The sequence below is a fragment of the Phyllostomus hastatus genome, unplaced genomic scaffold, assembly GCF_019186645.2.
Source record: "Phyllostomus hastatus isolate PE091 unplaced genomic scaffold, TTU_PhHast_1.1 phas_contig_80, whole genome shotgun sequence".
In the NCBI taxonomy this organism is placed as follows: domain Eukaryota; kingdom Metazoa; phylum Chordata; class Mammalia; order Chiroptera; family Phyllostomidae; genus Phyllostomus; species Phyllostomus hastatus.
In genome coordinates, this window is record NW_025333960.1 from 45,663,890 (window position 1) to 45,735,828 (window position 71,939).

The window sequence follows — 71,939 nt, forward strand, 5'->3', positions numbered from 1 at the left end:
GACTCACCCTGCCTTCCCTCAGAAGTCCGGGGGTTAAAAGTCTGTTTTTGACCTAAAAATTCACGGGGATTTTGCGATCAACTCCATAATAAAGTCTCAGTCTGTTTTAATATAAAAATATTCTCTGCTGAATCTTTGGCTAACACGCTACCCCAGGAAGCTGCCCCAACTACCCTCTGCTCCATGGCCACACACCCCTAGAGGTGTATGTCCTCCAGTTTGAGAAATACAGGCCTGGGTTGTTTCTCTAATATTCTAGGATCCTATGACCATTTTTCTCTTCTTAGTAGGTGGGAAAACATGAAAAACAACCAAAGAAAGGAAGAGAAGCTTGAGGAGGAACGACCTCCTCAAGCCAAGCCACCCTGTGGCTTCTGTTTTAAAAATAAATCATAGCAGGACAAAGCTGGAATGGAAAATTCAGAACAGTAATCAATACGCGGAGAGAAGAAACCAAAGGCCATGTTTTATTGCACGACCCATGCGCTGTGTGCAGAAGCAGCAGCTCCTGTGAACACAGGTTTCCAGGGCCAGGAGGAGGCCCAGACAAGCCCTTTTTTCAATGAAAGGCGCCAGGAAGAGCCTGCTGGAAGTCAATTCAGTGCTTCTGGAAGAGGCTTTCTGCTTGGGGAAGCTCCCGCCTGCGTCCTTGCTTACAGCCCAGGCAACAGACACGGCGAAGCGTGCATCGTTTCCTTCCAGCCCTGGAACTGGCTGAGGGAGACACGTTCGAGGCACGCCCCTCCCTGCCCCCACCACTGTGTCTGGGTGTCAATCCGGGCAAAAATAAGTTGGTATAAATTAGGTGAAAGAAAATTAAACTAGGAACAGTGTGCAGTGAGGTGGAAAGGGAAAGATACACAGTAAGTCCTTTGGGGAGAAAAAGGACAGAAGGTGAGTGAGGAGGACCTTGGAGTCTGCCTTTGGGTTTGCGGTCCACCCTGTGGGTAGAGGGTCTGGACAGACATACTCTCGTCCGGTCCTTTCAACTCTGCCTGAGAACCTCCTTTCGTAGATGGGCACGCGAAACCTGAGCAAGTTCACAGATGTGCTCAACGTGACAACGATGGTAAATAACAGACCCCGCATTCAAACCCAGAGCGGTGGGATTCCCGGACTTCACCTGGACTCCTTCTGTGTCTGAAAGGGAGGAGCTAGGAGGCCGGGATGCCTTCCCAGCCCCACCATGGCCTGGCGGTGTGACCTCAGCGTGTCACTTAAACACTCAGCGCCATCTCTCCGTCTCCTCATCCGCACAGCAGAGATAATAATAGTTTCTGCCTCTCCAGATAGTCAATGCAATGAAATGAGAAAATACATGCAAAGTATACTTAGTACAGGGTGTGGTACATACTAAGTGCTAGAGAAATGCTAGCTGCTCTTTCTTTGCAAACGCCTGGGAAATGGGGAAGAGAGGGGTGTTTGAGGGAAATAAGAAACAGAAGAGGTCTGAACGTCACTCCAAGTAAGGGACTGTGCTGACTGCATTCACTTCCCAGCCTTCCCCTGCTCTGCAGGGAATCACAGGGAACTACATTTCCCAGACTCCTTTGCTAGCTGGTTTCTGTGTAGTTTTGGCCAATAGGAAGCTGTATCCTCAGGGTTCTCTGGAAAGACAGAGCCAGTAGAGATGATAGATAAACAGATAGAAAATAAGGTAAGATAGATAATGGTAAATAGATTACTGATAGATTTATTTCAAGAAACTGGTTCACAGGATCATGGGGGTTGGAATGGCAGGTCTAAAATTTATAAGGCAGGCTGGTAAGGCTGGAAACTCAAGCAGGAGTTGATGCTGCAATCTTAAGGTAGAATTTCTTCTTCAAGAACCTCAGTGTTTGCTCTTAAGGCCTTCAACTGATTGGATGAGGCCCACCCAAACTATCGAGGGTAATCTCCGTTACTTAAAGCCAACTGATTAGAGATGTTAGCCAAGCCTAAAAATCGTCATAGCAACATCAAGATTAATGTTTGAATAAAAAGCTGCATACTATAAGCCTAGGCAAATTGACATAAAACTAAACATCACGGAGGCAGGGCCAGCCCTGGGAGGTGGAGGAGGGAGCAGGGAGGGTGTGTCTCCCGTCTCCCCATTTGCTCTACCTCAGGAGTATCCCCAGCAGTGCTGCTGTGCCTGCTGGGCAGCCTTCCCATCTTGGACCCGGGTTTCACTAAGTGCCCGTAGCCAACGGCCTGGCTTCTGGGTCCCGGTAACAAGTTCCCCTCCCACGGCCTCTCCAGCCCTAGCGTGCTAGTGGCTCCCTGCTCTTACCCATTGCCGGGTGGCCTCTTTGTCTCTTTCTCAATACTTCTGTCTCCCGTGCCAGCAATGCCCCGTGTGTAGGATCGACAGTGGGCTTTGCCTTGGCCCTGACAGCATCGGAGGGGTCCTTTTGGTCGGACAGCGTGCAGCTTCTCTCAAATTGCACCCTGTGCCCGAGGCCCCTGTAGATTGGTTCTGGGATGAATTTAGAGGAGTGCGGAAGCCAGAGGCAAATGGGGGCCTGTCCCATGGCCACACTTACAGCTGCTCGATCAGGGCAATGCCCAGTGTGGGGAGGGGATGGACTCACGATGCCAACCCCCTGCGAGCAGAGAAGGATGACAGCCCTGATCCTCGGGGATTCCGTTTACTCAAGAGTGTTGGCATCTGCTTCTCCGACATCAAAGGGGGAGCGTCACCCAAACCCGAGTGTCTAGTGGGCAGCACAGCGCATGCGTGCCCCAGCTGTCCTCTGATCAAGACGAGGCTCCCGCTGGCACAGTGTGAATGTATGACGTTCTGAGTCGGGGGGCAGCTGCTGCTGATCGTAGCAAGTCTCTCGGCAGCCCAAAGCCTCTGGCTGAAGACACTGGGGCTGCACAGGGAAGAGAGTTCAGGAGCGGGGGAGCCAACTTTCCCCACACACTCTGTCCCCATCCCCTGCTTAAGTTTTCTCCCAGCCACCTAGCAATATCTGAAGCACTCCACACTCTGATTATTTATTTGCTTATCATCACCTCTCTGCCCACTCAAGACTATATGCTCCAGGAAGGCAGGCAGTCTTGTCTCTGCCCGCTGCTCCATTTCCAGTGCGTGGAGATGGCCGTGCCCGACTCAGAGGAGGCGCCTGAAGGATGTCAAATGGAGAGACACTTGTCATGGCCTTTTCTCCCGAAGGATGTGCTTACGGGACCTGCGTCCTCTGTCAGCTCTTGGCAGAGACACTCGTAGTCCAGCAGGGCAGGCCAGTCTTCCAGAACGCCCCCACAGCAGCCCAGAGGGGTAGAGCTGAGCCGCGGCCCCAATTCCAGATTGCAGAGGGGCCGGGAGGGGGAGGAGAGAAGGGCAGGAAAGGGAAGTGGCTTCTGCGACGGAGAACCCTTGAGTCTGCAACTGAAAGCAGAGGGGGACCGTGTGACTCATGCCTGCGGATGACAGACGGCACCCCTGGCCCTCTTTCCCGCTGGCTAATTAGAGCCAACGGCTGTCTGACAGCAGGTACCTCTTCCTGCTCCTCCCCGTCCCCAGGCTTTATCACTGTTCGAGCTCTGCCCACCCCCTTCCTCTCCTCTTGTCATCTCAGGTACCGTCCCTGCTCCAGAGTTAATGAAGAGAAGACGTGGAGGGGGAGACTGAAGTTGGCCCATCCTTCCAGGCCCACTGGTTCCTGTGCCGTGCAGGGCACTGCCCGGTGTGAACCCCCAAGCTCGGGGACTCGGCGTGCCAGTCCCGGCAGGTACCAGGACCCCAGCCCTCCCCCACCTCTAGCTGAACGGACTCTTCTCTTCCCTCCTCCGGACCAGCACGCCTCTGACCTCCTCTGTTCACAGAGAGGCTCCAGCCCAAAGCAGCAGACTTCTCACTGCAGCGTTTTGACTCCCAAGTTCTAGAACAAATCCACTTCCGCACTAACTCCAGGCATCACAGACGGACCCCTCTTGGGAACAGCAGAAGCCACAGAACCAGGGCTCTGTTGTTTTCTTATGTGGTTCTTCCTCTCCCCGTCCAGACGCTAAAGCCCTTTACACGCTCCCCACCTCCTCCCACCCCATCCCCAGGCCCAGATGTGGGACGTGGCGTGTGGTCAACACATAATGCTCTGTTGTTCCGTGGGGCTCACCTGGGGGAAAGCCATTTCTTCCCAGTCTCCAGACGGCAAGATAACAGAATAAACGGCACAATAATACCAATAGTTTAGCAAGGCTACCGGCCATCTGCACTCCTTTTAATCATCATAAAAGTAACACATGCTTGTTTTTGAAAATTGGGAACGTACAGAAAATAATTTTTAAGAGTCACATGTATTCTGGTATGTTTCCTGCCAGTGTAAATATGCACATATTTTCAAGGAAATTGGATCATAACATAGTTTTATTTTCAAATTGGAAAATGAGTACATTTCTTTATTAAGATGCTTACAAGAGTAACATAGTTTTTTATCCTTCTTTTCCCTGTATTATTTTATGGGAATTTTTTTTCATGTTAAATAGTTTTCATATTGTTAAATACCTTTCAAAAATGTAATTTTTCACAGCTGCAAAATAGGCCACCATATGGATGTGCCCCGCTGGACTGCCCCGTTGTTGGGATTCCAGACATTTCCTGCTCCCCGTCGCCCGCCTCCGGGCCTGCGCTCCGCCATCCAGCCCCACGATGTGTCCGCACAGAACGTCTCGGACCCTGCCGTGCCTTGACGGGCCCCCCACCAGCTCTCCAGCTCTCCGTTCCTCCTCTCATTCTCAGTCTGCCGCAAGGAGCAGCCAATCCTTAAGGCTGTCCCTGCCTCCACTCACCCCCTGCCACGGGCCCCACCATGGTCAGACTCCCCCTCCCACTCACGACACTTTAAGCAGTGAGCCTTACTGAAGGTTCCAAGTGCCCTAAAATCCAGGGTGGGTGCCCGTTTCCCAGTCTTATCTTCCTGGCCTGCTTTGCCTCAAGGGGACCTATGATGACACCCTTCTTCCTGAACTCCTCCCCTCCCCGGGCCTCCAGGACAGGGGCCTTGCTTCCACCCTCTTCCTCCCCTTTGCTGCCATCCCCACGCCACTCCAGGTGGAAGGGTACCACAGGCCTTGTCTTCATCCCTCTTCCCCTTCTCAACCAGCCTGGGCCCCACCATCGATGTGCGGTGACGAGAGCTGAGTAAATGGTGCCGGGGAAACGGGAATCGCCTGCGAATCTACAGGTGGCTCAGACTTGGCCCCTTGTCACCTGTCCTCTCTGGAGCCTGAGCCGGGGTCCTCAGAGCCTCCTCTTTCATTTTGAGAGGGCTCACTCTGGGCCTCAGGCTAGCTTGCCTTTACTGATAAAGGCAAGTTCTCTCTTTCGAGGGCTTTTTAGGGGGCTGAGTAGAACCAGCTGGCGCTGGAGCAAATAGCCAGAGCCCTGATTTCCAAGGGAAAACAGAGTCTGGGTCTACCTTCCAGCTGTGTGGCCTTGGGGCTCGGGCACCTTACTTAGTCTCTGTGTGCTTTCGTTACATCACCTGGAAAGACAGAGATGGAGTGAGGAGCACCTGAATCGTGCGTATCACAGACTTAGGACACACCTCATGGGTGGTAGCATTTACCAAATGCTAGTTGTCAGTACCGATGTTCAGATCCTTCTCTCAGGACACGAGGAGGCACAAAAGGGCCATTACCTCCTCCTGTGTCACCCCTGTCTCCAGAACGAAGGGGTCTAGGGGTCAGAAAGGGATGTCATGGTCCACATGCATCAAAGAAGATGGGCTTCAGGAGGGTTCTCTCCAAACCTTAAATAGGACCCTCCTCTCTCCCACACAGATTTGGACGTGCAGCCACGTGGCTGTACGCCTGGGCCACGTCCAGTGCTGGACTGTGAGGCCCTCGTAGACTGGAACGTGCTGTGCTCCTCTTTCTGTCTCCATGGCAACCTGCACACAACAGGCACTCAACTAATTTGGCAAATGCAATACGCCAAGGAAGGCATTGGAAGAAAAGTGAGGCCAAAGGAGTCAAGGGTAAAGTCATCAATATTTTAAATTCTTGACCAATCTAGGAAATCGGCTGCCTGATAATTATGAAGCTACAGCTGCATGGACTGAGGAGAATGTGTATTCTCAAATGATAGGCATGTTGCTCTCCATTACCCCCCAGTACAGATTCTGAAGGAAGTGGGGGGGAAAAAGAAAAGGAGTACATTTCGGTAGACATGATTTTGAGATGTTGAGAAATGAGCACTACTGAATTTTATTAATTTAAGAACAATATTCAGGTGGTGCCCCAGAAATCATCAGGCAGTGAGCTGTACAGTGGCCAGACAGAAATTATCAGAGCATTTCTACAACAGGTGAGATGGAGTTTGTGGAAAACTGCACCTTGATTCAGGATTAGTGGAGGGGGAAGGATGACGACACACCTGGTTATGGGCAGATGGTGGAGCCAGTGTGAGTCACTGCAGGGCCTCCTGGCTCTGCCCTTGCAGGGCTCTCTCCCGCTTTGGTGCTGACCCATTATGCCAGTCCACCACGCCCTTGTATTACACAAACTCCCTATGTGGGGCTTCAGGCGAACAGTTAACTGTGCCCCAGGTCTCTCTCTGCCCTCCTCCCCCTTCCTCAGCAACCTAGTTCAAAAATATATGGCCAGTATCGAGGGCTGAATAGTGTCCTCTCCAAATTCACGTTCACCTAGAAACTCAGAATGTGACCTTATTTGGAATTAAGGTCTTTGCAAATGTAATTAGTTGGAGTCTCAAGATAAATTAGTTAAGGGTCTCAAAGGCCCTACATTAAATGACTGGTGTCCTCCTCTTAGAAGACAAGAAGACACACAGAAGAAGGCCATGTGCAGACAGAGGTAAGCAGAGACTGGAGTGAGGCTGCCAGAAGCCAAGGAATGGCTGCGACTGTCAGAAGTGGAAGAAGCAAGGAAGGATTCTTTCCTAGGAACTTCCCAAGGGAGCACGGTCCTGCCAATAACCTTGATTTTGGACTTCTAACCTCTAGAACTGTGAGAGCATGAACTCCCGTTGTTCTAAGTCACCAAGCTGGGTGGTACTTTTTTCGACAGCCCACCTAGGGAACTAATACAGCCAGTGAGATGCTAGTAACAGAAAATGTGCAAATATGTCACTCTCAGGAGCACTTCTACTTTAAATCTAGTAAACTAGAGAACTGATGCCTTAAATACAAAGGAACAAGATCTCAGCTGGTGGAGTTTCCAGCAGTATAGGAAGCAGTGGGGGGTTCAGGTAGGGGTCCTTCCCAAGTTCATCTTAAGTCACCCCAGAATTAGGTAGCCTATGCTTTCATCTATGTGGGCAGAGCAAATGGGTGTGAATCCCTTGGAAGGTGGTAAGAAGTTAATGGACACTAACACTCCAGTTTAGTGTACTCCAGTCACCGACTCATGTTTGCTTCAGCTGAAAATTTGGGTTCAAAGTGTTAAAACTAAGGATGTATACAGTAGTTATGCTAAAAACAGTTAGAAAAATATGGAATAATATTGGGCAAGAAATTTGCTCTTTGGTATGCAAATAATGACCGATCTGTTTTCCAGGCGCTGCATTAAGAGATAAGACATATGATGTCTATCCAGAAAAGGCCCAGCCACAGTTACTATAACGAGAATGGTTTGCACAACATTGATGTGACCTGGCAGCCAAGGAGAGTGGGCTGGAATGCATGCGCATGAACAATGACGACTTCACTGTACTAGTCAGTGGGGGTGGCAGACACTGTTGAGTGAGCATGTGGACTGAGTGGCCATCGTATTCAAAATGACTGAGTAGAGCAACAAATCTGCATCAAATTTTGTGTTAAGCTTGAACATTCCTCCATGGAAATTATCCAGATGATTCAAAAGGCCTCAGCTATGGTGATAGGCAGCTTCATCACGACAATACGCCTGCTCATGCATCACATCTTGTGCAGAGTTCTTTGACAAAACATCAAGTCACTCAGCCCCCCTACAGCCCAGATTTGGCACCTTGTGACTTCTGCCTTTTCCCAAAACTAAAATCACCTTAGAAAGGGAAGAAACTTTGGGCCACCAAAAAGATTCAGGAAAATTAGATGGGACAGCTGATGGCAACTGAGAGAACTGTGTAAGGTCCTAAGGTGCCTACTTTGAAGGGGACTGAGCCATCATTGTCCTAGGTACAATGTTTCTTGTATCTTCTTCAATAAATGTCTCTATTTTTCATATTACATGGCTAGGTACCTTTTGAACAGACCTTGTACAAATGTGATCTAAAGCAGGGAGTTAACAACTCTATATGTGAAGTAATCTGAAAAAAATTTCCCCTAACTCTGATCAAACCATTAGACCTAACTGTGAATTACATTAACTGTAGAGAAGAGAGGACCATGTTAAGGAACACCATGGGGGTGCAATCAGCAATGCTTCTTAAACTGTAGCTACATGGAACTCTCCTGGAGAGCTTCTGGAGGCTGGACAATTCTGTTTCAGTAGGTTTGGAGTGGAGCCTGACATTTTGCATTTCTAACCAGCTCTCATTTGATTGAGACCACAGTTTCAGAACCACTGCTATAAAAGGTAGTTTCTTCTACAATAACAACCACCAAAAGTACAAGGATAAAAAGAGATGGAGGAAGAACATTTACATTAAAAAGATATAAGTGATACAGCAACCAACACAAACTCATGCACGTGTGTGTGTGTGTGTGTGTGTGTGTGTGTGTGTGAGACAATCAGGGAAATTTGAACACTGAATGGGTATTTGATGATCTTAAGGAAATGTTGTCAACATTCTAAGGTTTTCTTTAAAAACAAGAATAAATACTGCAATATTTATGAATGAAATAATAAGATGCCTGGGACTTACTTACAAACAACTCAGGGAGAGGGTAGGCAGAAAGTGCAGATGACACATGATTAGCCATGAGTTGATCATTGCTGAAACTAAGTGATGGGGACACAGCGATTCCTTAAGTTACACTCTCTACATCTGTATATGTCTAGGACTTGGCATAATGAAAGGTTAGGAATAAATCAATCCAGCAGGGGGTCATCTGTGGATTTGTCAAATGTACAATGCATATGCAGGGCCCACTGTGTGCGGCATTTTCACATGCATTTCATTTCTACACAATTAGCCCCATTATCTGGAGGTTCAGATGGCCCCACGTCACGCTACTAGTAAGAGGAGGGCTGGAACTCACACTCAGGCTTTCTGACTCTGAGTGCAGTGCTCACTCCACTGTGTCGGTGGCCATCACCTCTAAAAAGGGGAACGAATCCCCTTGGGAGCACATTTGAAACACAGGTTCCAGGCCCCACCCCACCCAAGTGTTTTTGATGCAGAGGATTTGGGGTGAGGCTCAAAAACACATGTTTTTAATACGTCTACCAGGTGACCTGCAGGCTATACCTCCAGTAACACAGTCTTAGAGTGCTGAGCCAACTGGAATGAAGAAAGAGAGTATCTGGCTCCCAAGAAAGACACCCAAGTTCAGAAGCCCAAGAGAGGATTCAACCAATCCTTGGTTTCTTCTGTATTCAGGTGATGAATCAGATTTTGACTGGGTGTCTAGGCCCTTCCACGTGGGCTAAATGACTCATGCTGTCCTTAGGTGGAAGGGACAGGGTTTGAACCACCTGGAACAATCTCCTCCAGGGCGTACAGCAGAAAGGCACATTTAACTCATGAACAAGCACTGAGTACCGTATTTCTCTTAAAGGAGCAGCTTCCCAAGGCTGTAATTATCAGCTCTTTTCCTCCTTTGCCACACAAAGGAATGAGTTCTTGTCTAATTCTAATCGTGCCCACTCTTGCCTGCCAAAGCCTTCAGTGAACAGCATGGAGTTCTCTTCTTCTCGTGAAATGCTAGTGGAGCAGCTGGCCAGGTGAATGCTGCGGGAGGACGTCATGAAGTTCCTTCTGAGATCTGGGGAGACAAAGTTGACTACCCTTCAAATACCCCATCTTCCCAACAGAGAAGGCTCCTGGGACCTGGTCTCATTTTTGCCAAAGAGTGGGATTTAGAAGGCAGATTATGCCTTCTAACTCAATGGTTCTGCACCTCAATTACATATTTATAATATCTGGGGAAATGTAAAAAAAACTCCCAGTGCCTACCCTCCCACTCCAGACCACTCCAGAATGGCTACGATGGGACCCAGGTGTTTGGATTTCTTAGAAATTCCCAGGTGATTCCTATGTGCCCAGACATAGAAAATATAAAATCATTCATAATACACAGCTCTGGCTGTGTAGAATTTGGCAGTGAAGTTGGGGAAACAAGATATGCCAACATAAAAGTGAAAACAGTAATGAAAGCATTAAGTAGCTACTCAAGATATTTTATTGCAGTTGCTTGTCACATGGGCACCTCCTGGGGGGTTTCAGAAGAGGCAGCAGTCATGGGGGTGATCCCAGGAGGCATTACCTACGAGGTGGACCTTAAGGATGTGAAAAATTTGGGTGGCGGAGGGAGAGAAGAGGGGAGGGAATGGAGACAGAACTTGTCCAGGGAGCGGGAGAGTCCCGCACTCAGGTTTCCATGCTGAGTTTCATGGTGCCAAGTCCTCCACCTCTAGAACACTCTGGTACCTCATTTGTACTTCTGGACTGAGAATCCAAAGATTTATTGGAAAGAGAACTGTACTGTGAGTTAGGAAATTGAACAAGGATGGGCAAACCTCACAGTCACTGGCCCTCGGTCTCTGTTGAATGAGAGGCAGGAAGTTAGAGACTGTAATGCCCTCTTTCCAGCTGAAATTCTGTAAATCAGGTCCCACAACCAGGAGACATAGACTCTACTTTGAAAATAAATCTTATGAAGACATAATGTATATCCAGCAAGTGCACCTATTGTGCGTGTACATATTTTTTAGCATTTTATTGAATTTGTTGGATGACACTGGTTAATAAAATTGTATAGGTTTCAGGTGTACAGTTCTACAATACGTCAACTGTATATTGTACTGTGTGTTCACCACCCCAAGGCAAGTTTCCTTCCGTCACTATTTATCCTCCCTTTATCTTCTTCCACCTCCTGCCAGCACCCCCTTCCCTCTGGCAATCACCATACTGTTGTCTGCATCCATTCAGTCTTTCTCTTTTTTCTTTGCTTAATCCCTTCACCCTTGTTACCCAGTCCCCAACCCTCTCCCCTCTGACAGCTGTGTCAGTCTGTCCTCTGTATCCAGGACTCTGTCTCCATTTTGTTTGTAAGTTTATCTTGTTCATTAGATTCCACACACAAATGAAATCATATGGTGCTTGTCTTCCTCTCACTGGCTTATTTCACTTAGCATAGTACTCTCCAGGCCTACCCATGATGTTACAACATTTCGTTCTTTTTTATGGTTCAGTAGTATTCCATTGTATAAATGCACCATAGCTTTTCTTATCCACTCATCTACTGATGGGCACTTGGGCTGCTTCCAAATCTTGGCTATCGTAAATAATGTTGCAATAAACATAGGGGTGCATATATTATTCCCATTAGCATTTTGAGTTTGTTTGGATATATTCCCAGAGTGTAACTGCTGGATCATATGGCAGTTCCATTTTTAATTTGTTGAGGTACCTCTGTACTGCTTTCCTTATTGGCTGTATACCTGTGCAATCGCCATCATAATAAAGACAGAGACACTTCCATCACCTCCAGGAGCTCCTCTTTGCTTTATCATGGTCAACTGCTTCTCTCTTCCACTCCAGCTCCAGGTAACCACTGATCCACTCTTGGTCACTATAGATTAGATCAGTTTTTTCCAGAGTTTAATAAATGTAATCACATAGTCTTTTGCATCTGGATTCTTTCATTCAGCATAATCTTTGAAAATCATCCATCAGTACATATTAGTAGTTCATTCCTTTTTAATGCTCAGGAGCATTCCATTGAATGGATGTAACACAATTTCTTTATACCTTCATCTGTTAATTTGAGTCACTCCCAGTTTTTAGCTGTTATAAATAAAATTGCTATAAGTTTTCATGTATATGTTTATGTGTGAACATAAACTTTCATTTTTCTTGGACAAATATCTAAGAGTAAAACTGTGTGCATGGTTGCATGGCAAGTATTGTATATATTTAACTTATAAGAAGTTGCTACATCTTTCCAAAGTGGCTGTACCACTTTGCATTCCCACCATTAATATAATAGGTGTTCCATTTGCTCTACACTGTTGTCGACACTTGGTATTGTCAGTCTTTTTAATTTAGCCACTCAGGGTCTGCTTTGATCTTAGATTTTAGGTTATGCCAACATAGGAAGGGTGCTGAGGGTATCTCAGCAGGACCCCTGTATTAAGCTTCTTGGCCATAGGATAGGTTCAGCCTTGTAAAATATAGGAGTCTCAGTTTTCTTTCAGGTCCAGACACACTGGTCAGTTTCACCAGAGGTTAAGTTCAGGATGAGCCTGGTAAATTGACTTAATCTTCACCATCCACAGTGGATACAGCTTGAAGTTACTTTGCAGGATCTCACAGGCCCAGCACCCACTGCCTCCCTGGGCTCTCCAAGAGGGCTCCTGACACATTTTTAATGAACAGAGACTGCCTTTGGGGAGCGAGATTCTTTTCTTCCCACTTGTGCCAGCCCCTTCTTTTTATGGCATGCTTTAATGAGAGAGGATGAAGAGAGAAAATGAGTGCCAGATGTATCTGAAATGGGTCTGAACAATAATTACTTTCTGCAGTGAAATTACACAAATTCTCCATTCAATATGCTTTAGAAAGGGCTGGCAGGAGAGAAATGTGTGTTCCTGAAAGCACAACTAAATGAGCACATTTCAAAGTTCTTGCATAAAAAAGATGTCAAAAACTCCTCAAGAAAAGCCAAAGTTGAACATGCCCTTTCTACTTTTGAAAAGGAAAAATAGGAATTGAACCTCAGTGAAAGAAAGTGAGCAATCAGCTCTTCAAGCCATGGATTCCTCCCACACTGGGCTCTAACACGACAAGGGGAGGTGATGCGGTCCACCCTACCTCCTCAGCGTCCAGGGAGTTGGCCTGGGGGGATGCTGGTCGGACACTTCTCTGGAACCCAGAGGCGGGAGCACTCTGGTTATAGAGCCCACTTCTCCACCACCCGCCCACAGCTTGTCTACCATTGGTAGCAGAGAGCTGGAGTGAACACGAGCTGTAGCCCTGTTTTTGTGACTGCCAGGTTCATGTTCATGTGACTACCAGGCTCATGTTCATGCTCTTGTGACTGCCAGGTTCATGTTCATGTGACTACCAGGCTCATGTTCATGCTCTTGTGACTGCCAGGGGGCAGTGCTTCGACTCTCCCAGGAAGACCTCCTGCGCCCATCGAGGCGTCCAGAGGCCCCCCTGAGAAGGCACGGCCTCTGCCTTGAGAGTCCAGTGTTTTCTCTTAAAAGTCCAGTATATGAGTCGCCACCTACAAAGGAGTGGGGCCACATCAGCCTCACGCCAGGCCAGCAGAGGCCAGCTTGACAGGCCAGCCACACGGCCCGTCTCAAATGGCGAACAACAGCCACTGTTCTCTCACTTACTTATTTACCAACTATCACCCCCCTCCAACGAAATGAGGTAATCTACAGAAAATGCAAATGTCAGAATATAAAATTAAACATCAGGTATAGAGAAAACATTTGATAATGGGAGGTCAACTGTCAGTGTGCCCACTGTTCACAATTACAGGGCAGAACTTCCATCCCCACCCCTAAGGTTCACTTCACATTTTTCCTTTTGAACAAACTGAAGGGTTATGAATGTCAATATCTTGCTTGTTATATTGCACTACGGTTTTGCAAGATGCAAAAACGACTCGGGAAATGAGGTAAAAGGTACATAGGATCCCTCTATATTATTTCTTACTACTGCATTTGGATCTGAAAGTATCTTAAAATCCAAAGTTTGACTTGTTTAAAAAGTAGAAGGGCATAAGATACTAAAGAGATACAACAATGCATGGGTTTGGTCTGAGTTCCAGGGAGGCCACAGTGAACATGGAGATGATGGCGAGACTATGGGGGCTGAGAGGTCCGGAGATCGGAGGTCTGCAGTCCTGCAAGCCAAGAGAATCACGGTGCACGTTCAACCCCGAGCCCTGAGGCAGGAGCCCCAGCTTGAAGACAGGAAGAGCGCGAATTTTCTCTTGGTCAGCTTCTTCTTCTATTCAGGCCTCCGACACACTGGACGAGACCCACCCACACTAGGGAGGGCAACCTGCTTTGCTCAGTCTACTGATTCAGATGCAATCTCTTCCAGAAACACCCTCACAGACACACCCAGAATAACATTCAGCCTAATTTCTGGGCACCCCATGGCCCAGTCAAGTTGACATATAAAAGTAACTACCATAAGCCCGAAAAAAGTTACTTCATCTCTCTGAGCCTCAATTTCCTCAGCTGTAAAATGGGCATTATGACAGTGCCTTCCTCACCCCACTGGGGAGATATTCAGGAGGTACAGAATGCACAAATTACTTAGAAGGATGCTCGAAAGGCAGGAAGTGCTGGAGTCCTATGGGGAAGAAGGAAGAGAAGAATAAGGAGAAATTAGACAGGGGCCTCCGGCTAACTTGACCCCAGGGCCCCTTCTCTCCGTCTCGCCCTCTCTTTTTCTGCAGTCTTGCTACCGACACTTGAAAAGGTTCTGATTCCGCAGAGCGGCACCTCCTACAGATCCAGAGACAGCCTCACTGTCCCACCCGGGGGTTCTGATCGGGAGGACAGAGAGAGGGCTGGGTGGGTCTCAGGGGCCTGACTGTCTGCAGCCATGACACTGGATATGTGGGGACAGAATGGCTAATGCCCACACCTTAACTGCTGTTGCCAAAACACAAGGAGCCCAGAGGCATCCTCCCCGGCTGCTGCCCCAGTGCTGCTGCTCTGTCAAAATGACCATGGCAGAAAATGTCTCCGTGGAAACAGTGAGGCCGTTAACGTCACAAGCTGGGGGTCATGCCTTACCGTGCAAGCTCAAGGAGGCAAGAGGAGGTGGCGGCGGAAATGGTTTATGGGAAAGAAGTCTCCCCTTTACACACAAATATCTAAAAACTATTAATTTTGGGGCAGCAGCAAGGAAGAAATACATGAAAGGAAAATTGATTTCTATTTAAATGGTATGTTTTCATCACCTTTCTTCAGAGCCTAAGCATTCATCTTTGAGTACCTGTGCTAATTGATTTCAAATGCAATTCAACGCAACCGCTGTAGAATAATAAATCTCGGGGCAAGGAGGCTAAGGGGGAACTTGAGCGGAACAGGAGGGGTATCTAACCTGTGGCCTTTAAAAGGTGTGTCTGTGTCATCCTGGGGTGAGTTCAGCAGCAGTCCCCTGATGACGAGGTGGGGCCGTACCAGCAGCGGGAGCTGCTCCATTGTGTGTGGAAAGGGCAATCCCTTGAACTTGAAATCCTCCTACTGATTCTAGGAGTGTCACATTCTAGCCCACGGCCAGGGTCCCTGGAAGCCCTCTTTTAAAGGCGGACATGCTCTTGTGGCTGCTCTTCCATTCTTCCTCGAAGTGCCTGTTGCCTCCTTTCCCAGAACCCGCCTCCCCCAAGGGCATGCTCTTCCTGGCAAGCCTCTTTTGTATATCCCTCTTCTTGCTAGACTTATGCTCATGCCCCCCGAAGGGCTGCACTTTGGGAGGTAAGTGGCTAAGCTAGTCCCTGGAAGGTGTGACAGAGCCTCACTAGAGACCCAGCAGTGTACCACAGTTGGAGACATGAACCTCAAAATGATGTGGGTCCAGCCTCCATGGCTGGCCACAGGGGGCGAAGTAGACCCTTTGGGCTTCACCCGAGGGATCCCCTATGGGTGCCTGCCCTCCAGTGCCAGAGATTTGCCCTTGCTCACGCCTGGGAGAGGTGAGGGCTGAGGGCTGAGATGCAAGATTGGACAGGAAGAAAAGGAGTCAGTGAGGGCTCTTGCTTACACAGCTGCCACGTGGCAGCTTTAATGCTCCATTCCCGAGCAAGAATATAGCAGATGAGGAGAACCACTAATCTGTCAAAACACCTGTGCAAAGAAGCTGAACAATCACAAAAAAAGTGATGGGCCCACTCCTGAAAATACTTCATGGGAGATCAGCCCAGTCTCTGAGCACTGGCTCAGCAGGTGTCCCCACTCGAAGGTGCGAGCAAGTGGTGTGGCGAACCTGCAGGAGCCGGGGTGGAGCTGGGACTGGAGGACACCTGCGTCCTGGTGGGCTTGGACAGAGGGCGGGTGGCTGGTGGGTTTGCGCAGGGTGTGACTCAACCTGCACCGGTGGCCAATCTCTGGAACTCCCCACTTGACATTCCCGGAACTCTCCTGTGGCAGAACTGAATTCTCCCCAAAGGGTTTTCTCCCAATGATTGAGGTGGGGGGGGGGTCATTTCCGAGAACGGACAGCCCTGCCCATGATGTACCTATGTAAGCTGAAAGCAACTCTATATACGATCAGAATACAGAGCCATTTCAGTCAGTCTCGGCACAAAGGTAATTAACTCAAATGTCCGATACACAGGCAAACTATCCCAGGACAGGCTAAATTATAAATGGACCTAATGGTCTTATTCTTTATGATACGCAGTTCAGGACTTGCGTAAGTACACTTAAATTTAAAATAGCTGCTTCTGTTTCATACGGCCTGAAATGAGCTGTGTCCTCGCAGCCCCCGTATCTCTCCTTCACTTTCACGCTCATTCACTCACTCGGGCATTGGTTCTCTGCCCTCATGCAGCTTACTGTTCAGCGGGAGAAGACGGACATGGAACAGCTAGCTGAGCGTTTCTTCCCGTGTTGCGGGGGTCTGATAAGAGGGACTCAAAGCGACTGGCTAAGCGGAGTCGAGCTTTCATTTCCCCAGTTGGCCCATCTCCCGCCTGCCCACCCCCATCGGGCTATTGATTTCTGACAGGCCGTGCTGTAAACTCACGTGTTGCGGTATCGGTCAGCATAATGCTGACAAAGGAAAAGGGAGGCCCTCTCGCTCACCCTGCGTGTTTCTTTTCTCCCACCCACTGCCCCCTGCAGCCAGTTCCTGAATTGCATTTACCGCTGGGAGGGGGCAGCAGCAGCAAAGACACCCCATGGAGGAAGGGAGTTGAATAAAATTTCTGCTGGGCCCATTGATCTCCCCTCAGAGCAATTTAATAGTCAGGGAGGTGGGGAAGCAGCAGGGAGAAGCGCTTTCTCACTGCTGCTGAACTCACTTCTGAGGGGCAAGGACATCATCCCTAAGCCAATGGACTCGCTGAAGCCGCACTCCCTGCTAACAGCCCCTGGGTGACAAACCTCTGACTCTGCAACCGCAACGCAGAGAAAAGGGAGGCGGAAAGTAATGTGGAATAGGAAGGAACAGGCATTAACAAGCTGGACTTAAAACACCCATTAGGTGATTAAGGGGATTAGGCTGCTACTGTTTCTGCAGCTCTCCTTCTGAAAGCTGTGAGGGTGGCTGAGACTCCAAGACCCAGGTCTCCCCCCAGCCTGGGCAGAGCCCCACAATGACTCAGCTTTTGCCTCACAAGAGCCAGCGGGCACGGAGGGAGTGTTCACTGGCCTTTACTCTGAACTGGGCAAAGGCGCAGCTTCTCACCACGAAGGGAACTGACGTCTTCCCTGCTGGGAGTGAGTGCTGTCATCTCATTCTTTTGCTCCCAGTTCTGTACTAGGAGGGTTCTATGCTGTGGGGCCAGAACTCTGGACCAGTCTGTGGTGTCCCCAGTTCAAAATTCTATCATGCTGTCCCCCTGGCTGGAAAGTCCTCCACCTCGGTGTGGCATCGTATAATACAATAAACCCGAGAAAGCAAGTTTTGGGGAGTTCTCCAAGATTATCCGGGGGCAGGGAGAAACCTAGACCAAAAGTCCCTGAGTTCAACAGAGGCAGCTCTTGGTCACCACCCAGGGCCACTGAGAGGATCAGCCCACCAGTGTCCTGGTTTGAGCGGCATCTGTGAGAGGCCAGGACTGGACCTCACAGAGTGAAGGCAAAGACTTTGACCTTGCTTCTAAGGGTCCCAGCTCCCCTGGTCTGGGTCATGGGCCCTCCCCTTTCTCCCACCCCTTGCTGAGGCCCCCAGCATCCCTCCGAAGTTTCCCACCACCCCCTCCTGGAGCCTGATATTAGATCTCTCACTCACACTCTACCAGGTGAACTTCCAGGGAGACATCAGCATTTTAACCGCAATCCTCACCTTGGAATGAAGAAAGGAAGCTCTAACTATGTTGAAGCTTTCAAACATGGGGGGTGGGACAGTTTTTGAGATCTGGGCCTTCTGGTGCTGCTGGAATCACAGCACATAGCACATAGCTGACCACCTGAGTGCAGCTTGCTGGGAGGATTCTGATGTGTTTAGGATTTACATGTTGCTCTGGTCGAAATCTGCTGAGCTCCCGATCCCTGGCCCCAGGTGTGGCAAGATGGGAGCGACCGTGCTGGCCGCCAACGTAAATAGAACTTCAGAAATATGCCAGCTCATCGTAGGATCTCTCAACCCAGAACTTGCTGTGGGTTCAGGAGGCCCTACACTGAAACTCTTCAGTAGGGAAGAGTTCGTTTGCACACAGCTCTCCTGCCCCTCCAAGTCGCCCTTTCCTGGGTCTTCTGCTGGTCTTTGCGGGCTCCAGATCTTGTGCTCTCTGGACCTCCAGGCTTGCTTTGGATTGTCACACAGAGGGCCAAGCGTCCCCAACACACAAGAGGAAGTCCTCTTGGGCGACAGGAAACTCAAGGAACTGGTGTCTTCAACTCTTTCATTTGGGGGACGAGATAGTTCCTAGTTTTCAAGGACAAGCAGTAATCCAATGGGGTTTGTATCCCCCTTATCTTCAATGGGGTCTAATTCAGTGGGATCAACAGGCATTTACTGGGCATCTGTTAGATGCCAGGTCCTGGGATGACCGTAATAAACAAGCTGAAGTAGTCCCACCCTCCTGGAACGATCAGCCTAGAGGATGAAAGGGGAGGCAGTTGGGGAAACCGAAGGACAAGGACATTAGCAAGAGAAACAGAGGGGGCAGTAGGGCTCCTGAGCTCTTGATGGAAGTCAGGAACGGAGATCAGAAGAAAGCAATGTTGGAGCTAAAACTCAGAGGGTGAGCTGGAGTCATCAGGCAAAGGGGATGGGGGAAAGGGGAAGGAGAGGAGAGGACCGCAGGAAGAAGGAAGAACCTGTGCACAGGAGCGAGGCAAGACAGAGCGGGGTCGAGCGTGAGGAACTGGAGGAAGTGCAGCTGGAACTCGGATGATGGATGGTGGGGGGAGTGGGGAGAGATGAGTCTGGAGAAATCACAAGGGTACAAGTCACAAAGTGCTTTGCAAGCCCAACTAAGGGTTTGGGCTTCCTCTCTCTTAAGGGCACTGAGAGCTCAGTGGAAAGGCTTAAGATAAGAAAGTGATGGATCAGATCTGTGTTTGAGAAAGATCTTTCTGGCTGCAATAAGGAGCAGAAAGTGGAGCCAGCAGCAGGGAGATTGGGTCAAGGCAGCTGCAGGGCCCAGACTACAGGTGCCCGGGGAATATCAGCGGGGACAGAGCGGAGGAATGGCGAGTGACGAAGGACATGTCCTCCAGGAATGGTCCAATTTATAAATCTCACTAACAGTGCAGCTGTCACCATACCCAACCCATTTCCCGGAACAGGGACTCGAGAGGAGGATTTCGGTCTAGAGTGAGAACGTCTCCCAACTGCAAGCCCAGATGCCAGTGTACCCGTGAGCCCTGTGCCACATCAGGCCCCCAAGTCCTTGTCATCAGCTGATTGGTCATACTCTCCCTTGTGGCCCCAGCCTCTGGCACATAATTAGTGCTAAAAAAAAAATGCATGCATGAATGCATTAATAAATGAAAAGAAGACCAAGTCTCTAACTTCAAAGTTCTTGGAGTCGTATTGCAAGACAAGATTATCTGACATCAAACAATTAAAGAGCAGCACAGGATAGAACATAATTAAGTTCTAAATCATCTGGTTCAGGCTGTAAGTGCTGGAGTTTCAGAGAAGGGAAAGATCAATGTGGGCTGCAGGAGTTAAGGACGGCTTAAATATAATTCCCCGACATTACAGTAGCCAGGAAACAACGGTGCTGGTCTTAAAACTGAAGAGAGATGAAAGCCAACACAGAGCCTTATTTACCCGGCGCTGTACCGCAGACCACCGTGATGCTGAGGGGCTGAATTAACAGCATTGGCCTTGGGGGTTAACGGTGTTCAAGTGGATTTATTCCTGCACAATTAATAATGGGCTCTAGCATAACTAATTCTCACTGTAGTCTTCTGTTGAAGGGTTTTTTTTTTATTAAGATGAAATTCACGTAACATAAAGTTAACCATTTCAATGTATACAATCCGGTGGCATTTGGGGCGTTCGCATTGTTGTGTGACTACCTCCTCCGTCTAGATCCATTGTCGGCGCCCCCAGAGAAGACCCTGTCTGTTGGGACGAGCGAAGCAGTGACGGTGGACTGAAAGGGCCCTGAAACACAGCACCTGCGGTTCCCATCGGAAGCCTTTGATCGAGTCGCTCACATCTGACCCAGAGCAGGTCACCCATGACTTCTGGGCCTCTGTCCCATTATCGCTGGTAAAATGTGGGGGATTTGATTAAGATGATAACCCGAATCTCTTCTAGCTCTACAATACTGTAATTTGAAGTACTGCTGTCTTTCACATTTAAAGATGATCAGCATAAAAATACTGGTTAAAACTATAATATGCAAAAAACTGTCACAGTGAATGTGCATGTGTGTGTGTGTGTGTGTGTGTGTGCGCGCGCGCGTGTTTAAGGGGCAGAGATGGGGGGATGGGGAGAAGCTAAAACTAAGACAGATCCAGAATGAGGCACCCAAAAAGAGAGGGGTTTAGGCGAGGTTATCTACCTAGCTATGCTGTTTCTGTCCAATTACTTATTTGGGGGTTTAACCCCTCGGTAGAGTGTGGTTGAATTCAGGAACCGAAGGGCTTGCTCTGGAGTTGCATTTGTATCCTGAACAATGTTGTCTACTGCCGATGCTAAGCATGGCTCTTTCTTCCTGCCCCAAATCTTTAATTACCACTTTCCTTTACCAGTATCTCCTTGCACACCTCACGGAAAAAACCCGTTCCCTGGTCTCCAAATAATTTCAAACTTGGAATTTCAAACAGAGAGGACTTACAGTCCAAGAGAATGCACAGAATCTCCAAACTCCTGGAACAAGAAAGGTGTGATCCCCTGCCAGATGCCCTGCACACATGGGGAGTCTTCTGAAATTCAAGTGCTATTTGGAAGTAGCCTGTTGACAAAATGTAATCTTTTGCAAAGTATCTGTTTAAGTATCTTGTCCACTTTGTCATTGGGTCTTCTGTCCTTTTCTATTGTTTTGTGAGAATATTTCTATACGTTCTAGACTAGATATCAGCCCTCTGTCATTTGTAAGCACTGCTGACATTTCAGCCACGGCTTGCCCAGCCACTCTTAAAGCTGACTTTTGATGAGCAGAAGTTTTAAATTTTAATACAGTCCAATTTACTAATCTTTTGTTATATGGCTTGTCCTCTTTATATTCCACTTAAGAAATCTTTGCCTACCTTAAAATCATGAATATATTTGTCTGTGTTATATTCTGGAAACTTTTGGTTTCACATTTAGGTCCCTGATCCATTTGGATTTTTTTTTTTTTTTTTTTTTGCTTATTGTCAAGGTTCACATTTTTCCACATGTGGATATTCTGCACCAGATGTGTAAAAAAATAAAAAAATATATCTACCCTTTCCACTGGTCCACAGTGCCATCTCTGTAAAAATCACAGTGTCTACACATGTGTGAGTTTGTTTCTGAACCTCCTATTCTATGGCTTCGGCCTGTCTGTCTACCCTTTTGCTACTTCCACACTGTCTTAATGACCATAGGTTTCGAAGTCTGGATATCTAGTAATAAAAGGTTCTCTCCTGCATTTTTCTCCTTTAAGTATCCAATCCCTACAAGGACTGGCATACACTTGGCTCACTGGTGCTTCTAGGGGTTAGCTCTTTGGGTTCCCCCTCCAACATGGGCGGGGCTGAACAATCCCCTTCCTTGCTGTGCCCCCACATTTTGTCTCCAGCCTTATCAGCTCTACTCAGCCTGTCGGACCCTGTCTCTTGAAATAGGCAGGCCCTTCTATGGTCCAACGTGCCCCCGGGGCCAGGCTCCTGTCTCAGCTTCCTCTGCAGCTGGATCTCCATCCACATCGTGACTCTGAGATGCCTCGTCAGCCCTCCAGTACCGTCGAACTGATACCTTTTAGGCTGCGTCTAGCTTCTCCAGTTCTCAGTGAGAGATTTAGTCTGAATGATCAGGCCTACTTTACTGAAGATGAAACTTCTTATCCTCCTTAAAATTAAGTATGTTTGAAAACGTTCTTAAGAAAATAATTTACTAATACAAAAGAGTGATCTCAAATCCACGTGACTCTGGGCCACTACATAACTCCGGAATCATCAGGTACTAAGGGCTGCTCGCTGGTGTGGTGCTAACCAAGGGTTTGACGCTGGCAGCGGTCTGCAGGCCCGAAATGCCCGAGCTCACCAGTGCCACCGAAACAGAGGTAGGGCTGGAGCCACACCGGAAGATGGTGACATCTGGACCAGCTTTTCTGACATTTGACCAACCTGGACACATTACACGGCTTAGCACAAGTACTCAGAACTCAGGAGAGGGGGAAAGGTGCTCAACTATCTGAATTTTTTTCACTTTTCAAAGTACTTTTTTATGCTGTGTCTGAAGCACTTTATACAGATGACATGCATTCGCAAGAGGTCTCTGGTGTTCTCATAGGTGCGGTTTTGTACGCAGAAAGGACTATTTCAGGTTTAGTTGTGGAAATAAGGTTTTCGATTTATTGTTAATGAATTCTAACATTTAATGAGGTCTCATTGTATGGCAGAGACCATCTAAGAGCTTAAACCTATGATCTTATTGAATGCTCCATTAATATTCTGCCTTTAATGTCAGCACTCCCATTTTACAGGTGAGGACACCGAGGCATGGCCAGGTTAACTCACCTGCCCAGGGTCACACAAGCAAGTGGCAGTGCTAGGTTTTAAACCCTGGCAGGCTGGCTTCCGCAACCAAGCTCTTAACTGTTGTGTTCTACTGTTTCTCTTTAAAGAGCCAAATTTTAAAACCTGCTTCTAACTTAGGCTTCTACATTTAGCATACAAATCTCATTATTCTATGTATAAGTCTAACAGATTTTAACAACCTCTTTAAGGGAAACTTTGATTCACGGGTGATTCCATTTATAAACTTGGTTAATTAAATTCCTCTAAACATTTAAAACTACAGTTATAAATTTACTATGTTCTATTTCCTTTTAAAGTACCTCATTTGACTGACTTAACCAACAAAAACCTCCCAGCTACTTACATTCTTATGAAGCTAATAAATTACTCTTATGAGCATGGTGAACCTTACGTTCTCCTAGATGTTTTAACCGTGTGTGTTAATTTCCTAAGATTTCCATCTAATATCACAAGTCTAATGAATCACTTAGTTCATATTTTAAACTAAGATCACAAGTCTGCACTGTTACTACAGAAGACAAATTCTCTTAGACATTACACTTGAGGCACCAAATATGCACAGAATTCCGTAATACAGAAGCACCAATTTGATTATTTTTTAAACATTTATACTTTTAATTTTGAAAACCCCTAGGTTAAAAGATGCTTGCACTGGGAAAGAACTTTGTCATCCTTACCAAATTTGGGGGTTACCTTCCCAGGCCTTTTTTCCCCTCTCAATTAGCTGAGGTTTCCTAAATGACTGGGATTGTGAATCATAATTTGACCAGATTCTTGTCTGCAACCCCAGCATCCAGGCTGAGGCCACGTGCATGGTCGTCACTCATGGTTTTCACAACCCAAGGAATGGAGGAGCCATGAAGTTCTTGTTCTCCCCGGGTTAGGAATTCAGCTAATTTTTTAAGTCATACAGTATCTCTAACCTCTCCTCAGGTAACCAACCACATACTTGAGTGAGTTCAATAATCTATTTGCCACTCCATTCCATTCTGATTTATGTTTTATTCTGCCCCTCTGTGAGGGCTATGCAACTCGTATGGATATTAATGTAATGACTGATTGAATTCTGCACGTCTCCGATGGCCGTGTCGGACTCAAATTACAACTTCTATCAGCAGTACTCACACACACGTGTACCCACACTCACCCACACGCCCCAAGATACTTTTAAGCGTGCCTGGAGTCCTAGACAGACACAAATGATGGGTCAATTTGAATACCTAAGAGAAGCTTACATCTAAACCTTTGCTTAGGTGAGCTGGAAGAGGGCTATATAAGACACCTGCATTATTTCAATGTGAAATCGCTTTCTAGACAAGCATGGGTTTGACTGAAGATTTGAAATGAAATTGCAGATTAGCTGGGGAATTGCAACTCAGTTGAGGCACAATCCCCTCCCACCCACTGCATCAGGAAAACACTTCTTTTGTACATGAAGGCTTTTAAAGACAATGTGAGGGCGTCAGAAGTTCGTTTTCTCTCCTCCAGACCCAACATGGAAGCCCCTTGGACTTGCATTCGCCTCAAGCCCTGGGAATTGCTTGAACAGGTCCGTTCATCCTGCGACCCGCTGGTTCTCTCCGGCTGCACTGAAAGGACTGAAGGCAGCCCTGGCTGGCGTAGCTCAGTGGATTGAGCGTGGGCTGTGAACCAAAGTGCCGCAGGTTCGATTCCCAGTCAGGGCACATGCCTGGGTTGCAGGCCATGACCCCCAGCAACTGCACATTGATGTTTCTCTCTCTCTCTCTCTCTCTCTCTCTCTCTCTATCTCCCTCCCTTCCCTCTCTAAAAATAAATAAATAAAATATTTTAAAAAAAAAGAAAGAAAGGACTGAAGGCGACCGAGCCCCGAGACGGCTGTGTCCGGACCCGGGACTGCTTGGAGCGGCGAAGTGGCTCCCGCGTTGCTGGTGTTGCATCCACTCTGCTGTGCCCTCCTTCCTCTCCTCCTTCTGCCTGGAGCTCACCTCACCGCTGGCTCTCTCAGACACCCTCCCTCCCTCCCTCCCTCCCCCCTTTCTGCTCCCTCGCCCACCCTCCCTCACTCCGGAGACCTAACCTTGGTAGGCCAACAAGCACCCCCCACCCCCGCCTCCAAATCTTATTACTGTTGCTACAATCGGGGCCCAGGAGAGGCGGATGCACGTATTGATAATCACAGCTGGGACTGCATAAGCAAAATAAAGCCAGCAAAACAGGACCTAGTGGACAGCCAGAGACCATGGACGAGCCATCGATTGCTGCTGTGGCTTCTTTCCATACAGCAGAATGAGTACGGAAGAGCTGAACTCTGGGTAATTTCTAGCAAACAGTGTGCTGTAGAGCGTTATTTGTAGGTCCTGAAAATCGAAGTGGAACCCCCGGCTCCCCCTAGAACACGCTTCGTTAGTGTGGAACAAAGAGCTGGCTGCGGGCTGAGGACAGCGTTTCCCACCCTGCAGCACAGTGCGGGGAGGGGTGGCGGCGGGGACCGCGGGAGCTCAGGGAGGGTGTGCTGGCCAGCCCCCTGCAGCAGAGAGGGCTCCAGGCCAGGGGACAGCCACCCTCCTTCCTGGCGCAGGGCCTGTCGTTTTGGAGGTCAGAGATGCCAGTCCCGACACCCACAGCTGTGTGAGCTTCCGCAGCTGTCCATCCCAGAGTCCTCCGTGTCCCTCCTGCCTTCCTCACAGGCTCTCGGGAGGACCGAGTGGGCACAGCGAGGTAAAAGCATCTATTTCATATGTATCTGTATGATCTTAAAGACACGGACAGGGTCACAAGTGGCAGAAGTCTACGCTGGGGACCAGCGGGGTCAGGCCCAGCGGGGGCCAGTGTGTGCACAGCCGCGGTTGTGGGCGAGTCTGATGAAGGGGCGCCTACAAAGCGGAGACAGGGTTCAGGGAAACCAGCACAGCAGAGGAAGCAGGTTCCAGAACTGGGGGAGCCCTGCGGCGCTAACTGTAGAGGAAGGCTGCCCCACCGAGGCTGTGATCTTTCTTAGGAGAACTCGGGCACTCCAAAGGGCGGCCCACATGAGAAGAAGTGGGGGAGGGGTAGCAAACACCAGCCTCAGGTCCCTGGGAGAGAACTGCACCGGCCCAGCCCAGAGGGGAACCGGAACTACCGGGCAGAGCAGGAGAAGGGGGGTCCAGAGTGGTTCTGGAAACGTCCAGTATGGTGCCCTGCTTTGTGTCCCCAGACACCCCGTGACTTACCCACGTGTATATCACTCGCCCACATCAGATTCCTTGGAAGCGGGGGCTCCACTGGCCTGAGTGAATTCGACAAGAAAGCAGCAGCTGGAAGGGGGCTGCCAGAGCTGGTTCGACAGCAACGATGTCAGAGCCGGAATCTCTGTGATTCTCTCGGCCCTTCTTTCGTTTGCCACCTCTCGGTGACGTGATCCCAGTGTCTCCCCGTTCTAACCTCAGTGCCCTGTGTGGCCCCTAGAACACGGAGGATGCGCAGTAAACTAGGGCTGAAGGAAGGAGTGAGGGCCGGCCGCCCGCAGGAGACAGTCAAGAGAGAGATGCTTCTCAACACAGATGTTTATTTTAAATGCAAACGAGCAGTGCCCAACACATACACACGGAGCCGCGCGGTGCCTGCCGCGTCGGGCGCTGAGATGCGTGCGAAGACCCTGGTGGCAGGAAGCCCTCGGGTGCCCGCAGACCTCAGTCAGGGAGATCAGGACCTCTGCCTCCACTCGAAACCCCCTCCCCGACGCCTTCTTACTCCGAGCAGCACAAGGCGGCTCCCCTCCTTCAGCCCCCACGGCAGTCAGCCTCGGCAGAAAGGCAAGCACGCGCAGTGTGGCGGCTTTTCCGTCGCATGCACTTGGGTGTCTGCCTGCCGAAGTGGGCCAGACACCGTGGAAAAGGGAAGCACACCAGAAGCGATTCTCTAACAGACTCCCAGGTGCCCTCCCCGTCCTGCTGGTGGGCGCAGTGGGAGCGGAGGGCGGGGTTTGTCCCAAACACCCCCTCTCTGCCGGCGGAACCCAGAGAGCAGGAGCGAACACGTGTCTTGAACAAACAGCAAGGAAGGGAAACTGAGCCTGCTTTTGCCTGGGACCCCCTGCCCTGCTGGCCAAGGACTTCCCGGAAAATCCAACCTGCTGGAGAGGGAGGGAGCCCAGGGCAGTGGGCGGAGGGTCCTGGCCCTCGGTCCTCAGGTCCTCTGGCGGTGATGATCAAGGTCAGCATGAGCAGTGGGTGTCGAGCGCGTCCTGTTATGTTTAAGACAGTACGAGCACAGGAAGGGTCGGTGACAACTGGCCCTGAGGTTTATCGGCGATGGGCCACCCTGGCAGGCAGGACAAAGTGTCCAGGGAGTCAGATGACCGGCACCACTGACCTGAGAACAGGGAACAGTGCGAGACCACTGCGTCTGCCCGACAGCCCCGGGGTTACTTCTAACGCGCCTCTTGCGGTTTTGCTTGGTTTGAACTCAAATGTTTTCTTTAGCGCATTAGTTTGCGAGGGTCTCATTGATTATCATAAGATAAATAACGTCATTTTGAAAAACGTTTTTCTCTCCTTCATCATGTTAAAGAAAGGGGACGACGCATCAGAAGGCGAGAGCCCTCCTCGGCTTTGGGCTCTTTCTGGGCCCATATATTTTGCAAAATAGATTTTTCAGCTCGCTGGAAAGAGACCCAGAATCAGAAAGAAAAATGTCAGGGTTCCCTCTGCTCCTGGTGCCAATTTCCTTGAAGCTGAAAATCCATCTTGCCTGGGCTGATGCGGGCTCATTGCCAAATTGGGTTGCTGTCTCCTCACTTTCCTACTTATTTATCTTCTTGGATGGTCTCCAGACCCGGCTCATAAAGGGCCACAAAGGGGTTGAAATGGGTTTTTTCCCTGGGCCGGTTCAGGGGGGTGTGGGGGAAGCAGAGCTATGTTAGCCGTATCCATGACAACCATTAGTTTCTGTAAACCCCCCCTCTCGGCCATCAAGCCCACTGGGCAGGGTGTTCGGTCAGTGGTCTACACAGCCAACTGTCTACCTGCCTTTTCTGCACACCCTGCACTGGTCCCACGCTGAGGTTCATGGCCAAATCGCAGCCTACTGGGGTGGGGGCGGGATGAAGGTAACCTTTTCCCAGGTGCCTTGAAGTATCATTTCTTATTTCAGTCATTTCTTAAATGCCTGTCAGCTATTTCAAAGATAAATTTGGGGGAAATGGCTTTTATTCCGATTATATAAAGTGCCTTAAAGGCGGAGACTTCAGCTCAAACCGGGTGTTTGTGCCCCACACTTGGGCGCAGGCCCGGCTCCCTGAGGCCGCCACGCTGCGGTGGTCAGTGGCCGGAACCTGGGCTCGGGGGACTGGGGTGAGCCCAGCTCCGCCCAGGCCTGCCACTAACTGAAGCACAGAGGGGGCCAGTTACTCCTGCCTCACTCTGCAGGGAGCTGTTGTGAAGACTAAATGAAACCGTGACTTTGTTGGCCATGAAAGATTCTAGAAAACAGCTCCTGAGAAAACAGGACTTGGGGTTGAGCGAGCAGCAACCAGCCTCTCCTGATCTTGGGGTACAGGAAGAGCTCCCAGGTAGGGGCACCCAGCTTCTTCCAAGCTCGGGTCTCGCATCCACAGAGAAGGTGTGAACGCTCAGGAAAGTCTCAAATGGGAGTTCTGGAAACACCATGTTCGTGGTGTCACTTCTCTGCTCAAAAGGAACCCATGGTTCTAAACATGTTCCCAACTCTCAGGTTCCACATGCAAAGTCCGCCCCCCGCCCCCACCCCCGCCCCCAGCATCTCTCCCACGGCACGAGCCACGGGACGAGTCCTCGTTTCCACGGCCAGTCCCATGTCCCTGCCCCTCTCCCCGGACGCCTTCCTCTCAGGGTCCAGATTTGCCCTCACGCCTCTTTGTCCAGGGCATCTGCTCCCACCAGCCGCTCCACCTGGGCCCCTCCTTCCCCGGGAGCAGAGTACCTGCAACCCAGGCATGTGCCCTGACTGGGAATCGAACCTGCGACACTTTGGTTCACAGCCTGCACTCAATCCACTGAGCTACGCCAGCCAGGGCTCTACCTTGTTTTCTAAAGTAGCCTGGGAACTCCTCCGGGGGCAGGAAGTGTGCCTAACTCGTCCTCGTATCCCCCGGCAGACAGTAGGCGCTCCATCAGTGTGCACTGAGTGATGCATATGAAAATCATCCCATCTCTGGAAATGCGCTCAGATCCAAAAACATACAGCAGAAAACAGTGTGATTCAGTGACCTATCTGACAGCCCTCCTGGCCTGGGGAAGAACCCTGCGCCTCGACTTACCCGCCTCCCCAGTGCCTGAAAGGACTCTGAGGAACGCTTTACTAGTAACACCGTGTGCTCACGGAACCAGAAAAGTAAAACTAGCGACTTCGTCTTTGTTCTCCCTCCCTCCTTCTCCCCGCTCCCTCTTTCTCGATCCCCACTTCCATCTACTCTAGCACAGCTGTTCACTCGCAACTTCATGTGGCTTAGTAGCAATTGCTGAAATTCATCTAGGGCCTACGAACGCTCACAACTGGGCTCACCACTTCCCATGCTCGATTTCCCCTACTCCTGGCGGGGCCTGCTTCCCACCTTAAAGGGACTGAAAACCAGCAGCGAAGCCCTCGCCCAGGGTCAAGCAGTGGATACAGGACTTGACACTCCCCCCACTTCGATCTCATTCTCAAAGCCCCTGTTTTAAAACTACTGGAAATGACCAGGCGGACTCCCCATCTCGGTGGGGCCTGGGGCAGCACAGACTACGTGGACCTGCCCCGTCCTCCTCTCCGCAGAGACCGGGAGCCAGGAGGCGACGCTGCACTGCGGTTCTCCCAGAGGAGGCAGGGCAATCAAAGCCGCCCGACGACACGCGGGAACAGGCCGATCGATCCACTTCGGGGGCATCCTCATTAGTGCCACACCATACGGGGTGAGTGGCTTGCTCGTGTGACACTGCAGAAAACTCACTGCTGACCGACGGAGCACACGCGACCCTCACTCATGCACCCCTCCACACAGCGAGTGCGCCCTGAGCGCCCGCCGCACTCCAGGCTCCGCACAGGGTCATCGGGCAGAAAGTGAGTCGTCGGCCTTGAGGAGCTCGCGACCTAGTGAGTCAGCAGACACGCAGACCCACCACCACAGGGCCGGACCGAGGGGTGTGCCGTGTTGGCGGAGGCCTGCAGGGGGGAGAAACCAATGGTGCCGGGAGGCCAGGGGCGGCTCTCCTGCGGCCTCTGGGGTCCTGTTTCCCAGCCTCACGGGTTTTCATGCATGTTCACATGTGACACCCCAGCGCCTTCCCACTCCCCCACCTTCCTTCTTCCACGACACTGACAGGTCTCACCCTGCTCTCCGGAGGAGCAGGGAGGAGTGACTGACAGCTGCTCAGCTGGGAAGCTCTGGGAGCTGCCGCAGAGAGCTGACGGCAGTGTTCTGGAGAGAGCACGTGGGTGGGAGGGAGGCAGCGAAAGGCAGGAGGAGAGACTGGGGGGTGGAGAGTGCACGGAAGAGAGCACTTACCTGGGAGCACCTGAAACCTCCCTCTGTCTTTCTCTCTCTCTGTCCGGATCTCTGGGACATGTACTTCCTGGTCACTGCTGGAAACAAACAAACAAAAAACCAATATGTTAATATACACACACAAATATATGTATATGTATGTGTATATACACACACATACACACACATATATACACAAAGTACAGGGGTAGGCAAAAGTAGGTTTACAGTTATAACACAAATAAAGAATCCCATATTTAATAAACAATAATAGAAGAACTCCGTGTTTTATGTACTCATGACTGTAAACCTACCTTTGCCACAGCCCTGTACGTACACACATATACGTAGATGCACACAGACATATATATCCGTACGCACATACACACGGCAGTGCCTCCCACTTCTACACCAAGCTCAGTGCCCTTCACGCTGCCCTTCTCTCTATGTACACCCCAAACTGGTCGGAACCCCGACCGGAGATGGGGTGGGGTCTCCTCTGGCTTTAAACCGTCTGGAACCCCTCAGCAGGCCCACCTAGTCCCTGGTCTAAGAAGCCGTTATGGGAGAAGTTAATTCGGCACAGCTAAGCTCGTGATGATGGAGGGCCGAACGAATCAATCCAAACATTCATACATATTTCAGGAAGGAGAACCTTGCATGAATGCATAAACGAACCTTTACTGAGGTCCTCCTACGTACCAAGGCCTGTGCCAGGAATGTCTGAGAGTATTACCTATGTAATTCTCACACCAACTTTATAAAATAAGGTTTTATCTTCATTTCAAAAGCAAATACGTTGAGGGTCACGGTGGAAAAGTTTCTCTTCCGAGGTAACATAAGGCGGCTGGGAAGTGGCCAAACTGACACTTGGTGGATTCTCGATTGTTCCGTGGACGGAACAAAACCACGCGCTCTGCCGGATGGTAGTGGGCACACAGAGGAGTGCGAAAACCAGGAGACACAGCCGTGCGCTTGAAGAGCTCGCTGAGGGTGGGGAGGGAGGGTGTGCCCATCAGGCCAGTGCGGGTGGAGGGCAAGTCCACCGCCCCCAACAGAGCAGGCGATGGGACTGCCGCAGGGACTCAGGGAGGAGGGCTGAGGCCCTGTCTGACACAGGCTGTGCGGGAAGCGCAGAGAGCGAAGCTCAGAAGAACACGGGGGTTTCCTAATGAGGACCAGGCTGGTCTGGGGCAGGTCTAGGCCAGCAGATCAGTGCAGGAGTAAGAAAGCATGCCCAGAAATGGGCCCGTGGGCAACAGGGATTCAGTCTCTGGCCAAGGCAGCATTTCAAGTCAGTGGGCACAGGATGACTCAGCCAATAACCAGTCTGGGGACAAGGGACTAGCCATTCACTGAAAAGAAAAGTGGTGTGTTGGCTTTATACAGTACCCAAAAATAAATTCCAAAACAATTAAAGATGTACATGAAAATAATTCTTAAAAAAGTAGGAGAAAATATAGGTGAATAGCTTATCTTAGAGGGGAGAGCTTTTCTAATTATATTTGCAAAGGAAGGCTTGCAAATAAAACAGGTAGACTCAACTCTGTAACAAGTTTGAACTCCAACATGTCAAATTCAGGACCATTAAAGTCTAAACGACAAAAAGTAAACTTGGGAAAACATTTGAAATATATGTGAGACAGATATTAGTATTCTTAGTATAGAGGATGCACTTATAATTAATAAAAAAGAAGCTTGCACTTAAAAAAAAATAGCAAAGTATATGAATGGCGTAATTCCCAAATAAGAAATGCAAATGGTTAACAAGCCTAAGGAAAAAAAATGTTAAAATTCATTAAATATTTTAAAGGCAAATTAAAACTTTAAATAGGAAAAGCGAATGTCTTTTGTATTTTTTCATTTTATCTTTTTTCTTAACCCTCACCCTAGGATATTTTATTATTGATTTTAGAGAAAGGGGAAGGGGGGAGAGAAAGAAGGAAACATTAATGAGAGAAAAATCAATTGGCTGCCTCTCGTATGTGCCCAACCGGGGATCCAACCTGCAGCCTAGCTAGGTGCCCTGTCCAGGACTCAAACCCCCAACCTTCCGCTCTAGGGGACAGTGCTCCACCCAACCGAGCCACCAGCCAGGGATCACTTTAGTTTTGGGGGGAAAAAAAGTAAGTATATTCCCATGGTCCCCGAATCAAAACCCAAAGAATACAGTGCAGAGTCTTCCTCCCACCCCTCTCCCCCATCTGGCTGGGGCTCACCACACCCCAAACAGGAGACCACTATAATGAATTTCTTCCGTGTCCTTCGTGCGTATGTGTGTGTGTGTGTGTGAAGCAAATGCCAGCATGCATTACAGCATCATAGGTTCTCTTCTTTCCCTTTAAATAAAATGTAATGGGGTGACACCGGTTCATGGGGTCACGTAGGCTGCGGGTGTGCACTTCTGTGACACATGATCTGTGTACTGCACTGTGTGCCCACCACCCAGAGTCAAATCACCCTCCGTCTCCAGATATTTGGCCCCCTTTCCCCTTTACGACCCCTGCACCCCCTTCCGTCCGGTGAGCATTTTATATACATAGTTTCATAATAGCTCTTCCTTCTTAGCAATATATATTAGACAATTTTTCATATGGATACATTAAGCTCTTCTCTGTCATTAGTTTTTTTTTATTGTACAGATGTACAATAATTTATCTAGATGGTCTCCAGTCTTCCACTCTTACAAACAATGCTACAATGAATAACAACGATCGTATGTCAATTCTCAAATGTTCCAGGATCTCTTGTAGAATGAATTCCAAGAAGGGAAATCGCTGGGACCAAGAATATATGCATTTTTAATTCTGAAAGATGTTGCCAAATTGCCTTCTACAGGGGTTTTATCAATTCACCCCCCTCCCCCGAAACACAAGAGTGTGCCTGTCTCCCCACAGCGCTGCCATCAGGGCACGTCGTCAAGCTTCTGGAACTCACCAAATGGATGAGTAAAAAGTGAAATCTCAGGATGATTTCATGTGCATTTATCCTGTTATAAGTGAGGCTGGGCATCTCTCCATAGATTAAACAACCATTTTTATTTCCTCTCCTATGAAATGTATGTTTATGTTACTAAATTATTTCCAATTTTTTCTTTATAGGATAATATGTAGGGAGTATGAGAACATAAAGACCCAAAGACTATAAATAGGGGTAAAAATTGATTTAAAAAACTTTTGTCAGGGGTCACTGAGCAACCCATAGCAAAATCCTTCAAACGTGCCCATTCTCTGACTAGAAGCTACGTTTGCAGAACGCCACCATGAAGAGACGGCCACAGCTGGGAAGAGATGGGCTGTGGAGGGTGTCCATCAGGCGCTGTTCATGTCCAAAGCCAGAGTCTGCCTCTCTGCGAACCCTCCTGGGTGCGCGCTGTGTTCCTCTCTGCACCTTCTTCTTCTTTTTCCTTCCACCTGGCTCTTCTGATGCCCTCCAATGTCAGTCACTGATCGTTGCCGCAGTGTGGCGGCTCCTCCATTGCCGGGACAGCCTGCGTTGGCCGGCAGTGCTGTATCAGGGTCAGTGTGAGCGGCCGAGTGAGCCAGCCCCGCTGAATCCCAATTCCAAGGTCCTGCGAGAGCGGGTAGCCTTGTCTCAAGAGGATACTCGGATCAAATTTTGGTCTAGAATATTGCAGTCTTTTGGGGAGCGGGTGCCACACTTCAGTGGCGCTGTCTGAAAAAGAGACCCTTGCCTAGCAGCTCTGAAAACAGAGCAGCGTCTTGGCAGCTGGCGCGTTGGAGCCTCGGAAGTGCCCCATGCATGCATTGCTTCCGCCTAAGCACCTGCCGAGACCCCAGAGCTGGAAGGAGGATTCAGGCCCCAGGAATTTCAGGAAGCAAGGTTGGTGCCATGGACCATACTAATTTTTATCATATTACAATAATTATTTTTTCAATTGGTTGACGTTTCAAAAACAAAGCTTACCAAACCAAGCCACAAATTCCCATGATTTAGTGGTGGTACCAGCAGCCACTTCTTGTGAAGAGGGAATAAAACATCCCAGCTACAGGATACACACTTGTGGAGAAAACATACTCTTCCTGATGTCCTGAGGGCTCTCGGCACCTACAAAACCGCCATGCACTTTTGCTTTGTGAAAGCTTGGTGGTGGGGGCAGATGCTTGCACAATTTCTGTGCTAGGAGACAAGGAGCCCTGGGCGAGTTAAAGATTTGCCATCGATTTCCCCTAAGCCCAGGGGACAAAGGTAGAGTCATCTCAAAGTTAGGAAAGTTAGCAAGTGACTAGACGTGGTAGGTGAAGTGAAAGAGGGGAAGCTGTTCTGTATTTTCTAGTGTGGGAACCTGGGTGGCCCAGGGTGTGGAACAGGACAGAGGCCCAGACCAGTACGGTGGGCTCAGGGTGGGGCAAGCAGACCTTGAGATAACACACATCTAGCGAGGCTACAGGTCTCAAGATCTGAGGTGAGTCTTGCACTGAAGTTTCAGCTGGAGAATATTCTAGTTTGGGTTCCCCCACCAGAAACAAACCCTGAGACACAGACCTGGGTGCAGGCAGTGTACCTGAGAGGTGACGCCAGGGAGCAGACAGAGTGCAGGGGAGGGGGAGCGTGGGGCAGGGATAAAGAAAAGCCAATAATAAAAGGCATAGTATTGAGTCGCTTATCTCAGTGGGCCACTGGAGTTCAGTCTCGCTGGAGAGCCCCTGAGGGACCATGTAGAACTACACGGTAGCAATCACTTCAAAACTATTCCTCGAAAGATGGGGAGCTGGGAGGGCTGCACTCAGGCAGTGTTAACTCCTCTGTGCTTCCTGTACTGAGCGGGGCCTTCCACAGCTTCAGACAAAACCCTGAGGCAGGAAGGTAGAGAGACACCCAGGGCATTCCAATGCATGCACTAAAATCCAGTGGGCGGAGGGGCTTTGGTGCATTGCACATAAAGCATTTGCTACAAAAATCAAGAGGATCTGGGTCACATTTGACATCATGGAGTGGGTAAGACTGGTGAGTCTAGGGAGAAAAGAAGAGACAGAACCTCAGGACGCAGAGGAAAGAACAGCGATCAGAGAGGCAAGCAAATCAGGATAGTGTCACATCTGCCGAAGGAGATGTGATTATCAAGGAGAGAAGGTCAACAGCGCCAAGTTGGGGGCACTTGGGACCTCCGGCTACTGCGGAAGGAAGATCCAATTGGGAAGCCACAGACCTGGGCATGAGGACCAACTCCACGGCTTACCCATGGGAGAACTGCGGCCAGTTATTCAACCACTCGAGCCTTAATTTCCTCATCAATAAAAACTGGCTAAAATGCCTACATCAAAAATTCTCATAAGGGTCGAAGAGTCAAGTTATGTCAGAATGAATAGGGGAAAATAACAGCAGCCAGAGATTGTTGAGCACTTAACCTGTGCTAGGCACAGACTTCACGGTAAGTTCATTAAATCCTCACAGCAGCCGTGAAGGAAGTTCTGTTTTAGCCCAATTTAACACGTGCAGAGGCCAAGCACCCTTTCTGGGTGCAGAGTGCAAGTACTTTGCGGAGTCAGGATTTGAACCTGAGCAGTCCGGCACCTACAGCAACCACTGTGCAAAACTGCCTGCACGATATTTGGCACACGGGAGCCCAGAGATGACAATTTTATCCCAGGAGGAAGGAAAGCAGGGTTTGGAAGAGCTAATGAGTGGCCCAGGAATGGTGTCCAATTAGAGGTGAATGGAAGAATTGATTCGCAGTTTTCACATGTGAGATCAGAAATAAAAAACTAGTCACAGTGCCAATCAGCACCGTGTGCCAAACAGTCCATAAAGGTTTGTCACATGGAACAATAAACTAGCTTCTTTCCTGTGAGTCAGTTATTTACTTATTTATTTATTTGTATTTTTCCCATTACCATTTAGTGCCCTCAGCTACTCCTTCCCCCAGCAATCACCACACTGTTGGCCATGTCCCTGAGTCCTTCTTCCCTTTTGCTCAATCCCTCCACCCCTAACCTCCCCCACCCACCTTGGCTGTCATCTGCTCTCCATCTATGAGCCTGTCTCTGTTGTGCTTGTTAGTTCGGCTTGTGCATTAGGTTCCACATAGGGGTAAAATCATATGGTATCTGTCTAGCTCTGTCTGTGGGTCCGTTTAGACTGAGGTGCTGGGGGCACTCAGAGAGGTAGGGGCCAGACCTTTCCCTTTCCTCCTCAAGTTCGGGCCACTCGGCTGGCCAGAAGGACAAGAAGGGGGCTACGGGGAAATCCAACAGGGGCCACCCAGCAGAGGTTTTCACAGCTGCCACCGTCAGATCTGTCACCACACCCACGTTGATGTAGCCAAGATGTGTTTCTAAAGAGGCAATGGTCTTGGCCCCTTGCCCCCAGAGCTTGGAATGGGGGCGGGGGACGGGCAATTCTGGAGTGCTCTGAAAAGTGGAAGCCAGGACACTGACGCTACATGGCTGTCACTTGGCACCAGAGAGGTAACAATGGTGGCTGAGCCCAGGACATTTGGTCCTGCTCATCTCTTAGGTCGAAACAAACCTTGGTAACCTGCCCAGATTGCTTGGCCGTTCCGGGCAGCTTCTTGTAAGACTTGAAAGCAAGAAAGACCCATAGCACAGAACCCATGGCCTAGACTTGGTGCTTCCTGGAGAAACTTTCTCGTTTCACACGTGAGAAGCCAGGACAGGGACTCAAAAGCCACCTGATATCCTGTGCGGCTGTGGAGTGTGCAGTTTTGTTTACTGCTCAGGTGTCTGGTAAACCAAGGCCAGTGTTTCAGCTAAGAGCAGCTGTCAGGAAAAAAGGTCAATAGGCCACAGCTTTGCATCTTGGGATGAAACCCTTCCCCAGCTGGTCTTCCACGGGGAGCGGCTCGGCTGAGCATCCAGGCCACGGAGCACTGAGCGGTGGGACTCACCCCTCATCTCCTGCAACAAAGAGGTGGCAGGCAGGCCCAGCAGTTGTGAGCATGACAAACTGTCTCATATTTTTAATGAAAAACTGATACTTCATCTTTCTAATGACAGAGAACTTGGAGATGGCTTAGAGTAATATATGCCTTTTTTAATACATAGCTCGTCATCTCGGGGCAATGGCAATATGAAGGATGGAGCAGCAGACAAAAGGTTAATAGAGCATTGGGCCTTTTTTAATTGAAAAAATGACTGAGGGACCCCACAGCAGACTGAGTGGTAATAGTATTACAGACTGTAAGTACCATTCTGAAGACTTACTATTCATCTGGGGGCACCGCGCAAGACATGAAACCACGTCACCAAGCCTCGCCAGGAACAGAAGTCTGTTCCCAAGGAGGTTAACAAGCAACACATGGCATTTTTCAAAAAGATATATATTTTTAAAAATATACTTCTCTCTTTTTTATTGTTCTTAATTTACTGTTACCTCTAAAAAAAATAATCACACTGTGTGTTGGCCCAATTTGAATCATTTCTTCTTTGTCAACGTGTCTGACCAAAACTTAATCAGATGTCCCAAAACTAGTCCTCATTCTGGGCAAAGTTAATTTTTTTTTTTACTCAGGAAATAGAAAAAAATAGTTTAACTTCCAAAGGACACTCTCTGAAAGAATCCAGTATAAAACAGAAGTAGAATAATTTTTGATGGCTAAGGGATAAAGAAATGAGATAATGGGCGAGGAGTGCTTTGAGGGTATAAATATGTAACTATGAACTTCACCTTCACCCTGATCTTTATAGAACTGCATTTGTTCATATTAGGGTTTTCAGTCTCCCAGGCAAACTTGAAACCTGCAGCCTTTTGAATCCTGTGGTATGCAAGGTTGAGCCCAGGAATGGGTGAACACGTGATGAATCGGCACAAAGTAAATAAGGATCTACCATTTAACCTTGAGCTTCCCGTGCACTTCGCAACCAAATACAACGGGTCTATGCAGAGGAAGACTTGGGAAGCTGAGCAGGCAAGGGAAGGGTCGGCCATGGAGTTGAGAATGGCGCGCCAAGGGGCCTGTCACAAAACTGTCCCCAACTCAGGAGGGGCCAGTACCCTCAGGCCCACCGCGCTCCTGCATCCCTCCTGGCTGACACCCCGCTACCCTGGACCAAGGTGAGGAGAAGTGGAGGGACTAAGGTCAACAAACGTCAGGCGTCTCTTTCTACTGAGGCCCGGTCTGAGACACTGCTTGCTGCAGACGACGTTAAGGGCGCGGAGGCCGTGGTCCGTCTCCCCAGCAAGGAGCTGCCGATCCAGCAACCATGACACAATCGCTGTGAGGCTTCTGGGTCTTTCCAGGCCCCAACGAAGCAGTTTTCTGGCCTGAGCGGCCAGAACACGTGCTCTTTGCAGTTCCCTAGCCCGCAAACAGAAACGCTTCTAAGGGACACTGCTGCTTCCTAGAAGCTGAGTGGGAATTTATTTACGCTCCCGATAACTGAGAATTTGTCAAAGAGCTCTGCTGGTTCTGAGAGTGGTGTGGGACATCCAGTAATGACCACTGCCACCGAGCACTACCTTGCAACAGGGCTCAGGGGACACACAGCTGCTCTGCTGCTGTGCCAACTTTTTTAAATGGCATTACCCCAATTTTCAAAGACAAAGCAGAATCAGGTTGCCTTTCAATTCCGAGACAATGATAGGGCTTTTGAACTCCCGTCTTTTCAAAGTTTCAGTATCTCCAAATGATACATGGCTGTGGGAGGAAGGCATTTCAGCTGAGAAGTTGAAACATCACCTTTTGTCCCCTGAACCCCTCCAGTGTCCGTAACAGACAGGAGTGGGGAGGGGAAGGTCTGACACTGCACAGACATTTTGGGGCCGGCTGATGAGGGGTTAATTGGGGCTAATTTGAAATGCACAAGCTAAGAACATTTTCCCTGGAGAGCCCATAACAGCGCCTTAGCTTCCCCACACTGAGCCATGGCGGCTCCCACCAGTTCATTGTCAGTTGCTCCGGGGATCTCAGAGAAATGATACGTGCGCGGGCCCACTAGAAAACATAAAAATAATAAATGAAACTAATAATGCAAAAAGGGTTTGGGAAATAAGGAGTCTGTCCTGACATGAGCCGTGCTGGAAGCCTTCGGGAGCGAAGGCTGGGATATTAAATGAAAGATGTAAATTGTGAAAATTGGAGCCGTAAATTTTCCTTTGGATGAAGAGGGAGCCAGCGGTTCTGTTCAGAGGGAACCGAGCTCACAGGAGCTGGCTTCCAGCTCAGGTTCAATCCTGGAGCGGAGCCCCGCTCCCTTCCCCGAAGAGGCTGGGGCTCAGGAGCAGGGAGGTGTGGGAGGGCTGGGGGGATGGGTGAACAGGGCCGGCAACCAACCTCGTTAAACAGAATGTGCTGTTTCTGCGGAGGCTGCGGGTCGGGGCTGATGGCCACGCAGGGCAGCAACTCCTTGTTAAACCTTCCTTTCTCAGCAGACACCTCCTAGGCACCGCCGCCTCTCCCCTGAGGTGGCCAGCCGAGGAAATAATGCCACAGTGGTCGAGAGGGAAATCTTGACAAGGATGAACAGAAAAAAAAACTAATGAGGCAAACCCGCTTGAATGTGATCGAAATGTATTTCCAATGAATGTGAGGCCACAGAAGGGAAACAGGAAAATGTTTGGTTTTGTTCTAAAGAGCAGGAAAGAAGAGAAATGGGGTGGAGGAACCCCTTGCCCGCTTTGTAAAAAGGACATTCTTGCTGTTTATTTCTACGTTGGTGAGTTTCTGATCTTCACCACGGTGCAGACTTAATTTCCGTGGTTGGGTCATTTTCAACCCGAACCTCACTGGGAATACTCAGACATTCTCAAGGCTGCAGCAATCCAGAGAAGCCAAAGCTCACCAAATTCCATCCTTTCTTTGAAGTAACACCCCCGCCCCCGCTGGAACCCGGGCTGGACTCGCCTCCCCCCTCCCATACTGAGAGCTATGGGGTCAACTGCAGAGGCCCATGGCCCCTTGCGGTCTGGCCCCTCCCTGCGGCTCCACTTCAGTCAATCTGAGATGCAGGAGACGAGAGCAACCCAGGCCCTAGGCACTCCCGTGGGGCAGCGCGCCCAATCGGCCCCCGCCCAGACTGAGTGTCAGCAGCGTGTGAGAGACACACCCGAGGACCAGTCTTTTCGCTCACCAACTCAGTACAGAGTCCTCATGTGTTAATTTACTACTCGTTCGGTAAATCTCTCCTAGATACCACACACGTGCTAGGCGCTGGGCCTAGAGGAAGTGAAGCAGATGTGACCGACACCCTGAGCATGTGGAGAGGGAGAGGTGATACGATTCCTGTCCTCCAGAGGTCTCCATCCGGTCGGGGAGACTGTGCCTGGGCTGCACGAGGGAAAGAAAATTCCAAGCAATGCACCCTCCTCTTACCCGGGAGAGAAGCACGGCTCGACAGAGGTGAGCAACAGAGCTGGGGCCAGAGCTCTGTCTTCCCGCACCCAGTCCTCCGCTCTGTGCGGCTGCGCGGTGGGAGGAAGGGCCTTTCACGGGCCCTCGCTGGGGCCTTGGACACCGCAGGGAGTCCACCTCCACCTGTACTTCCTCTGCACCATCCCACCAAAGTGTAGCCCGATGACTCCTCGCTGACCAGGCGGCAGAGTCCTTGTGTCATTGTCACCATTCCGACTCAGCATAAGACAGACGTCTTCATGCCCTAGGGTTCCTGTAATGAAGTACCACAAACTGGGTGGCTTAGCACAACAGGAATTTATTCTGCCACGGCTCTGAAGGCTGGAAGTTCAAAACGAAGGGGTCAGCAGGCCACGCTCCCTCTGAGACGCTGGGTAGAATCCTTCCTTGCCTCTTCCAGTTCCCGGTGGTGGCTGTCGATCCTTGTCATTCCTTGGCTTGCAGACACTGCAGTCACTGCCCCTGTTACCACACAGTGCCCCCCCCCATATGTTTCTGTCTCTGTGTCCAAATTTCCCTCTTCTTACAAGTACACCAGTCCTGCCGGGTTGGGGGCCCACCTACTGCCCTGTGACCTCACACCGTACCCCAACTAATTACATCTGCGATAACTCTATTTCCAGATAGCGCACGTTCTGAGGTCCTGGGGATCGGGACATCAACACATCTTTTTGGGGGGACACAATTGAAGTCAAAACACCAGACCACACCAATAAGTTCAGCAAAGATCCCAGAGCTGTTGTGCTGTGAGGGAGGAAAGAAACTGCCTTTGTGTGTCATCCTCCACTGCGACCACTGTGCACCAGAAGGTGCCTCCACTCAATATTTATTGAATGATTCTTCTCAGTCTCCTGATATCCTCGCCCCAAACACCACTGTATCTGATTTTAAAAGCAGAGACAGGGCTGCTAGTCTTGCAAAAGCACAGCTATGTTTCGTAAGATCCCCACTCGTTCCCTCCTCCAGTATTAATTGTACACATGTTCTCTGAAAGACTCTCTGAAAGGGAGGTGAAGGTAAAATAAGAAAACGGTCCACCTTGGGCAAGCCAAACAGTTGAACTCCTCCTACTCTTCCCTGGGAGGGCAGCTGCAATGCAGTGGAGCGGTGTATTCGAATCACACGCCCCTTGAGGACATGAGTGTGAGACCAGTGTCCGCTGCCAGGGGGGTGGGGGGGAGCCTGGCCCCTACTCGTGCAATTCTCTTTGGGTCGGAGTCTGCGCCTGCACTGTCCAAAACGGGAGCCACTGGCCACAGGGGGCTGTTTGAGTCTCCAATGAATGAAAGTGAACATACAATTACAAAGTCGGTTCTTCAGTCACAGTAGCCACACTCCAAACCTCAGTAACACCTGCAGCTGCCCCACGGGCCAGCAGGCACAGACTGGCGTCACTGCAGAAAGCCCTACCGGATGGCAGTCCTCACTGCAGTGACTCCGGTGAGGGGTACAGACGGTGCTGCTCTGTAGAAGCTAAATGGGTCTCATAAGAAAGCAGGTGCTTGAAGAGATGTGTCAAGTGAAACAGAAGTGAAACTAGCTCTTGAACCGAACATCCAAGTTGTATAGAAGCAATTTCCACAGTGACGAATGAAGGCTGTGATTTGGGCATCTGCAAAGACGTGCCCGGGCATGTCTGTTGTAAGTGTCACAGGTCCACTCTGCAGCCACTGTGACCTTCAGGAACTGGTACTGGTCAGTGCCACAAGAGAGGGCACCTCTCTCTTGTCAAGCTGAGAGGCAGCCTCTGGCTATAGGGTCAGGGAAGTATTTATGAAGAAGTGTCATCTGAGATGGACCTGGAAGGTTCGGTGGGATGCAGAGCGTCAGAGATGAGGGTGAGGACAGCAAGCAGGGGGAACCATGAGAGAAGACCTTGAGAAGCTCCCTCCATGCAAAGCAAGGAGGGACAGTGGTGTTTCCCTCCCTCGGAGTTCCAGAAACTACAGCAACTGCATTTAATCTGTAGGCACAGTACAAATGATTTATGTTGCTGCATGTAAAGGCACAAAAGCCTACATGGTCAATAGGGTAAGATAACGTGAAAATTTGGAATGGGCTGGCTGGCTCAGTGGCCCACCTTTTCAGGTACTGTTCATAGCCCCCAGTCAGACTAGTTCTTTGTCAAAGGCAGCAGGAGTTAGAGAGCGGGAGACGCCACTTCTTCAGTCCTTGTCTCCCTGGGGAACCGACCTCACACCCTCTCTCCCGGCCCGCTAACAGGACAATGCTAACACTTCTCAGAGCAGCCATTCACTGCATGCTACCAGAGGCTGTGCCTTGTGCTAAACTTGTCTGAATTGAAAGTGAACTTTCCTTGACCACCAACCCCCGCCCCTCTGAAGCCCCAGTCCTTCCAGAAGACTTCTGTGACCGCCTGTGAGAGCGACAGGCTCCTCCCCCTCAGCCCATCACTGTCCCTGCTGTCTCTGGGTGGCCGCAAGCATCTGGACCCAAGGCTCCTATCCTTTTACCAGCGTCCGTTAGGGATCCAGCCTCACCCAGCTTTTCTCGAATGTTCCCTGGAAGAATTGGGCATGAGGTCACTTGGAAGGGTGCTGTGCACACCACTTCCATTCCAGTTGCCCTTCCATCTCCCACCCCCACCAGCCCTCACTTCCTCCCCTCCCCAGGGCAGAGCAGCTTCTGCCTTCCTCTGAAGCCGTTACCAGTCAATACCCAGGTCCTGGCGGCTCAACCCTGAGTGAGCTCATCAAGGGATTCTTTCCACATCAGAGGCTCTCCCTTGCCCAGCTCCAAAGAGAACACACGTTCTTCATCTCGATTCACATTCCGTCTCCCACACACTCAGTCTTCTCCAGAGCCCTGTAGGTGGGCCCAGTTTCTGCTCTCATTTTGTACACGAGGAAACTGAGGCTCGGAGCGGCTGAGTGACACATGAAGGCCGTGCAGCAGGAGAGGGGCGGGACCGGTTCAACGACACGGGTCTGTCTGGCCCTGACTCCCACCCGCCGCTGGAGCTGGCCCAGTCAGAACCTCATCCCCTGGCCGCCTCCAGGGCACTGGGCACAGACCAACCAAAACACAGGGGGGTTTGCAAAGCTCTTTCCAGGCCGTTTAAAGTGGCCGGGAAAATAGAACCCTCTGGACGGCACGTAAGGTGCCGCCTGGCCAGCACTCTAATGAGCCGACAGGCTCCGCTGCGCACGTCCGGGCTGCATCTACTGTGGGTCAGAATGAGGGATTTACTCCGTCAATGCATCAGAGAATAACTATTGTTATTATTTAGCATTGATTAATTGTTCCTCCGGCCCTCTCGGCCTCTCCTCACGGTTCTCAGAAAATCATTACGCCTCCAGGGCTGCCTGGGCTCTGACGCTCCGGAGCTGCAGCGTGACCCCCGCGAGGAGGAGCCAGGTCTCTGAGTGGCCCGGCAAGGGGACCGCACGCGCGGGATGGCCCAGCCCAGGGCAGGATGCTCCGCGGCCCGCAGCCCCGTCCAGGCCCCCAGGCAGTCACGGGCGCTGGCTCAGCAAAGGCACAGCAATCGCAGACCACCACCTCCTCACAGAGAAACAAAAGCAGGCTCCAGGTAGTTCCCAGGCCGGGGACTCTGGGAAAGCTCTACGTATTGCGTAATTACGAATGAGGAGGAGGTCGTTCTGCAGGGGTAATTACAACAGCCCACGCCTCAGCAGCATTTGCACGGGCCTGGTTCAGTGTAGCACTGTGAAGGGAGCCGAGCAGTGAATTTTCATCCTGACATCCAATAACACTCCCTGACCCCCTGGATAGTGTCCTCCCCAGAGGTCAGAAATATGAATAAGTTATGCTTCTGACAACCTTGACGCTGAGTAGAGGAGGGATAATAAACTCTCTGGCAGAAAAAAAGAAATCTGGCAGTATATTTGTGATCACAGAGAATAAAGGAACATCCATATCCTAATTTTGCTAAATTGAAGCTTGACGGGAAGAACAGAGAATAACCTTTGATGTGATGTTTGTTCAGGAGGCCAGGGGCTCCCACAGTTCAAGGCCGAGATACATCCTCCATCACTCAACGTGGGGTGGGAGTTACTGGTTACTAGTTCCCATGGACAATGTTTACGGATAAGAGATGATCAGCTCTGGATAATGCCATCCCAAGGGGTTGGGTCCAAAACGGTACTGTTACATAGTTAAGCGGGGGTCCTTCCCGTTAGGTCACGGGTATGTCCAGGGCGTGGGGCCATCCATCACGTGTGCGGAGCCTCATTTACAGACAGACCACGAGCTGCGGCCATCAGCCCGAGACCTGCAAGGCCAGGGGTTTGTAACAGTTGGAAAAGGAAGGGTGTCTCTTGTTTTAAGTTCTGTTGGTGGGCAGGGGAGGAGGGGAGATCAAGGCCTGGGGGAGAAAAGTGAATTGCTCAGGTGGCCTTGGGCGGGGCGGGGGGGGGGCGTCTTTGGGATGAAGGGTAGGGGTCAATGTACAGAGACCATCCATCCATCCATCCCTCTGAGCCCAAAGCCTATCTGCCTCAAGTTCAAAGACCCAGCACGTGGGACATAAAACCTCCCAGATTTGTCACTTAAGAAGCAGTGAATATGTCCAGGCAGGGGCCCTACATCACTGGAAAGTGTGGGCTGAGGGCAGGAGAGAGAAAAGCAAAAATGCCTTTGTCCTTGGACACGGTGACCGTGATTTGATTGTGTCATCGGCAGCACAGTAACCTCTCAGCATCCCACGTGGGCGCCTTTGTCTCCCGAGTCCAGAAGGGTCCACGTGCCCATAGCACAGACCCCAGAACACAATGATCCTGCTCCCAGCTGAGCGCGGCCCTGCTGGCATTTCCATTTCGCAGAACAGTGAGTAGATTTCACTTTGGAACCCCAGACACCTGACAACTTTCCCTGTGGCTCTGGTCACACCTCTCCCTTAAAATCCTTCCTCTAGATGCCTCCAAGCAGTAGAGGGCAGTGGTTAAGCATCCAGACTGCAGAGTCTGACTGCCTGCGTCCCAAACCTGCTTCCCTTCTTCCTGAGTGCAGTGGACACCCTGGTGTGGAGCCAGATGTGCCCTCCAGGGCCAAGATGCCCTTTCCCGGGCGCAGGGAGCAGTGCCAGGCCAGGCCACATTGCAGCCTGCGGCCAGAGGGAAAACCAATCCTGCTGATCCTGCTTTACGTCAAGTTGGGAGGTGTCTGCCCATCATGGATGCTTGCAGTCATTGTCATTATTTATAATTTGACATGCAAATGTTATTTGTCTTCATGTGGGGGAGCACGGTCCTCAGTGGCATCCTCCTCCTCCCCCAGTATTTTGGGTTTGGACAGGGCGGGGTGTCACAATCATTTACTCCTTCCTCCCCACCTAAGTCCCCTGACCTGCCCTTTTCCTGCTCTTCCCCTTGACTCTCTGGGCTTCCTCGATGCACACGGGCAGAAAGGAGCCACTCGCACTTCCCTGAGCTGCTGGGGTCTTCTCTTTACTAACACTGGCTCGTCACTCACAGCCCAGGCCCCGGGCCTGACGCAGGGCCCGTGTGGGAGTTGTTGGGGAGCTCTGGGGCAGGGAAGTGAGTCCCTGACCCGGCGGGCACCCACCCCGGCCTGCTCCTACCTCTTGGCTTGTATCAGAACTCCAGGCTGGGCTGCCTCCTGTGGTGTCTGGTTGGCCCCCAGGCAGCCGTGCGCCTCGTCTCACCAAACCACAGGAGTTCCGAGCGCTGCGCTGCCGCCTCCTCTCTCCGCCCTGCCATCTCTTCCGTCCCTTCTCCCTGCTCAGGTCGATGCAGACAGAACCTCAGCCACCCTGCTGCGGGGTCATGAGCAATCAGGAAATGGTATGTCAGGCTCCCCTTCCGACAGATATGCCCAGTCTCCACGAGGGATCCTCCTACAGCCCCTCCCACTGGAGTTTGGAGGCCTCTGGTTCACACCCCTCCGGGGAGGAGAGAATCACAGCAGCCTCCTCTGGACCAGCTCTCCTGCTCACTGCTCAGCTGCTTCCTGTTGACGCAGGGAGAGGGGCTGTGGGCAGCAGGCACTTGGTGAGGGGCCAGTGGAGCACCTTGATCCCCAGTGGATCCTGGTCACTGATTCTGATGTCACAGAAAATACCACTCAACATCCTATTCCCAGGATTCTCCAAGGGACCTGATTCCCCTGCCCCTAGGGACAGTCACCGGGGCAGTGTGTCTGCAGCCGAGTCTCTCCCCATGAGGACGGGCTGCCACTGTTGTCACTGCGGTCGTCACTCCAAGCAGGGACATGCCCTACACGTTTACCCAGCCGGAGGGACATGTTTCCCCATGCCCAGAGCGTGGCTTCCAAGAGAAGACCTTGGCCAATGACTCCCAAGAGCACCACCTCACCTGACACAGGCTCTGTTTTCTGCACATTCCATGCATTTTCTGAATCTAAAATGCTGCTTCAAAGTGGCCAGTACTTGCCCACCTGCCTGTCCAGGGGGCCCCATCGGCTGCTGTCCGGGGTCCTCTTCAGTGAAAAGCCCAAGAAAGCATCTGTCCCAATTACTGCTTCATGGGGCCATCGCAGTCACAGTCTCCAACACCCTGGGCACCAGACGCTCTCCCTGCACCCTCCCAGCCTCCTCCCTGTGCCTCCCCCGTCACTCCTCCGTGTGCCAGCAGCCATCTTCTGCTGTCAGGAAAGTGCACTTTGATGCAATTTCCTCCAGATGCAAATTTTGGATGAAACAAGGGAAGACCAATGCATTCAGTGTGACTGCCCCTGGGGACCTGAAGCTCAGAGGGGAGCCTCTGGTCACACAGCAGTATGACACTGAGTGAAGGCAGCCTGAATGAGCAGGTACCCAATGCAGGGTCAGGTCCGAGTGTGAGCCTTGGGCAAGTTACTGTCTGCCTCAGTGGTCCCCCTTCATCATCTGTAAAATGGGCACTCATGGATTTCATTGGTGTTTGCTGAGCACCTCCTGTGTGCCTACGGTCTCTGCCTTCTGGAGCTTACAGCCTGTGGGGGAAGTGGGCAGTGAGTGCGGAGTTGGATGTGTGTCTGGGGCTTCAGGGGAGAAGAAAGCAGTGACAGGACACTCCCAGGATTTATCAAGTACACGGGAAGGGGGCTCAGCAAAGGGCGCTCTTTGGAGATGTGCGGTTGTTTCTGTCACACACATAAATTTGGAGGCATTGCTTGGACCCACGTACCTACTAACACTCACATTTTATGAGTCTGAAGGGTAGAAATAAGGAAGAGAAACTAGATTAACATTTTCATCTCACCGATTCCTTAGGAAAACCCTACATAGAAATCAAGAAAATGAACTTGCCGTTGAAGTCAGCCTCCAAGCCCTGCCCACCTAACAGGTTCCAACGTTTCCAACTTCTGCCTCCGCGCGTGATTCTTGATGCCCGTTCTGGGTTTGGTCTCATCGGCACACCCTCCGCCCCTGCCCCCTCTCCCTCCGCGAGCTAAGTTCATGGTCAATGGCTTTCTCTCTTGGGCACCTGATCTGACATTAGCCTACGATTAGACATGCTGAGTTTCCTAGGCACTTAGTCCTGAAGCTGATCTTCCGAGAAAATATTTGTCCCCCAGAGCCCCTTCTAAGGGTGCTCTCTCTGCCTGTGGGCAGGTGGTTCTCCCTGCCTGTTCCCGTAACTTCAGGGCGCAAGAGAGAAAATGTAGGAGTCAGTTTCAGGTTGGGCCTTTATATAGGTCGTTTTCTCTGGAAAAATAAAAAGTGAGTTTGAAGAAAGGACATTCTCCATTCTAGGGGAAAATGGCACCTCAGTCCTCGAACTTGGGGTAGCAGGGGACACACCAACCCTGCCCCCCAACCCGCCTTGGCCCAGCGGAAAATTTCAGATAATGAGGCATGGATTTTGGAGTCAGTCAGGCCTAGAATCCATGACCAAAGGTGAGCTCTGCTGTATTCTAGCTGCACAGTCTTAAGGGAGGAACTTAACCCTCTGAGCTTCAGGAACCATCATTGCTATGATGGAGACACTGCATTTGTGGTTTTATTAGGGTTGGATTCTGAAGTCAGTGCCCAGAGAAACAATCACCATGGGCCTGAGCTTCCCTTGAAAACCCCCTAGACCAGCCACACTTCAGTACCACAGTCTCCTTCTCTCCCCTGGAGAGCAGCCCAGCATCTCTCGCAGGTCACAGGTCAGGGTCTCCTTAGCTCTTCAGCAGAGTCTGTGGCTGGTTTGTCTTTGGGGGCCAGACTCTGTGAAAAACAGCTCTCCAAAAATATTATAATTACAAAGTGAGATGCTCACACCTCGGAAGGTATTTAGGAACCAAATCTAACGAAGGAAAGAAGCGAGGTTACGTCTCCTGTCTCCCCCTTCTTCCTGCACACCGGCCATCTCTCCGTGGGAGCATGATGGAATCGTCCCTGCACTTCATCTCCCTCTCTCCCTCTGTGTGCACGCGTACAGTTTGTTATGGGTTAACTCATGTCCCTCCACAGACACACATATGTTGAAGTCCTCACTCCCCGTACGTTAGTTAGACACAGGGTCTCTACAGGGGCAGCCGAGTTAAAATGAAGTCACGAGATGAGCCCTAACCCAATACGACTGGTGCCCTTATAAAAACGTGAAACTTGGACACAGAAATACAACACAGGGAAGGTGATATGAAGGCACAGGGAGAAGAGGGCCATCCAATTGCTTGGCTTCTCTGGTTTGTGGCATCTATACGGAAAATTTGTTTTTCTACTGACTTACAATTTTTTCCAAACAGAAAATGTGCAGTCTACTATACTCTGAAAAGCGTTCAGCTGGGTGAGGCCAAGGCATCAGGTGCCCTTCCCCTGAGACAGTGCTGACACCACAGCCTGAAACACCACCATATTCTTGTCCTAATATTGCTGCTTCTATATAAGGACCTCAGCAGAGTCAGCTGCATCCTCAGCTGGGCTAACACAAGATGAAAATGCAGCACCTGGGCCAAGGGAAAGAAAGTCAATCTCCCCTCTGCATGACTGGCTCCCAACCCACCACAGATGGGAAACCCCCAAAGATTTGCAACTTCTGCACTGGGACGTGCTCAAGATCTGAGACGGGAGTGAGTGAGAGGCCCTGGCTGCATCTCCAGTCAAAGGCACTGCCAGTCCAGGGTAGGAACGGCCACCATTGACCATGAGATGCTGAGGGGCACATACCTGATCCCCACCTTCCCTGTGTCTGTGCTCGGGCCCCACCCGAGCGCAGCAGCACACAGGCATCCAGGCAGGGGGTGGCTGTGATGGAGAAGAGGGGAGGGGATGGGGGAGAGTGGGCAGGACCTGGGGTGCCAGGGCACTGGGGGACAGACACCTGAGAACCTTTCTGAGGATGGCAGGGAGGCCCAGGAGGTGGCACTGTGCTTAAGGCTCTGAAGTCCCCGGCGCACATGCTATTATCCCATCGGACTTCTCTTAGAAAACACAAATCCAAAGACAAAATGAGTAAGAATTTCAGGGCTCAGCAACCGCAGACCCTCAGACCCCAAGCGTGAGGCCTTTCCAAGTGCAGGGCCCTGGGGACTGCACAGCCGCACACCCAGGAAGCCAGAGCCGGGCCAACGTGTCCACTGTTCGAAACAGAGGCCAGTCGAGCTCGCTGCTTGTGAGTTTGGGAGCTGAGGCCAAGAGGGAAAGTGTGGGTTTAAAGGTGGGCCTGGCCTCAGTTCTCCCATCACCGGTCCTCCCGCACCCCGGGTGAGCGGCACGTGGGCAGCAGGTGCATTTCATGACGGCCGGCCCCTTGGCAAGGGCTCAAGTGGTGGTAGCCACCCCTCAGGGTGGTGTGTTTCCACCAATAACGCTTCGAAGCCAGATTCAGTCCCGTAAGGAGCTCCTGTGAATCCCACGGGAACCCAGGAAAAGGAGAGGGGAGGAGTCTAGACAGACACAGAAGAAAGGATGCCCAGAGATCATCCTCTAAGGGGCTGGGGTACAGCAAGAGAACATCAGGCTTCTATTCCGTGAGCCGTGATGTCATAAAGCTGGGCTTAGCACCAGTTCAAAGGGCACGTCACTTTGGTCTCCAGTGGGGATGGGGGCTGAGACAATGACAAATCAGTCATTTTGGGAAAATTAAGCCTATTGTCTGTGAGTTTAAATATTCCTTTGAACATAACCAAATGCTTTATAATCCAGTGCTTGGGGTTAATTGCAGAGATGGATTTTGCATTTTGACACACAATGCAATTAAGGGGTAGGGTTTTGCCAACACTGTAAGCCTATTAAGAGACCCGTATGAAGCTGGCATGTTTTCAATGACATGGCATCTCGCTGTGGCACTCCCCTGCACCGTTCAGTCCCAGGAATACCAGCTCTGGTCACACGCTGCAGGAAGCAGGTGACAATGGAGGGGCCAGAGCAACTGCCCAACCTGCTCCCCCGTGACACTGAGGCATTTCAATACATCACCATTGTGGCCCCTGTCACCTCTGACAGTAACTATGATTTTAGCTGTCAGGCAGCTGACAGAAAACAAAACATAATTCACTGATGGACTCAGCCCACAGAAGCACATGGCTGGCTTCTAGAGGGCCGGGCTGCAGAAACACACCCACGGGCAGAACTCTGCCAGCGGCGAAGGGTGGGTGAGACCCCTCCCAGGCCACGTGCTTGCTGCTGGGGGAAGAGGAATGGAGGTATAGCTGCTATTTCTTACGTTCTGAAATACACTTTGAGGATTTTATTACTAGTAATATATTCTGCCATAATTATACAGATAGCAATAAAATGCCTACTGAAGCAAGAACTTGTTGTGGTAATTCCAAAGGAAAGATGGTTTTTTATTTCCTTCACTGCCTGTTTTGCAGATGGGTCTTCTAAAGTGACATACGGGAATGTCCTTGTGTCCTTGGAGAAGGACACAGTTTGGAAGTCCCAACCTCTCACGCTGGTTGCTTGGAGGAAGGGGGATAGAAAGGGGTTGGACCTATAAATAGCAAAATGATAACAAACTCACAACTATCAACGACTGAACCTAAAACACCAAAAACAAACTAGCAAACCACCAAAACAGGAACAGGATCACAGAAATGGAGATCACGTAGAGGGTTATTAGTCGGGAGAGGGAGGGGGAAAATGGGGGAAAAGGTACGGGGAATAAGAAGCATAAATTGTAGGTGCAAAATAGACAGAGGGTGGTTAAGAATACTATAGGAAACAGAGAATTCAAAGAACTTATATGCACGACCATGGACATGAACTAAGTGGGGATACTGGAGGGAATGGGGGTACCAGGCAGAGGGGTAACAAAGGGGAGAAAAAAGAATGGAACAACTATACTGGGATAATCAATAAAATATACTTTAAAAAAGAACAGAGTTGGGGGAAAAGACCTGAGAAAGAAATGAAACTCCGAAATGTCAGCTCTGTTTCCAAGCTTAGCAACAGGCTCTCACAACTGAACAAATGGATGTGTTTATAGATGTGCTTATGTGTCCTAAAGGAGACAAGTTTGCATCAGAAATAACTAGAATGAGCCAAACAGAGCAGGTGATGGGAAACCTAAACTGTGAGAATGGAAAATACCGCACTGTGGATTCTTTTAAAGGATGCTCATCAGATGCACCAATGCTCCAGGAAGCGAAAACAGACGCGACCAGACCTCTGAGTCCCGTCACCCCCGACCACAAGCCAAAAGACTGCCCCTTCTCTGCTGAAACTAACAGCCCATCGAGCTGCCTGCTGTTGCTTGAAACCACCATTGTGCACTTGTCCTCGCCACCCACGCCCGTCCCTGCCAGCAGTGCAGACTGTGAGGCCCGAGGAGCCTGAGGGCCCACCTAGCCAGGGGTCCTCAGATTGCACCCGTTTGGGAGTTAAACATGCAGTTGCCCGAGCCCCATCCAACCTTTCAAGGGTTTGCAGTAGGGGACAGAAGTCACCTTTTTTACAAGCACTACATGGTATTAATGGACTACGCTTGAAGAACATTCATCCAGCAGGAGCCTTCAAAGTACAAATGAGGAAAGTCAGGCTTCAAATGGTGTGGTGACTTACCCAAGACCACAGGCCAGGGATAAAACCCAGCAAGACTCTGTCATTCTGGCCCAAAGTAACAATAATATCAACTCAAGTAGGCAAATTCAGCGGCCTACCGACCTCTGCCTGTTCCCCCACGTCCCACTGTCTCTCCCAGCTTCCCGAAGTCCTTTGTGCAAAGATGGAACAAAATCCAAGGGAGATTAGAATTTGAGGCAAGAATTCTCTGAATGAACATTATGAGCAGTTTAAACCCTTAAAATATCGGTCCCTCTCACTCTCCTTCTCCTGTCTGTTTCACAAAGGGGTTGAGACGCTGAAATATACTATATTTGTGATCTTTGGAATGAGCAAAAGGTAATATTAGACAAAGCGCCAAATGGCTTATAAATTTCCAAATTCAAATGGAAAGTGGAATTTTGGCCCAAATTAACATGGTGTGTAATTAATATCTGGGCTTCTGTAAATCTCTGTTTATGACCGGGTAGTGCCATAAGCTTTACCTCACAAAAGACCATTTTACACGCATCCGTTTAGGGTTGAAAGAATAATCTTTCAAGATTATCAGAGGAATCCAAGGTGGAGGTGATTTCCTCCCTTCTGTGCTTGAACTTGGGGAGACTTTCAACATAATGGTTGACATATAAAAGACATTTATAATAACTACTTGGGCACTAATGACAGTTTGGACAATAAGAAGCCTAGTTCCAAAGTTCCCGGACCGGCAGTGTTTGCGGTGACTAAGGGCCATGCAGACAGCAGCCATCGACTTTGCCTGACCTTTGCACTTGTAATAAAAATGCAATAAAGTAATTGGTTAAAATAGAGACATGTCTGATAAAGAGTATTTGCTTTTTAAAGTAACTGGCTAAAATAGGAGCATATCTGATAAATGACTTTATGGGGGTGCGGAGGACTGGGCCTTACTAATTAGCCAAGGTTCTGTGTAGGAACACGGATTCCTTCTCCGAAGAGAAAAGCAGAGAAAATGCTCTCTAGTGCTGGCCAGCGGCGTGCGCACTCCTCGAATAACAGGGAGTCGTTTACACGCTGTAACACGTGTTCTGAAATTCCCTTGCTTCACCACACTGGAAGACACGGCCTTCGGTGGCGCATTTAGTCACAACACTGTGGTTCCCGTCAGGACGCCGGTACACTCTGAGCTTCTCTGCCACTAAACAGAAGACACTGAAGAGCAAGGAAGGGACTCTCTGTTCCTCCAGCCTCTTAATCCACTGCTATCTGCACCAGAGTTGACGCTCCATAAATGTCTCGATCAACCTTAATTTCCCCTCAGAATTTGTTGTATATTAGGTCCCTTTTAAAAAGCTCCAATTTTTAATTAAAATTTTTATTTCTTAACAGTTAAATAGATAAAAGGCAATGTCCTACATATAATTATGAGCAGACCAGTATACATTATATATATATATAATGTAATATATATATAATGTGATATATATAATGTAATATATATAATGTGATATATATAATGTGATATATATATACATATATATATATATATATCTCCATGGTAATGAGAATGACCAGGACAAGGGCATCATACATAAGCATGCATTGGTTGCTCACCTTTTTGTGTCCCCTAATAGCAAGTCATGAGCCTGGAACAAAGCCCCGCTGGCTCTGGGCACTGGATAAGGTGGAGGCCCTGGTGCCAAGGGACCGATGCTCTCTGAGCTACTCCTGGCTTGGCCCTAGTGGCTGGCTTTCATGGAGGTGCTGGAGGTTGCCATCTCCCGCTGGGATGAACTATCTCTTCTCCAGGGGCTCCCAACCTTTGGCCAATTTTGGGGGGGAGCTAAAGATAGTGGAACAATCTGTGGGGACTTGCCCTTCTGGCAAAAGAGCTGTCTCTTTGCAGAACTCAGCAAGAGGAGAGAGAAAATCCCCAAGTCCTGGTGCCACCTGCCCTGGCACCCAAGCCTGGGAACAGCAAACGAGGAGCACAGACAAGACCAGGCCTCACCTTCGTGCTCAGGTGGTCCCTACAGGGCGTTGGCACAGATACAGCACTCTCCCGGGAAGAAGTGTGTCCCCCCGACAAAGCCCTTTAAACATCCGATACTTCCCAATCCAACCGCGTCATGTGCTGCCTTCCCCTTATAATCAGAAACAAAAACTTATTTCTTAAGACTTGCCAATTGGTAGAGGAATCGCAATTAACCAGAACCCACATAATTAGAATCTTTGATTAAGTGACTATCCCCCTGGAATAAAAATTTGTAATAACTGTAATAGTGAGTGATCCGTAGTGTACTCATCACGGGCCGGGCACTGGACTACGCACTTCACATCTAGGTCACATGATAACCTACTTGCGACAGGTGCGACTGTTATCACAGCTTCACAGGTGACAAGGCTGGGACTCAGGGCAGCCACAGCACCTGGGCCTGAAGGACAGCAGAGTGAGCACTGACATCGGAGCTCAGAGCCTTGAGCCCGAGGGGGTCCTCCGTCAGTGCGGTTCTGCTCTGGCCCCAGGACTGCACTTTGCAAAGCCCAAAGATCTAGAGGCTTGGGAAACTTTTGAAAACATAAAACGGAATGGAGGGAACGATGAAATTCCAGTTATCCCAGAAATTAAGTGAATGTGTACACTCCACTAGTTCCCCAGTTCTCCTGACCGTCTCGGCATCACCCTTCGGGGGCCCCCCATGACTCACCCCTCAGAGGACGACGTGCCCCCAACACCCCCAGTGGCGTCCAGCAGAAACGCTCCCATCTGCGGGCCCTGGAAGAGTCGGGGTGCAGGTGTCAGAGCAGGACGCCCGACTGCCACTCTAGCCCCCAGCGTTGTCTGGGCATCGCGCTGATGCTGAGCTGGCCTGGAAGGAAGTCTCAAAGATTACTTTAATTGACTCCCAAGTGATTGAGACTGCGTTCCGTTGTCTCCACGGCTAGGCTTTAAAAGAGCCGGCCTGGCCACCGTGGGGCCTCTTCACGCATCACCAGGCCCTGAAAGGGGTACCGGAACTATTTTCTAAGCCAGGAGAATCGCCGGAGCCATGAGGATTGGTGGAGTCCTCGCGTTGAAGGAGGGACTATCCTCTCTCCCCGCCCCAGTGCACACAGAGACACACTAACGGCGCCCATCGACTTGTGGCGGCAGCGCTGTGTAATTATGGGGCACATCTGCTGAGCATTCACCATGGTCCAGGCTCTATTCTAAGTCCTTCACCTGTATTACCTCATTTCACCCTCGTAACAACCCCGTGAGGTAAATTCTGTTATTAGCCCATACTGCAGACAGACGCACTGAGACACAGGGAGGTTAAGTGACTCGCCCACAGAGAGTAGCTGATAAAGGACTCAGCCTCGGGGAGGCTGGTTCCAGAGCCCAGGATGAAATCCGGGGCTTCCTAAAGGAGTATCGATTTGGTTGACCGAGAGACTACTGTGCTGTGTGTGGTTAGTGACTCCTGCACTCCAAGCAAACACTGAGTCCATGAAAGACAAACATTTGACCAGCTCTCTGATAAGGCTGGAATGTCCAGTTCCAAAAGCACAAGGCCAGCCTGTTCTGGGGGGAACGAAGGGAACCGAGAGGCGAGAGCCGCTGGAGGCTGGGCACAGCTCGAGGCCTTCACAGGCGTCCCAGGGACCAGGCTGCCATCCCACTCCAGACCGACGAGCCCCTGGCCACCCCTCGCCCGGAGCAAGCCCACGTGCTCTCTGTGCGAGTCCTCTGGGGACTGAGGACAGCTCCCGTCCCACCTCCTGGTCACATCGGAAGGCAGAAAACGTGGGGGCCGGAAAAAGCCCTAATCGCTCACGTTTCTGCCCTATATGTCACAGGATTCAAATGCGGAAAAGACACCCCACACCCCGTGAAGAGTTTGCTTCCCTAAAGGTCTCACTGGCTGACAGGCAAATTGAATGGTGACAGTGTCTGGGTCATCTGCCGTTGGAGACCGGAAGCCCACTCCTCCAGACCCCGTGAGATGTCCCCAGGCTGCCCGACGCGCTCCTGAAGTTCCTCTCCTCCCACCCACAGCACACTGTGTGGCAGCGCCAGTGTTTCGGGCTCTGGAGTTGGTCAGGGCTGCTCCGCTGACGTGCAGTGTTAACCACATTCTTCTTGTCCTCCATCTGACAGCGGAGGAGGGGCTGCCCCAGCCCCAGGCCCCCCGGTGGGGTCTCCAAACTCCCCCTTCCGATTCCCGTGCTTTGTGGAAGTGTGCTGTGCTGCCATCCACCTTTTACTTTCCTCCACTGGAACGGTGATCAATTGAGCTAAGCTTTTGGAGTTGACGTTTTAATTAAATATCAATTTCCCAAGTGTGCACAAATGGTTAAAACCAAAAGGCAACACACACGTTAAAGACTGGCATCTTCCACCCAAAGGGTTCATTCCAAGTGGGTCCCCCCTAAGGAAAAGGTCACACCAACAGCTGAAGGAGAAGCAGTCACAGGGACTGTGTATCCTGGGCGACACGTCCAATTCCAAGGTCTTTTCCCGTGGAGATTTCTAAGTCTCTGAACACCTCGCACATTTTCTCAGCAGCCCGTCCCCCCACTATGCCAATCCCCTGGCTTCTTCCTGAGCATGCAGTTGATAGCTGAGGAGGAAGGTACAAAGGCTACACGTGACCTCGGCATGATTCCCACTCAACCTGGGGAAAAGCAAAGAAGTAGGTCAGCCAGACTCCCAACTTGCCCCTGCACCGCAGTCGTACCACTCCGGTGGATACCCACGACTAAGTGAAGTGGCCCGCACGCTGAACTGACTAGCCGCAGCACCGAGCCGGGCACGAAGGCTGTGTTAGGAATCACTCTTGCTGGCAACTAGGTTAGGTTCACATATAAATTTTCAGGCCTTGGAATGAAACAGTCTTGGGCTATAAAAATGTTTAACTCGGCCACTCAAAACCATGTCCCTTGGTAGCTGCTTCGAGTTTGTGAGCCTTTCACCAGCCTGACTGTTCCACTAACCTATTTATTTCGTTTTGGGCTTCTTTTGCAGCCAGGAAGGAGGAAGGAGTTTTTGTGACAGTAGCCTCATAACCCTAAATCCTCTTTCAGGAAGTGGTACTGACCAAAATGCAATTCGTCTCGTGAATCTGCGAATCCGCTCACACACGCAGGAGTCAATTCCCCAGGGGGTCAAAGCAAAGCCACAGAGAAAGGAAGCAGATTCTTCTTTCCCAGGCAGCCCCCCACCCGCCACCACCCCCTGTTTTTGGCCACCCTCTCTGGGATCCTCCAGGCTCCAAATGAGCCACAGGAGGGCACCCAGAGGTTTCCTGGATCGCAGAAGCAGGTGGAAAAACAAAATTAAGGCTCAACTCAAGGCGCTGACACAAAGACAGTTTAGGTTCAAAGTGCTTCCCCGCCCAGGCAGTTGCTCAGGTGGCAGTAATTGAGGACAAGGAGAAAGTGACAGGTGCTGTGGGCACCAGCCTAATGAGAACAAGCTCAGACTTCGGGGATCTTCGGGGCAGGTGAGCACTGCTCATCCTCTTTTCGGCAAAGGGCCATGAGCTGCTGTCCGCTCACGATGTAAAGTGGGCCGCTGATACGCCGGGGTGTGTGGCTTCAGAGCAGAACACGGGGTGCAGCCCCAGACCCCCTCCCTCTGGCCTTCTGGGGTCTCCCACGACACTCCACAGGTCAGTCTGCGTAAACAGCTTCCCTTGCGCTGTGCCCAGCATCCTCAGCCATCAAAGGCTGTCGCCATGCCTGGGCCCAGAGACCAGGTTGGGAGGGGAAGGCCATCCCTTTCACACCCGTAACCCATCCGGCCTGGGATTTGCTTCCTGGGAATTATGCTCCTGGTTGAATCGGAGCCAAAGAGAAGCCATGAAACTAACTTTCACTCATCAAGGCAAAGGAGGACAGGAACTGCACCGCTCACATGGCCCCTCCCCTCGAGGCGACAGAACACCTTGAAGAGGAGGAACCGTGCAGCTAGAAAAGCTTGATCCCTGACTTATGACCTCCCCTCTACTTCCTTCCCATCTCTTTGCAACCAAGGAAATGCCGTCATTGGCCTATTAGGTGTCCTCGACTGACTCAAGAAAGTTCATTTCATTGAAATAGACTCCGCCTGCAGAATCCAGACCATGAGCAGGCCTCTGTGAGGTCCGGTCCTGGGGAGCCAGTCACCGCTCTGTCCCGGAGACTCTCCCCTGCCCTGCTGCACTGCGGCTGTCGGATACTTCCCTTCTGCGCGGCGCGGAGGAATCGAATCGGATCGTTACCTGCACCCTTCCTTGCTGGTCGCAGCTTTGAAGCTGCCTGAGGGGGAGAGGAATCTGCAGTTTTTGTGGCCGGTAGCTGGGCCCGTGGACACTGGCCAGTTGCCTTGTAAGAATTTGGAAGAAAAGGGCCCGTAAAGAAAGGAGGGACCAGAAGGGATGATTCCCCTTTCCGCTTCAGCATCCCCTAGTTCCATGACGTTTTTTAAAGGGATGGACACTTACAGCCTCCCAAGGATTTAGGACTTAGGCATTCAGGTACTTCTTAGGAACTGGATTTAGAACCAAGAAGCCAGACTTCCAAAGCTGGCCGACAAGAGGAAGAGTCAACGTGAATTGACAGGCGGCAATATCTTTCGGAGTGATTGGGAGCAATTACACGCAACTTCCGATTCATCAGGGACCCAGCCCAGCAGCACTAAGACTTTTTAAGAGAAACGTTAGCCTGTGTTGTCGTTTAACATGAAATGGGAAGGAGAAACCGGTGTCATGGTCCACGTCCTTCCACTACAAATTAGCAGGTACCCTCTGCTCAAAATATCCAAGGCTTTTGTTGTGAAGCCAAAATTGATCAAAGGTTACTGCAATCTAAAAACAAAAGAAAGAAAGGGAGAGAGAATTCTCCAGTTGCCTGGTTGCTAAGCAACCACAGTCTGCTCTGGTAACTGGGTCTGGGGGTCTTCGCTTTCATTTGCTGCTGACTTTCACTCCATATATAATATACACCAGCATGTTTATTCTCCTATAAATGCCCAGCAAATAAAAAGCGATGAAGCCCTTTCACTGAAATTATTCATGTGCTAAAAGCTTTTATCCACCTCACTGGTGTGATTGACAATATCATACCAGCAAGCTTCCCGAATTCGTTCTTGTTCTGCTATTGTACTCCTGGGCTTTCTTTCTTTAATAAAAGAAAGAGAGCTACAGTTTTATTTAAGCTTTCTATACTCCGGCGTTACAGCTCCTCAGCACCAATGATTAAGATGTCATGTCTATTCTAGGCACGTTTTCCCTTCTGGTTGCTATAAACTTGCTAGAGAAACGACCCTTCACATGATTTTTCCCCCTTAAAAAACTTTGGTTTGTCTTTAGAACTAATCTGCAGGAGATGTTTAAATGAGCTATTTGTCCATTCTGAGAGCCTGTAAGAAAATCCAAATGGCATATATATGTTACCCTTAGAACTGTTTCTCGAAGTGAATACTAAGGATCACTTGCATCAACATCGAACTTCGGGGGCCAGGCCTGCAAATCTGCATCTTATCCAGCACCCTCCCCCCGACCAGGTAACTGCAATGCGCACTCGAGTTTGAGCACCGCTGCCTGAGAGGAGTTGAACATTTTCATTTACACAAACTAGTCCAGCAACCCTGAGCAAACTTGCATTTTGGAACCAGAGACGGAGGGTTTCTGATCTGAGCCAAGGCTTCAGGTCCCTCGGAACAGAAATGACCGACGCCTGTAACCAAAGGCTGTGGCACTGGCTTGCAGGCTTGTTGCTCCGTCACCAGACGCAAATGGCGGCCGACTGGACAGAAGTCTTAATGGAGAAGGCGGCTGTGAATGCAGAGCTGACCAGGTCCACCAGCACAGACAGGGGGATCTTGCTAGTCAAATCCACCCCCCTTTTTTAAACTAAAGATTTTAGCTTGGCACTAAAGATTAGTGCCCAAAAGTGTGTGCAGCAGGTACAAATTTCATAAGTCACAAACTTAAGGGTTTTCCCTGTAACAGGATTTCATGTATTTATCAATATCTCATTTCTGCTTCATGGCCAAAAACTCCATCTTATTAATTTCAGGAAAACTGTCAAATTCAGGGATGACAACTATTTCAGGTTTAAATCTCAGCTACAGGCAGGACTCCTGCCCTCCCTGCTACCTTCCTTCCACCTTCCTTCCGCTGGTCCCAGACTCCGGGAGACAAGGGGGCGGGGCTTGTGCAGAGCTGCTGCCGCCCCGCTGTGGATGGGAACGACCCGTTCTCAGCCCTGGTCTGGCTCCACCCTCTGCCTTCTGTAGCCCGGTCAAGGGTTGCCTGCTCACCCTCCCTGGTCCTGGCTGCAGGAAGGCCCCTGGAGGCTGGCTGGCTCTTAACAGGCCACAGAAAACCAGAGACTGCTCCGCCTCTCCTGCCCAAGGGCACCTCGTCCCAGCATCAGCCCCATCCTCCACTGCCCTGCCCTGAGGCCTCTGAGGCCTGTGATCCGTAGGTTTTGCCCTAAAAGTCATATGGTCCTCTCCAACCTCAGGTTTCCAAAATTAAAAGGGAGTTCCAAGAAGAGGGAAGGGTCGTGTCCCTGCTCTGGACCTAACACCCTGTCTTCTTTCTCAACAATTTCCTCTCCCTTCCTCTAACCTAGAAGGTTCTGCCTCCTTTGTCTAGGTGAAGACTGGGGAGATACAAGGTCAATATCAGAACCCAAGTCCCTAGAAGTTTAAATCTAAAGGGGAATGGGGGTGGGGAGGCAGGGAGTGAGGAGTGAGTAAAAATGCAGGAATAACAACAATGTACAAAAAATAACATTTCATATCTCATCACACCATCTCTGAGTCCTCGGCACCACATCTGTGCTGCAAAAGAAAATATACAATGTGAACAAAAACACTTTTAAGTTTACTATGACTTGGTGAAGACAGAGCCCCTTGGTTCAATACCCAGTAAAGCACCTCTGCTGTAGAGTTCAGTCTTTCTATCTTGCTGTCAAATTGGAGCAATCACCAAAACTTTAGAAACAGTCTCCTAATTGATTGTACTAGACAGGACCATGGTGATTACGTGGGACAGAGCTCTACCTCCAGGTGACTTAAGCTAAAGAGGGGACTTGTTGACTTGTGCAATGGAGATTTGTGGTGGTTTCAGGCATAGCAGGATCCAGGACCACAAGTGATGCCATTAGGGCTCAGCTTCTCCACCTCTTGGCTCCTACTACTGCTGCCTGAAGTCAGTCCACCTGCTGTGCTACACAAGACAGCTCTTACCCAGTTTACCACATCTTCCACGCTGCCCAGCATTCGGGTTATTTGCATGCCTGTTTTGTCCAGTGGATGGCTATCACCAGCTCAGTGCTGGTGTCAGCTAAATACTGGTTAAAGGAAACACAAAGGCTATGCAGAACAGTGTTTCACTGCTATATTCCCTTCAGTCTGCCCTCACCGTGGCCTTTTGCCGGTGTTGAGCCAGGCCACTGTGTGACACACACGTCCTTCTAAATATACTTCTGAGCATCTCTGGCTAAATACTTGTGGGTGCCATCACCAGATTCCCCACTTCCAAACATGCTGTCCCATAACTCGGGGGCAAAGCTCTGTGCGGAGCAGGGTTTCTCCTGCGGGCCAGAATGCCAGCTGCAATCCCAGCTGAGGATAACATTCTTAGCTCACGCGTGCAGAGGAGTCAGGGTCCTTCTTCCGAGGCTGACTGAGAGGCGCCACTTTAAAACCAGCCCTGCGTCCCCATCGCTCTGACGGGACGCTGCACTGTAAGCAGAGGCCGTCGACATCTGGGCCAGGGCACCGTTTCTGAGCCACTCACGGGGCAGGAAGGAAAGTGCTCCCCTGCCCCCAATCCACGGGAGGCGGCTGCACGAGACTTCCTTGTGAAAACTGGGGTGTCTGTGGGAAGAGAACATCTCCGCATAATTCAACTGTGAAAAAAACCACCTCTGTCAGGCTGGAGGGTGGCAGAGGAGAGGGGTCAAGGACTGGGTGAAAAAGGTGAGGGACTTAAGCAGTACAAACTGCAGTCACACAGCAGTCACAGGGATGTCCAGTACCGTGTGGGGAATATATCCGATAACGCTGTGACAACTGTGCACAGTGCCAGGTGGGTACTGAAACACCCACGTCGCCACGTTGGGGAGTGTACAGTTGTCTAACACTGTACAGTGCACCTGAAACTAATACAAAATAATACAGAATGTAAACCACAGCAGAAGACATTTAAAAACCCAATAAGAAACTACTATGAAAGAGATGGGGCCCTGGCTGGCATAGCTCAGTGGATTGAGCACGGGCTGGGAACCAAAGTGTCCCAGGTTCGATTCCCAGCCAGGGTACATTCCTGGGTTGCAGGCCAGAACCCCCAGCAACCGCACATTGATATCTCTCTCTCTCTCTCTCTCTCTCTCTCTCCCCCCCTTCCCTCTCTAAAAATAAATAAATAAAATCTTTAAAAAAAAAAAAGAAAAAGAAAGAGATGGAAGTTGGTGGGAATACAGGTTAGACTAGACGGTTGGAGTGAATGGGTGATTGGTATGTGAGGGATTTTTTTTTGACCAATAAACATTTGTTGTTTTAAAATAATAAAAAGCTTTTTAAACTATGAAAAAATATCTGTGCAAAACCTCATGAAAATAAGGTCTCCACGTCTCCCCCACACGGTCCGTGTGGCCTCCCCTCTCCTCGGCTTCCCAGGCTGCTCATGAACCGGGTGCATCTGAACATGAACGGACCTCCCTCCAGCCTCTGTGCGCCCAGCTGGAAACGCTATTCCTCACGGCCAACACTCACACAGCGCTTCACGGTCTCTGCAGGCTCCCAGCACAGTTGCTTATTTAACTCTCCAAGGAAATGGAACCTACCCAGATTAGAGAGCCGGTCTGAGACAGAACCAACCAGAACTCAGCCCTCCCGCGTCCTGGATCACCAGGCGCTCCCCCCGGGGGAGCACGGAACTGGGACTCTCTCCGGCCCCGCAGCCGGAGCAGACACGCAGCCAGCGCGCAGGCGGACACGTGACTGGTCGGTGCACAACCATCGTTTTCCCACCATCACTCCTCCTTCAACCGAGCCTGGCGAATTGTAATGAACAAAGAGTGTTTCCATAGGCAGGGTCAGCGGCCCACACAATCACAACAACCCACATGTGAGAAAAGTCTACTTGGCTCTGGGCTCTGAGCCCATCACACCCGTTACCTGAACCTTCTCCAACCCCGAGAAGTGGGCATCGTGATCTGCCATTGTATGCGAAGAAACCGAGGCGCCACGAGGCTCGGCAGCACGCCTCGGCACCCCCGCTAGGCGGCAGCAGAGCTCCCGCCCGAACCCAGGCTGCTCCATCTCGAAGTCGACACCGCTGCCCAACACCCGAATGTGCTATGACGATGGGGGGAGACGCTTGTTGGGAGACACCTCCCTTGGGCTGCACTGTCGCCCGGAGGGGGCCGCCGTTCAAATGCAAACCAGGTTACCCAACAGTGACACAACCCAGACAACGGGGGAGAGGGAGGCCTCGAAGGGGAGGACGCTGGACCGACGCACTGCGGTGGCGGGAAGGGGGCTGATGGGAGGTGAGCGGGTTCTGCCAGGTCGGAGTGAGACTTCACGACGGAACATGGACCCCAGAGTTGGCAAGAGAGAATCTGAAACCAGGACACAGTGGGAGGCAGCCTGGAAAGGAAGAGGTGCAAGAAACTGTCTCTCGTTCCTGTTTGCCCCTGGCCGGCCTCTCCCAGCCTGATCCTTCGGACAAGTTCAACGGCCGAGACACTCCTCCTCTGCTTCCAACAGGCTCTGACAGCCACCAGTTCGGAAGTAAGAGGAATCCTCTGTCTGACTGAGTCACCATGACCAGCGACCCCGAAGAAAGCCTGGAACGCTCCGCAAGCATCGGGTGGTTTAAAAAGTCGCTGCATTATCACACAGGCCTCTCACACCACCATCTTTTATGCAGAATTAATTATTTTTCCCTTTCTCCCATTGAAAAGCTTTCAACCAGAGAAAATCCTCATTAATTTGAGGCAAAAATAATTTCCCTTACCTCTTGCTGCTTCCAGTCTATGATTAAAAGGAGTAATTTCAAAGTGCACATCTTCAAACCTCGCATGTAATATTGAGTGGTTCTGCTAAATAGCTTTTAGATGTGCTGTTCATGTTATTTTGACAAGAGCTGGTGACGGTGTTAATTCCTGATAGCCCATCACAGAATGCCAGGGTCACCTTCTGACGAACAGATGTCTTTGCACAAAGGGAAGGCCCCCCAAAACGTCGTCTGGTCAGACCCTGCCATGCTGACTGTGAAGTGGCCCATGGCCTCTCCTCTCCGCGTGCTCCCTCCTCACGGCCTGCCGCGGGATGCACTGTTTCACATCCGTGTATTTTATCTTTCCAAGTGGACTGTGTCTTCAGAGAAGAGCCAAGTTCTTTCCTTGTCATCCCTGGGTGCATTATCTTGATGAAAAGTACCAACCTAATTTTGCCAGCTTGAATAGAAAAGATTTTAATTTTATTAAAAGCCAGGCATGTGTCATGGCCTGGATGGGCAACGGGCACGAGGAATGGAAGGCCATTCCCACCCCAAGGTGGGCACGTGGGACCTGGCTATGGCTCCCGTCTGGGTATCACGGGCAGTGAGAGAGCTATGAAAACCAAGGGTGTGAGTGAAATTGTTAGGGAGGGAGCACACCGTGAGACAGGAGTGAGAAGCTGGGTGTTCTTGACCAATAGCAGTTAATAGTGAGACAGAGGAGAAGGAGCCCCCCAAGGGACCGGAAGAACACCTAAGACAAAGAGAAAGCGTACAACAGCCAGTGGCATCACGGAAAGTGCGGTCCAGGGCAAGCCACCTCTACTCAGTGCTGCTGCGGAGTTAAGGGAAGGGAAGATATCTATCAGACTTCGCTCTACGGAGACCCTAGTGAGAAATGCTGCTGCGCAGGGATGGGGTGAGACCAGGCCTGGCGAGGGACCAGTGCACTTAGAGAACTGGAGACGGAAAATGTGAATGACACCGTCAAGGAGTTTGTCCACAAAGAGGAGGGAAGAACAAGGGTGTTCGTGAAGGGGGACGCAGGATCAGGGAGGTTTCTCCCATTTCTGGAGGGATTCCACCATAGAAATGGAAAAGCTGGAGATACCCGATTACAGAGAGCATCCTCTTTAAATAAGCGCACTCCCCTACCACCCCCACGCCCACCCATATATACACAAGCCGTGTACACATCCGTGTGTAGTCTTCCCAGCAGGAAAACCCTCCAGATAAAAATGTAAAATCCAAAGCTACTCCTGTGACACCAGCACAACCACCCAGTATCATGATTAGAGACCAGTCACATGACGACACTCACAAGCCCTCTCCTAAAGCACAGGGGCCTCCCTCTGCAAGCAATGGCAGTTCCTCTGATGCAAGAGTTCCCGGCGTTTGTATGGCCTTCGCCCCCTGAAACCTCAAAGGACTGTATTGCACCAGGCTTCTGAACCATGTGCATTTTGCCTCTTACAAAAGGACCTCACAGTCCTCCTGTGCATTTCTAAACAGTAGTTTGTATCATCTATTATAGGTCAGACAGACAGGCCTGGGGAAACTGCCACTTGCCATTGACAACGGCAAAATTGGATTCCATGTCCCCTGCAGAAGGCCAGGGTCTCCCCACAAAACAAATGAGCTGCTTCATTGCCCCCTCATGTGGTGACATCGGCTTCATTAGCGACTTACAGAGAATTTTAGCTTGGAAAGCTTGATAGGCTACTTTGCCACATCCCTGTCACGCCCGCCGGTTTACAGAGGAGGAACACTGAGTTCCAGGAAGGGAAAGGGACCAAGCCCAGCTAGATCTAAAACCCAGCACTCCCACCCTCGGACCAGCATGCTTGTGTCTGTACCTCGTGTCAACACGAGTCATGGACAGGCCTGGGTGCACCCCTGCAGCTCAGCAGGAGGAAAGACCTCCTTTCCTTAAAGACCTGACCATCTCCCTTCAGAAACTCCCCCACCGAGGACTTAACTCCCTCTGGGAAGAGTCCTAGAAAAATGGTTCCTGAGCTATAAATACTGAATCTCACAAGCTTTTTTTCTCAGAGCTGAGGTGCAGCTAATGCTATGTTTGGCCTGAAAGGAAAAGGGTTTGCTTTCAGACCCTTCGAAGTGAGGAGATTTTTCTTGCCCCAAACTTCATGAGCCCACAGGGTCCTCCACAAAACTAAATAAATAAATCTGCAGAAGGGGAAACTGTTGGGGCATGAGTGGTTCCTTCTGAGCACCATGGAAACCACCCAAATTGCACGCTACATCTCTTGCTGTCACGGCAGGAAGGGCTACCTCCCGCTCTTACTCCATTTCCCGCAAAGTTGGGAGTCCACAGCTCTTCCTGACCACCAGCAGGCAGAGTCCACGCCCTCCACACTGATCTCGATTCCGTCCTTTCATCCCCTTTCATACTTTCCCTGCAATCTATTCTTCACTGATCTGGAAGATCTTAGGAGATTAGTTTTTCTTCTGAACCCAAATACCCGAAGGCCTAAGCCTTCCGTTCCCTGCCGCGGTCCCAGTGACCTCCTTCTCAAAGTCCTGAAGTTCATTCTCGGGGGTTGGACAAAGTACTGTTACCTGTGCCCTTTAGGACCTTTGCCCTCCTCCCCGCCCCTCGCCCCCCGCCCCTCGCCCCCCGCCCCCACCCCCGCTGTCCATTCGCCCTTACATCTTCACCACCTGACTGTCACCATCACAGTAACTGAAACTGCATTCTCCACGGCCGGGTCTCAAGTGCTTTGTCGGACCACCTGCTCTTGCTTCTGCACAGCCTTTGACACATTTGACAACTCTCCTGTTTGCACACCTCTTGAAATTCTCTCTTCCTGCTTTCTGTGGCATTCTCTGAAACCTTTCTGCCCCCTCTTTCTTGTACAGCCTGTTCGCTTCCAGACCTTTCACCTGGGACGTTATCAACCTCAAGATCAAAACCAGGCTCATGGTCTTCCTTTCAAAGGCGCTTTCCTGGGTCTTGGATGTCATTACCATCTCTCTGCCCGAGGTTGGGTACCAAGGAGTCATCTCTGACCCCTCTCTATTCTCAGCCCACACCTTTAACTAGTCCCTAAATACTATTGATTCTTCCTTCAAAGTATCTCCCAGACATATGTCACCCCCTTAGTACCACTCTATTCTCTCCTTTCTAACCCACTGTGCCCATCACAAATGGATTAGCCTATCTGGCCCATCCCTGGTAGATCCTTTTTTAAAAGCATATTTTATTGATTATGCTATTATAGTTGTCCCATTCCCCCCCTTTTTCTAACCCAAGGATAATTGTTAAAAACAAGTCATTTAAATAGATATAAATGAGATAAAAGATGATGCTAACTTAAGCTAATAATGGATATTCATTTTCAAAAATATACTGAAATATTCATTGCTAAACATATTTATCTACTTTTGGTTTTCTTAATGTTACAGAGACAAAAGCTTTTGGGTCTATTAATAGGTATGTCTTCTGCCACATTAAAAAGTTGTACTATGAAAAACATATGTCTCTAATAAAGTATAACTTTTCACATTTATGTATTATAAATGTACTAATCTACCATTGGATATTACTATATATGGTAGACAGTTCTCAACTGTCTGCTTCCTAGTATTCACTGGAAAGTCAAAGTTACTAATACTTAAAATTTATAATCAATAAGTAAAAATAAAACTACTGAAAACAGTAAGAGTGAAAGGAAACAATTGTGTATACAAAGTATGAGAAGAAAATGAGATGAGTTTTTAGGTGAAGAGTATGCAAGGGATACAGGATGCATTTTTATTTAAAAAAAAAGTGAATTTTTCCTAAATAAAATGACTGGTTGTTTCAGAATAAGAAAGAGAAAAAAAGAGGAAGACAAAACCTAAATGACTACAGTAAATTACAGGTTTGGGGGTGGGAGATACATTATGAGGTCAATTCTAGCTAAAATTCAATGGAGTTACTTAAAAGGGATTTTAAAATAAGGTCAGTAATGTACTATAAAACAAACTTAATTTTTTCTCTATTAAAATTACAAAATTTCTTAGATTATTGGTCTGCTGTTAGTAAAAGATTATATTAAGTTTTCTTTCCTTTTAATGTAATCTTCCTAAACAAAAATTGTGTCTCATCAAAATATGTCCTATGCTTCGTGTTACCTCTATAAGGTCTTGAATCACTTAGAAAAAAACTAAGTCTTTCCAATTTTAAAAGAGCTAACTTGTTTTTAAACTATGAAACTTTTTGTATTTGCCTTTGAAGCCTTTTAATTGACACTTTGGCTGAATAGATAACTAACTGACTCTATTTGATCAAGTGTTTTAAATTTTTAGACATTCTTAACAAACATCCCCAAAGCAAATTGTGAATAAAGTCTTTTTGACCTCAAACTGACTTGAATATTTTATAAAGAATCCTCGAGGATCTCAAAAGATTTTGCTCTCTCTCTCCTTGTAAAAAGGAAATGTTCATTTACTTAGGCTTGTTTGATGTGTTCAACATTGCATGGGAACACGATCGAGGAAAAATATTCAACCTTCTTAGGTTATACTTAAGTGGCTACATATTAGTAATGTAAGTAACTCATAAATTATATGAATTCCTAAAAATCTGATATATCCTGATGTAATTCACAGTCATAATTCCACTTATTATTTTATAAAAGTGTATATCACAAAAGTAACTGAACTTATCAACTGCATTATTTGTAGTGAACTTTCACCAAATCTTCAACCATGGCTATTTTTAAGTCTTTTCTCATTCAGCTATTTCTTTACTTACTCTTGATTCCGCTCTGCAACCATTTACAACTAACTACAGACAAAAATACTTTATCTTCAAAGAGATTCATGGAAAGCACTCTAGAATATAGGTTTCTGACAACCGTAGGTTCATAACACTAAACAAGGTAAAAATTTCTAGAACTCTGATAAAAAAATTGATTGATAAAACTGAAAATCCTAGATCAAACAAAACAAAAATTAATTACATGAGTATGAATGAAGCCTAGAAAATGATTACAATTTTTATGATTTCAGTTAAAACATTTCTGATTCTTTAAGGCTTTATTTTCCAGATTTAAAGACCCCTTTTTTTTCTCCCTTCTTTTAAGCTATTTATAACTTACAGCAATTTAGTAAAGTATGCTTTTACAAACAAATGTTGAAAAATTCATCTTTTCCCTTTACCAGATCCTTCCAGAATTCAGAAACTCTTATTAAATATTCTTGTTTTTCAGGACAATATATGTATTTACATAAGTGTAATGGCAGCCTGATCTCCTTGCAACCGGAATGAGTAGGCAAGTCTTCAGCTTCGCTTCTTCACCTAAAGAGACTTAGAGGTCTAGTCTGAGATGTCTCGTTACCAGGAAACTTTAGGGAACTAAGGCTGACTTCCAAAGTCCTTTAGATAGCGACAAAGCTTTGACTGGAATATCATATTGGAGAATACACGTAGAATCACTGTTCTTGCCACATTTACATAAATAACCAAGCCAAGCCTAACAAAAGTAGACTTACGTACGATGTTATTTTTTTACTAGTATTAACTTTGATAAAAATGGAATGATTGTAGAAAAAAAAATGTTTCACTAGAAAAACGAGAGTGCACCCACGAGCAGATCCCAGTCCTGTGCGGTGTCTTTGAGGGTTTTGGGGCACCTATCTCTGCCAACTTCAGAGAAACCGCCAGCAGGGCAGGGGCGGACTGTGCCAGCCGCTCAGGGGAGTTCCCCAGAGCGCCCGATGACATCGTCGGAGACAGTCAGCCTGCAACCCAGGAAAGCCCGTCAGATTGAAACCGTTACCCTCATGACACCATGCAAAGTTCCTTCAAACTCAAACCTAGAAATGTGCTCAACGAACTGCTCTTCAAACTCAGAACCGAGTTCATAATTTGCGCTGCTTATCTTTGTTTCTCTTTTTGTCCATAAAAATACCTTCTTAATAAATTACCTAATTCCTCACACCACATAGAGACCTGACTTCAGGGGAGGCTCACCTGCAACACCATTTCCTGAAACAAAACATCCTCACGTTCATTCTGTCCTAATGAATCACGAGGACATGTGACTGTTACTACACATCATGCTGTGCTTATGTAAATAACTCAGAAAAAACCCTGAAATGTGATTACACATCATCTGGAAAAACACAGGTTGACTTAAGAAGGTAAAACCTGAACCTAAATATAATCCATTTGATTTAGTCAGTTGGTTAAATCTTGGCTCCAGGGAATCTCTGCTCTGAGGAATTCTTTAATCCTTGACTATTATTCCCCTTATAGTCATCATATAACTTTCTTGCTGCTTTTTAACCTCTCGAGGGTTTTCAGTGTTTTTCAGCAGACACTCATAGGTCAAACAGTATCCATTAGGATTCGATGGCTGGAATAATTCAATGATGACCCTCCATCCCAACGAGTCAACTGTGGGTGGCAGCAGCTATGCGACTCCCCACCCTGTGTCAGCAACGATAACTGACGGTAATGCCGTATTTGCACGTCACACACTTGGTTTGCCCAAAGAATGACCCGTAGAAGGGAACTGTGAAATAAAATCAAGTCGGGACCAGACTTGAAAGCCTCCCACGTAAACAAAGCCACTTAAGTCATGCAGGCAAAGCTAAATCTACTTCATTTCATGAACACAGGCAAGACTCAATTTAGGTCATTTCTTGTAAATGTCTCTGAAGATCAAAAGAGAAACTTTAATCATCTTCCTAAAATAATGTGAGAAAATCCCTTTTAATTAATACCCTCTCATCAGGAAACCTCCACTGTAATAACCAATTATTGTAATGATTAAACAACTTCCTCATTTCCACTTCATAAACCATTGGTAATGCCATGCCCCAGAATGAATCAGTTTTAAATTCAAAAGTTCCCAGCTTATGAATTCTTCTTACACGCAAGATAAATTCTTACTAAATGCCATTTTCTAATCTGGTGGTTTTAGTTTCGCTATGTCTGGACTTTTGACACTTGAAAACTTGAAAACAAAATTTTTAAGTAACCCCCAAGCTAAAAAGGAAATAGAAGCAAATGACAAACTATTTATAACTCTAAAACAAGAGCACTGAACGGCAGAATTTATGAGAGGAAGCCAAAGTGGTACTCAGAAGCAAATGAATAGCACTCGACAAGGTTATTAATACAAAAGATAGATTGAAACTAAACAAACTAAACTTTCAAATCAGGAAAAACAAAAACAAAAATAAATTCAAGAATAGTAAAAAAAGGAAGTAAAAAGAATTTTTTTAATATAAAATAGTCAATAAAATACAACCAGTCCTTTGACAAGGTCAATCTCTGGCACGTTTGACTAAGGAAGAAAAACAAAGCACGTGAACACAGGGTACCTG

At 49.4% G+C, this 71,939-nt stretch overlaps 1 long non-coding RNA gene across 2 annotated transcripts; it reads right to left on the reverse strand.

Annotated features, from left to right (window-relative positions):
* Positions 1-1,697: 1,697 nt before the first annotated feature.
* LOC123826242 lies at positions 1,698-46,472 on the reverse strand. 2 transcript variants are annotated; one of them, XR_006787022.1, is made up of 3 exons: positions 46,279-46,472; positions 30,407-30,483; positions 1,698-3,376 (listed from the first exon to the last, which is right to left on the reverse strand). It is a non-coding gene; the product is annotated as an uncharacterized LOC123826242 (long non-coding RNA). The 2 variants fall into 2 exon arrangements; XR_006787023.1 differs by lacking the exons at positions 1,698-3,376; positions 30,407-30,483 and adding an exon at positions 39,859-41,177.
* Between the last annotated feature and the right edge of the window lie 25,467 nt (positions 46,473-71,939).